General features: G+C 28.9%; 3 protein-coding genes, 2 long non-coding RNA genes and 1 pseudogene across 6 annotated transcripts; 2 read left to right on the top strand and 4 right to left on the bottom strand.

Moving 5' to 3' along the window:
* Positions 1–29,123: 29,123 nt before the first annotated feature.
* LOC113385699 lies at positions 29,124–29,457 on the top strand (annotated as a pseudogene).
* A 5,547-nt stretch (positions 29,458–35,004) lies between these two features.
* On the bottom strand, positions 35,005–37,680 carry LOC113385414. Its single transcript, XM_026623262.1, has 6 exons — positions 37,584–37,680; positions 37,211–37,343; positions 37,017–37,146; positions 36,553–36,647; positions 35,359–35,595; positions 35,005–35,151 (listed from the first exon to the last, which is right to left on the bottom strand). Exons 1-6 carry the CDS (start codon positions 37,652–37,654, stop codon positions 35,050–35,052), a joined length of 768 nt encoding a protein of 255 aa, XP_026479047.1. The 5' UTR covers positions 37,655–37,680; the 3' UTR covers positions 35,005–35,049.
* Positions 37,681–38,591: 911 nt separating this feature from the next.
* Positions 38,592–50,016, top strand: LOC113384649 (CLK4-associating serine/arginine rich protein-like). Of its 2 annotated transcripts, none has more exons than XM_026622397.1 (13): positions 38,592–38,783; positions 38,881–38,978; positions 39,415–39,581; positions 40,193–40,330; positions 40,417–40,532; positions 40,877–41,049; positions 41,697–42,062; positions 42,235–42,426; positions 42,671–42,940; positions 43,963–44,158; positions 46,883–46,958; positions 47,046–47,151; positions 48,909–50,016. In XM_026622397.1, the coding sequence occupies exons 1-13, from the start codon at positions 38,685–38,687 to the stop codon at positions 49,432–49,434; spliced, it is 2,523 nt and encodes an 840-aa protein (XP_026478182.1). In that variant the 5' UTR covers positions 38,592–38,684; the 3' UTR covers positions 49,435–50,016. The 2 variants fall into 2 exon arrangements, with proteins under 2 accessions (XP_026478182.1, XP_026478181.1); XM_026622396.1 differs by having other exon boundaries at positions 46,880–46,958.
* A 2,848-nt stretch (positions 50,017–52,864) lies between these two features.
* Positions 52,865–53,490, bottom strand: LOC113385310. Its single transcript, XR_003367985.1, has 3 exons — positions 53,434–53,490; positions 53,213–53,357; positions 52,865–53,129 (listed from the first exon to the last, which is right to left on the bottom strand). It is a non-coding gene; the product is annotated as an uncharacterized LOC113385310 (long non-coding RNA).
* Positions 53,491–53,560: 70 nt separating this feature from the next.
* LOC113385311 lies at positions 53,561–54,371 on the bottom strand. The gene is made up of 4 exons (XR_003367986.1): positions 54,160–54,371; positions 53,854–54,095; positions 53,663–53,775; positions 53,561–53,588 (listed from the first exon to the last, which is right to left on the bottom strand). It is a non-coding gene; the product is annotated as an uncharacterized LOC113385311 (long non-coding RNA).
* A 697-nt stretch (positions 54,372–55,068) lies between these two features.
* Positions 55,069–70,343, bottom strand: LOC113385673 (homeobox protein koza-like). The gene is made up of 3 exons (XM_026623517.1): positions 69,980–70,343; positions 55,637–55,729; positions 55,069–55,349 (listed from the first exon to the last, which is right to left on the bottom strand). The coding sequence occupies exons 1-3, from the start codon at positions 70,341–70,343 to the stop codon at positions 55,069–55,071; spliced, it is 738 nt and encodes a 245-aa protein (XP_026479302.1).
* Between the last annotated feature and the right edge of the window lie 1,746 nt (positions 70,344–72,089).

The raw sequence follows: 72,089 nt of genomic DNA, 5'->3' as shown, positions 1-72,089 counted from the left end.
TTTCTTGTACTTGGATGCAAGTATTCTGAGTCTTTTCCAGTCTCGTCTTGTTATGATATTTAAATAGATTTATTCATATCTACATATCTATATTAACTTTTTTATACACAAGTTTATTGATACTTTCTCATAAATTTCATAGTACTTCTAAGAAAGTGGAGTAAGACTTTAGTTAATCACGTAACATTTATAATTAAGGTTTTAGACGTTTTATCGTAAACATGGTGGAAAGTATGCACACCAAACAAACAAAGCAAAGTAAAGGTAAAAGCCAACTGAAAGGGTTCAGCATGCCAAGCACGTCTTGTAATGAGACGTTGTATCGATTTCGATGTTGTTTTATATAAACTATTACTAGTATAATTACATTCTGGACAAGTTTTTCTAGTATAAAGTCAATTCCAAAAAAAAAAACATTATCATGATCAAACATTAAATTTCACTTTTCAGATTGTAAATATTTTTGACTTGGGTGGCTAGTACTTCCTTTTCTTGTTATTATAAATACTTTGACTTTCTACACTTTTCATATCTAAATTAAAAGATAATTGTTAAAAGATTTACGATGGTATATTGTGAGGAAACAGCTTGACCGATGGTCATTTCCATCCATTGAGAAACTTCATCGTGTAATCTTTAATTTTTTTAAAACGTTCGACCGTTTTCGATAGTATGCCAAATAAAGACAAAATTTATACATACACTATTGTGCGCAACTATTCAGAAAGTCTTAAAAGTAAAACATCAAACAAACATACACAGTGGCGGATCTAGGGGGGGGGGTCACGGGGGTCATGACCCCCCCCCTGAGCCTGTTTTAGGACTTAGATAAAACACTAATTCAACAACAAAATTACTTCATAATGATCTTATTTATGTATTTTGTTACCAAACATATTTCACAACTCGAATATTTAACTGATTGTAGACGAATGGCGGAATCAAAAACCCTAAAATTTAAGGATTTTCTAATCGTATTGCGAATATATGTTTTATTACAGTTTAGGAAAAAAAATTCATTCAAAAATCAAAAAAATAAACTGATTGTGAGTGGCCTTTATGCATGAACTTTCAGTAATCCTATTAATAGACGACTTAATCAACATATAAAATAGTGGTGTATGGCATCGTGCCTTAAGGCAAATTGCTGAAACTACCCGCACCGTAACGAAATGTTCGAGGAATATTAAATGTTTTCAAATAGATTGTTAAAAATACTGTAACAATGTCCAATATTTATAAAAATTATATAAACTAAATTGCAAAGTTAAAACCATTTATTTAAAGTATATAAGTTTTAAACTTAAGTCAGAATTAAAATTAAAATCTGAATTATTTTCGATATATAAAAAAAATTGAAATAAAAAAATTGAAACAATTTTTTTTCAAAGGCAATTATTTTGTCAAAACAAGCAGAAAGTTTTTTGAATCATTCAAATCGGTCGCTCAGTTCTTTCAAAAACTACCATTTTTTGCACATTTGTCTCTGTATCTTCGAAATGGCTGGACCTGCCTTTGCCAAAAACTAATCATATCTTCTCCCAATCATTACAAATTGGATGTTTTTTATGTCATTCAAATCGGATGCTCCGTTCTCTCAAAACCTCGATTTCTATTTTCTGCACTCTTTGCTCTTTATCTCCGTAACTGCTGGACATTCAGCTCATCTTCCTATCAATAGGAATCGATTGTTTTTTGAACCATTCAAATCGGTTGATATGTGCGCCCTAAAACGTGGACAAAAAAATGCGGACATACAAAACACACACACACGCACATCTATTTTTTCTGAGGTATGCCAAAGTGTTCAGATATCTTCAAAACGTCGAGAAATGCAAAAAATCATTTTAGATTTGAATGAATTTTTTTGCATTTCTCGACGTTTTGAAGATATCTGAATACTTTGGCATACCTCAGAAAAAATTGATATGTGTGTGTGTGTATTTTGTATGTCCGCATTTTTTTGTCCACGTTTTGTCCATCGCTGTAAACCATTTTGAAGTGAGAAACTATTGCAATTTTTTTCAAATATAGTAGTGATTTTTGAAAAATGGTTTGAATAATACACATTGATGGAAAACAATCCAAAACTTTAATTATCATAAGTAAACCACTTGTCGCAGGCCTAGTTTAGTACGTTCATTTAGAGCAGAAACTCTATCGCCATGTAAAGTTTCACTTAAATCGCAAAAAAATGACAACCTATTATGAAAAAGAAACGACTTGACCGATCTTCGCCAGAAACCATTTATTTCCAAATGATATCAATCGAATAGTTTGAGCAAAAACGGCTAAGAATTTTTGACAAAAACATGGACGATAATTTTAGCACTTTTCGGATCGACCAATTTTCTCAAAAAACTAATCAACGCAAGCGCTTATCCAGTTTCATTTTATAGTTTTTAAATTTTAACATCGGTTCAGACGAGAAAACGTCAAGGAAAGGTCAAAATTTGACTCACGTCAAAGACGCAGATTATTTTTAAAAAAATACACATATAAAGGTTACGCGGGTCCAATTTAACTTTGAGCAATTATATTATGAAAACTAAACAAAAAACACAACAACCAATAGGACACATCAAATAAAAAGCATCTGACTATGTTTTAGTCCAACTTCCAGCTAATTCATCACTGTAAAAATGTGTTTTTTTCTGTTTTTTAAAAATTTGTCCCTTGGTCTTTTTTACCCCATAGACGGAGTAAAATCTGACGGCGAGAGGACAAACAATCCAATTTACTATTTTTAATTTTAAAGGGGTTTAGCTACATTATTCAACCAATGAAAAATATGAATTTTATAGATACATTTTTACAGAGATAACTCTATATATAACCTTAATTTGATATTTTGTCCAAAATATTCACCAGCAAAGTTGAAATAAATATTTATTTAATTTATCTCTTGTAAAAATGCTTCTTTTAACGTCGTAAGAATCAGGGTGATGGCTAGTTGTACATTTTTCCTTCCACTTTCAAATATTGTTGTTAAGAAATCCTTAACAACAAAGGTGGTGGACCTTTTTACCCGCAAAGCCCCGCTCTATCTTATATATATATATATATATATATATATATATATATATATATATATATATATATATAGAGGACTATAAAAAATTTTCAATTATGACCCCCCCCTGACGCCGAAGCTGGATCCGCCACTGAACATACATTTACCAAATTGAGATCTTATTAGAAGAGAACATAAACTTTTCTTTCAGGATTTGTTGATTCAAAAATTGTTTTTTTTTTAAATACAAACTGTGTAAGGAATTGTTATTAAGACATCATTGAATGCTCTAAGAAATATTAAAATTATTTTATCAGACATATAGTAATGTCTTAATTAAAATGGCATTTAAAAGGCTACCCTTATTAGACATTTAGATTTTATAAAATTTATACTATTGAAAAAGGTTTCTGAACATATTGGCAAACCTCAGAAAAAATGGACGTGTGTGTGTATTTTATATGTCTGCATTATTTTGTCCACGTTTTCGGGCGCACGGATCAACCGATTTGAATGGTTCAAATAACATTAGATTCCTATTGATAGGAAGATGTGCTGATTAGTGTTTAGCAAAGGCAGGTGCAGACGTTTTGGAAATACCGAGCTAATTGAACATAAAATGGCAGATTTTGTGCTATGCATCCTATTTGAACGATTCAAAAAACTTTCTGCTTATTTCGACAAAGCAATTGCTTTGTAATTTTGTTATAACGATGAAAGTTGGTGAAGAAGTTATTGCAATTTTGTTATACAAGTTGCACATGGTTTATATATTAATTCTAACTACAAAATTTCACAAAATAAACTTAACACTAAATATTATCTAACTTAATAATCGATCTAACTTAATAATAATTAAGAGTTTGGTCTTTTTAAGCTTGAAAAGGTGGGTTGTATTATATATTTTTACAGCTGCTTCGTTAGGTGGGGTGATGATTCTTCTCTTGAAATTTGAAGAGAATTTTCTGATTTTTTCTTTCACAGTATTTTGTTATAAATTAAAAAAACTGAATTGAAATTGCATATTATAATCGAATATCGAAATCTACATTCAACATCTTTCATCCCTAGATGTTCCAAATATAACTATAGACGCAAACAAGATTAGAGGCGGCCCATTTTGTGAGGCGGGTCGGCTGACCTCTCGAATTAATTCTTAAGTAGCGTCATGTAACAGATATGCAAATGTTCATCGGGTACTCTATGTCAAACAAAAGATAGCACTGAAATTCTATACGCTTTGAGCTCCGAGAAAGTTTGTTGGAATTCGAAGGTAATTCAAACATCTTAAGCCATCAATAAGATTCTACTTTGAAGGTGCAAAGTGGAACGTTTTATAAATAATATTTGTATTAATTGAATTATTCATTATTATAAAACTGATTGATATCATGCAGGTGCTTATAGTATTTTTTTCAATAACTTATCATTTATGAATTTATGTAAATGCAGACAGAGCATAGTAAATAGGAAATTGAAGGAAAGCATATCTATATTATAATAATTATTATGATAAAATAAACAATTTTATTTTGTGTAATTGTAAATGACATGATTAATGATTTGAAGTATTCAAAAAAATTCCATTCCTATGTACAGAGAGACATGCTGATTGTTTTTAAAAAATGTAGGTCTAGTCGTTTAGAACATACGGAGCAAAAAGTGCAAAAACTGGCAATACCTTCTGATTTGAATGTTCAAAAATCAATTTACTTGTATTAATAAAATAAAAAATTGAATAATTTTTTGAAAAGGCAGGTTCAGCGGTCCTGCGGTCGTAGATCCAATACATCCAGAAAAATGCCATTTGACGGTCAAATACAATCACAAGACATATGCACATAAAATTATCAAATATTTTATAGAGATTTTAATAAGTACAAATTTTGTTTGCATTTCTATGGATTCTGTACCAATTTACGCGCTTCGATATTTTATTTTTACAGGTGCGCAGCGCGATTACTTTAAAAAACTCAAGTTTTTCGAATAATCTCCACTTTATCAAAAAAGTTGAAAAATATAAAAAAATTCAACAAATTTTAAATCTTTTAGAAATTTCAAATTACCGTACAGGAAGTTCCAGTAATTTACCATAAGGCACGATGCCATGCACCTAGTTTTAGCTACATCCTACTCAAACATAACTTGTGAAAACTTTTTTAACTTCCCGAAGGAGAAATTTATGTTTTCACAAAAATTTCGATTCGCTAATTTTATGTTTTCTCGACGTTTCAAACCATTCTGAATCGAATGAGATAAAATTTGGGAAAAGTATGTATGTGTGTGTGTGTGCGTGTGCACGCACAGATTTTTTGCCGTAAATCGACGTTTTCTCAAAAACGGCTGGACCGATTTCAAAAATTTAAAAGCCATTCGATGTATCTCGTTAAGGACTAGCGTTTATCAACTTTCCGCGACGATCATCCAAGCCGTTTCTTTGTAAATCGTAGAAAAATTAAAAACTTTTCGTCCACTTTTTAGCTTGCAATTCTAAATCGATTTTGAAAATTCAAAAACCGTTCGAAAGATATTGGATGGGAATCGTGCTGATTAGTTTTTGGTAAAGATCGGCCGAGCCGTTTTCTTGCAATAAAGTTTTAAAAAAAATTTAGACGATTTTTATTATTTTTTTTTTGACAGTAGATATCATAGTCTTCTAGGATATAGATCATACTAAAATATTACCGCCCTACGACAACTCGTTTAGCTTTAAAAATTCGTCAAAGTTTGCAAAAATTGATACCGTTTTTTTGGTATTTATCAAAATTAGACTTTTCATCGACGTTTGCTCAAAAACGCCTGAACCAATTTCAGAAATTTAAAAGCCATTCTATGTATCATGGTCTTATAGAACTTACTGAAATATTACGGCCTTACGACAAGTAGTTTAATTTTAAAAAATCATCAAAGTTTGAGAAAATGAGTAGTTTTATTGACGTTTGTTAAAATTAAAATTAGACGATTTACTTGCTATAACGTTAGAGTACTTGGTATTAATAAACCATTAAAGTCCTACGAAAACTGGTTCAAATATAAAAATCGAAAATTTGCTTCTAGAAAATACTCCGAGTTAACGTGTTCGTTCGTTTTCAATGATGTGTAATAAATCCACTCGGAATACTTCTAATCACTCATAAATTAATTTGTTTATTATTGATAAAGTCGATTATTTACACATATCGAGAAGTTCATGTAACTTGCCTCAAGGCTAAATACCAATACCAACTAGTTATCTGTTTTGGTTATATCTCCAATATATCCAAGAATTTATTTTTTCTTAACCATATCTTTTTAGAAGACAACCCAATGGATAGCCTATCTATATTTCGACGTTTTATTAAAATTTCTGAACTATGAATACTTATGATACATTTTTAATTTGATACAAACAATTTTTACTCAAAAACATGCTTTTTAGATCTATATTTTTAAGTTAAAACCGATATTTCGGGTGTTTGATATCAAGCTTACCGAGATGGTATCGAACCTGAAATCCGTGGTTGCAAAGGCCAACTAACTTTTATGACTAAGCCACGGCAACTTTTAAAACCAACAAATGCCTCAAGCACATTTCATTCTCATAATAAACTTCGACGTATTCTGACTTCCGACCGTTCCTAAAATGACCTTCCAGTTACCTTTGTGACAACTCTATATAAACTCCGCAAAATTACCCTTAAAGCAATATCCTGTGTCTTCAACCGTTTCACAATTCGCATACTAATCGATTTAGACCGTCCACATCGTCCGTTCGTCCGTCCTTGAACCTTATCTCACTAACTGACCCTAATGAAATCTCTGGAACGTGCACATTCACTTGATGTTCTTCCCTTGAGGAACGAGCTGGAAGATATAATCACAGCATTGATTAAGTTAAGTCCTAGGTTGGCCACGAAATGAAGTGGCCGAAAACTCGTTATAGGAGTTATCTTTGACCGCTCCATTTGACCGTTCCTAATTTTAAGTGAAGTGACTGGGTGAGATTAGTTTTGATGTAGTAATAATGCGATGTTTGAATTAAACAAACTTATAACCACAAATCTAGTAAAACGTAGGAGAGCCTGGGTACGGTTGTGCCGGAGTACGGTAGTGACAGTCGTCATAACAGCTAAATTATACTGATTTTGAGATAAGGTCCAGAGGAAGAAACATGAAGTATGATTTAACCACCAATTTCACATTATTGCTTTCAGCCTTACATTAACATGATCTGTAGACCGAATTGCTGCAAGTAATATTTCATGTTAGAATTTTTTTAATTACAACTGTTACTTGCATACACATAGATTACTTTTTTTGTTATTTTGCAGTAAGTTGAACATTAGTAGTTATTTACCAGCAATTAATTTTTGCTTAGATAATTTAGCTCAGTTTTAACTATGATTTATTTTTCAAAATTGTGCATAGGGTACAAATGTGCATAGGGTACAAATAGTAATTTAGTGGATGGTTGTGACATGTATTTCTTGTCCTTTAGAGTGAAGGTTAAACAGATAAAACAAATCTAACTTAAACAAGACAAAATACAAAAGAGAAAGAAAAAAGGAAATTCAATATAAGAAAAAAAAAGATTTCACAGAGAATTCTCGTTAACTTTGTTTAAAAACATAATTTTTATAAATTGATATATTTTATTCATAAGCTTTATTTAAAGGTTTATGTTGTTTTGTGTTACATATTATTTTTATTAAAGTTAATAAAAGTGACCATTCTAATGTATATACCTATTATTTTACATCTATTTTTATTGCTTTCACTACTGACCCCAATTGCTGTCACAACCGTCCTTCGGATGTGGACGGTTGTGCCACTGGCCTTTTTTTGTATGATTTGAATTTATGAGTAATAGGTTGTATTTAAAGACAGCATTTCAGTATTTCTACGTAGACAAATGTTCAAATTATCATTTAATTCACTTAACAAAATTATAGCTAAACAAAAAAAGTGGCACAACTGTACCTAGTGCCCCTACTAGTCATATCATTAACAAGTAAATTTTCATTAAATAATTAGAATGAATAGGAATTGTTTTTGATCAAGTTCTAATAAATTAAAAGTGTTGTCATGATATCAAATACTAAAAATTTAACATATATTTTAACGAGCTTTTGAAGTTTAACATAAATGTTGAACTGAATGAATATTTAGCGATTTCTCCCTGTATTTACTTACATTACAACTATATTAGTCAAAGCGTAATTTGGGCTTTAGTTTCTAATTTCACGCGATTGTAATAGCTTCAATATAATGCGAAGACATTCCACAACAAATTTTCAAAATTTTTAGTATGATTATATGATACACAACACCAACTATTACTTTATGTTCTATATGAGAGAAGCCTAACACACAGAGGCTTTTAACAAAGAGACAAGAAATGAGATTATTTTTAAACATATTTTAAAATTTATATTATAAAATTTATCCGACAAATTGGTTATCTGGAATCCCGATAAGATGACTTTTTTACAAAACAATGTTGCCAGGACCTGAAAAAAGCCTTATATATGTCTTCAATTGACAGCAAAATATCTGCTCTGGCTTTAAAGTTGTTTCATGGATTCAAAATCCAGTGTAGTAGAATGGACAGAATAAATAGAAATGTAAACAAAACGTATATTTATTATTAAAATCTCTATAAAATCACCATGATCATTTGATGTGCACATGTCTAATGATCATTTTTGACAGCCAAATGGGATTTTTTTCACTTTTTATTATTGGATCTTTGAAACCGCTAGATCTGCCTTCTCAAAAATTTGATCAGTACTTCCTTACGTCAAGACAAATAATTTTTTTTTAATTAATCAAATTTAATTTTTGGTCCCGGACGTTTCGTTCTCTCAAAAACTAAGTTATTATTTTTGGCACTTTTTACCCCGTATCTTCGAAACGGCTAGACCAGCCTTTGTCAAAAACTAACCAGCACGTATCCTCATCAATACTAACCGAATATTTTTTGAAGTACTCAAATTGGTTGACCCGTGTTCCTCAAATCATTGATGAAAATTTGTATCCGCATACACGCACACATACACACATACATACATACATCAATTTTTGCTAAGGTATGCCAAAATGTTCAGAAACCTTTGAAATGCAAAGATATATAAAAATTTTCATTTTCGATTTTTTGCGATTACTACAACTTGCCCTACGAAAAGTTAATAATGTAAATATAAATGATAAGTAATATGCAACTCATTGGAGACAACATAAATATATTTGAACAAATAACAAATTTTTCGACATGATTTATGGGCATTCTGGTATATTTGGAATGGTTCACTCCGATTACTAACTCCTCATATATAAACAAATTTCACTATCTGATAAAGTTTGAGAACCAATAATGCAAATTTTAGCATCCTCATATTCTGCGATGACAAACACAATGACGATCAGACATAGGGTGCCCCAACCCCAGTCCCAGTCCCAGCGAAGCCTTCCACTTCCCAGCCAGTTCTGATTAAGTGAGGTCCGGTCTCGGTGAGCGAACGACCCTCGATTCCATCGCACTTAACCAATTACGATCCATTGTATTTATCTAGCGCTGTTTGACCGCTCCTAATATCTATCTTGAGCGAACTCGAACGGGGCAGTTAGCCACGAAACCCTAGTTAGCAGTAACTTCTATTTGCAGACTACTAACTCACTTACATCAGAAATTCGCCCGACGGCATTTGATGGAGGAATACGTTTTACTGTTATATGTGTCATGGTGGGTAACCTTTGAAGCCAACGTTGGCATGTAAATTTAACTTATTTTTAGGCGCAGTTAACTTAATCTATTTCGAGGCCATTTGGAGTTTGCGAAGCTTCTAATTTTTATACAGGGTTTCTTTTAAATTAATTATATATCTTATTATATAATATTTTTCATTACATTTTCTGTTATCCAAAAGCTCCATTCTCTTCTCTATTAACTTCCCGTAGAGTAAGTTATAGTAATCGCAAAAAATCGAAAATGAAAATTTTTGCATATCTTTACGTTTCAAAGGTTTCTGAACGTTTTGGCATACCTTAGAATAAATGGATGTGTGTGTATGTTTGGATACAATTTCGTCCACGATTTTGGGCGCACGAATCAACGGATTTGAATGATTCAAAAAACATTCGATTCCTATTGATGAGAAGACTTACTGATTAATTTTTGGTGAAGACAGGTCCAGCCGTTTTAAATATACGGGGCAAAATGTGCCAAAAACGGTAATTTAGTTTTTGAGAGAACGGAGTACTCGATTAAAATGATTCAAAAAACATTTCACTTGTATTGATGAAATGAAGAATTCGTAAAATTTTTGGTAAAGGCAGGTCCAGCGATTCCGGAGATACAGAAGAAAAAATAAAAAAAATGATTTGGGTTTTGGTACCGGCTCATATATTAGCTAATATTTTAATATTTGAAGATGAAATCGATGAGTCAGTTTATGATTAGCATTAGTGAAGCAGTTTATGATTGTTAATCAAAATAAATGTATTAAAAATTCCAAATGAAATCAAAACCGCCTAATACTTTAGGAGCTAGAAGATATCATTTTTCTTTCAATTGTAGTTTTTTATGACTTTCTAAAGTATAATTTAAAATCGGTACACTGATAATTTTATTATTTCTCTAGATACAATTACAATCCCTCTACATATTGCAAAAACTTCAGAAATTATTATTATGTATTATACATGAGATTGTTTGCGGGTAAGCCGTCAGAACAATTAGAGGGTTCGATACCGCTTTGAGCAGCCTGATGTCAAGCAGTAGCGACATCGGATAATATAGATAGCAATATCTTTCTAAGTGAAAATAAATTTCACTCGGCATTGCTACATTAATAATAAGTCATCACTATTACAGATATAGTAATAAGCAAATTTATCACATGGTGATTGGGCAACTGTTTGGATTGCCATCTATAATAAAAGCTACGCAGTTAGTAAGTAATTAATGACAACAGCTTATAGAACCCCAATTTCATATTTGAGCTTATAGATCTGCTAATATTTGACACTTATAATAATCTACTTTGCATTGATAACATAGGCCCACAAAATAAAATAAGTTGTATGTATTTGATGTGTGTGGCATATGTTTTCTAATGAATTTTTTACCGCTGAAGACGAATCTAAAGTCAAAATTTGGGTCAAATGACAAAAAATTGCTTAAAAATTAAATTAAAAACCTCTTCGATCTACAAATAATAACTTAATTGATCATTTAATTGAAACCCAATAGTCGTTTAAAATAAAAGGTAACTATAAAAATTACAAAATTTTAATTCTTATGCAGAGCAATTACTAGATCGGCGATTTTGTAATTCAATTTTTTGACTCTCCATTTGACTTTAATTTAGAATTTAGATTTGTATTCAGCAGTAAAAACTAAATTGGAAAAAACATACTCTCACATGATAATCGCGAAAGAACCAATTTCATTGAGAAGAAAGTAGAACAGTATCACATACTAATTTTTTTCTAGTTGGGCAACCATCGATATTTTAATTTTAGCCTACAACTAGCATTTTCTGGTCTCCAAAATATTTATTTATTGAGCTTTTTGACTCTGTTGAATAATGCAAACAACACAAATCTAAAGTGCTATCCTCGACATATTTTCGTCCATGATCTAATTTACGATTTTCAAGGGATTTGTCGTCATTTTTATTTGCGATCGTCACAAAACGATATGATCGTTATATATTATTTTTATTACATATCGAAACTGAAGCCATCAAATCGACAAATCAGAGCCGTGCGTGTAAACTGCATCGTTTTCGCATATAGAGTTCCGCATATCAGGGGTGCTAAAAATTTATAAGGCTGTCAAAATTTTCTAGTAAATTTGAAACGGTACATAGATTACAGGGTGAATTACTCACGCTGGTGTTCGGATTTTAAAATAAATGTGAAAAAATAATTTTATTGCTTTATTTGATTTTTTTTTTTATTTCTGTTGATCTTTTTTCAATGTTGACTTACATGATGCATAATAGTTATAGCTATCATAAATTAATTGCTTGTAGATAAAGAATGTTCTATTTATACTCTTGCAATTTTTCTATTTCTTGCATAAATAATTATCGACATATTTTAAATTTTTTATAGAGTTTATGTGTTGAAGCTAAAGGCTATTTTGTGCATCGCTTTGACAAAAAAAATCTAATTCTAGTTAATTGTATTCTTTTAGATTTTTTTTATAAATAAATACGATGCAGTTTTGAAGATTGACTTAAATTACGTGCAATTTATACGTTTTATTGTAACTCAAAATCCGTTTTGAGATGGCTGGTATGAGATAATAATAATAATTCTTAAAATGTATTAAAAGTAAAAATATTTTATTTCATATATTAATTCAAGTTCTATTTTTCTAATAAAGATTGATCGATCAATAACAAATATATATTCTGTTTTACATTGATTAAATTCTTGCAATTTTTTTACTTAAATATATTTTTATACATTCTATGTAGACAACACAAACGTAGATCACTTTGTATAATTTATTTTACACAAAAGAGGGGCACAAAGGTCTAATTTGACTCTGAACAATTATATTGCAAAAACCAAACCAATTATAACAAATAGCACATATCAAACAACTATCTGACTATGTTCAATAAAACTTCCAGCTAATTAAACATAAGCATTAGTTTTTATTGTTTTTCAAAAATTTGTCACCCCATAGGCGAGATAAAATGAGACAGCCAAGGTGCAAACAGATTTAATGTCTTATTTTTAAATTTCAAGGGATTTTACTTAATAATAGCTACATTATCCAATGCAAAATATAAATTTTATGTGTATATTTTCTACAGAGATATCACCAAAGATAAACAAGTATAAATGTATATTAGCTTGATCTAGTATTTGGTCAGAAATATTAATCAACAGAGAACCAGAACCAACACTTGAAATAACCATTTATTTAATTTAACTTTCATTAAATTGCTTTTTAATTTTGTTAATTTAAGTTTTATTTATCATTTTTTATTGTTTACACCTTTGCCAGGGTATTGATTTTGTTGGTCCCTTTTAGCCCCACATACATGTAAAAATTTTTTAGGGTTTATATAAGAATACTGTTGAATCTAACTTAAAAATAACAATACATTACAACATCAAGGTTATGGCTGGTTATACATCATTCTGCCTCTACTTTTAAATATTGTTGTTTAAAAATTCTTAACTTCACTTGTCTTTGAGATCTTTGGTGGATCTTTTTACCCGCGGACCTTTAAGCCCGCTCTACCCTATATTAAAAGACATTTTTGGTTAAATTTTTGATTGGTTTTGCTAATAAAATTTTGAATACCTAGCTTTTTTAATGTAGCATTATGGTATTTTTCTAAGTCATACATAAGTATCATCCAACCCTAGGCTCGTAGTAAACTCGTCGTAATTTTGCTCACTCATATTCTGTGCTCGTGCTGAGGTTATGACCGATGTTATAAGTCGGACATGGTTACTTCGATCCATACAAAACATATGCCGCTTGCATATCAAATGAATTTGTTATTCTTCACCTCCGAAGGGATGCGGAATCAACCCTTAAGAATACGATTCAGACTATGGAGAAGCATCTTTGGCGGTCGATCGAACCAAACCATGTGGGTAGATTATATATAATATATAAAAACTAAGTGTTTTAACAATAATATTTCAGTTATTAAAAATTAAACTAAATTATGTAAGAGAAATTAATAAACTACCACACTTTTGTCTAATACCAAGCAAAAATATAATACCAAAAAAATAATTCTTTCTCAATGAAGAAAAAAATTTGATTAATAATCACGAAATTTACGAAACAAAATTATATATTTAGTTAAAATTAATTTAGAAATTATATAATAACTCAGGATCATCTTGCAACAAGAAGCTACAAATACTTAAGTGAATCTTAATTACGTTAAATACGAGTGTTAATCAAGTTCCTTTTGGGTGTTATTTTTTTAAAGATTTACGTCGACTTCGTCAATTTGAGTATCTTAATTTAAAAAAAAAAATTTTTTCAAGATTTAGTTTTGTTTACTTATTTACCTATTGAATTTTTATGTATATACCCTAACATCAAATTTGAACTTCATGAGGCTGAAATTTTTTTGGAGAAATACTCAAAAAATTGGTAAATGGCCAATAAAGAGTGTTTGCCATTTTCGAACACCTCGGGGAATGTGTTGTTGACCCAATTTTAGGATATGATGATGATGACTTTACTGCTGCTTTTAGGTGCCAATTTTATTCAGCGGTTTTTGAACACTAAATACGAAATCGTCTTTGTTTCTTTTATTATCCATTATATATCAGGACAAAGTGGATTTTAAACTATAGAAGACAAGTTAAGTTACAAACTTTTTATAAAACCCATTTGGACCTATAGGATTAAGCTTTGGGGATGCGCCAAAAAAAATTAAGTTTTAAGAGCCATCACAAGTACGCCATGGTACCTATGTATCAAATCAAATTCTGCGCAATGATCTCAATATTGAACCATATTGAAACAGTTCAAGAATAATTACCAAAAAAAAAAATACATCTTACTTTGCCCGGTTTTATAATCATATAAATATAAGCATAGCATACTTATAGTAGAAACAACCAGTGGATCTTCAAGCAAGTAGTGGTTCTCAATGGATTTTTATACTCAAGTAACCATCTACTTTAGTTAAATACTAAGCAAATCTTTTATTAGAACAACAACATGTTCTGTTTGCTGTTCAACAATGTATAAAAAATATGTGTACTAAATTGATTTGTCATATTGCATTTTCTTGAATAAAGATACAAATCTGGTCAATCTGTTGACCTGCCATCTAATGGACTTCGACCGCCTTGTGATATAAATATATATGTATATATATATATATATATATATATACACACAATGAATATTACATGTGTGACACAAATGATATATACGAAATATTGTATTATGGGGGAATCACCGCGTCATTGGTTTCTGATTCCGTGTATCATACAAGTTTTATTATGATGCCAGCGGAAGGGGTGGATTTCGTAGTAACCAGCGAGGAAGATAATCTTCAAAACGAATAGGACCCATATCAGGCCAATAGTATCGTCCCACTATCCATTGGATTCTTTATATTAGTTCTTTATGGAAAATACATGAAAGCTGTATCATATGTCAAATATCGTAGGGTTGGTTGAAGCATGCAATTCGGAGGAAAATCAAATGTGAAGGAAATGCATTTTTTAGATTATTGGTCGAAATTTCTCCGTTACTTTAGAACTATTTATTGAACAAGATACATTTTTATATAAAAATTTAAAATATTATTATTTTAAAATATAAATTAATTATAATATGAAACTATAAACATATCGCATCTGCCCGGGAAAAATAGCAAATGTTAATAAAAATCCCCCAAATGAGGCATAATCTTTAGATCAAGTCATCATCAGCTATAAATGCCAGTGCCAGTTTAATAATTACTATTAATAAATAAGTATTCCCTATAATTTTTTTTTTTATTTTGTGAAAAATCTCTACCCTTCCCAAGATTTTAAGAGCCCCCAAACCTTACCCATCCTAAAAGCCACTTCTAAAATTAATTAATCAATTTATAGAAAGTCCTCAAATATGCTAAACTATTCACTATTTTAATATATTATAATTTTGGTAGGTACTTCATCTTCAGAAAAATGAGAATATTCACAGTCCAATAACCGATGCAATTATTTTATTAATTAATAATAATAACCGATGCAATTATTATATTAATTTATAAAGTTATTATACAAAGTGTCCCAGAACTCAATGTCAAACGGCAACTGGCCGATAGTGTAGAATCTATACTATAGATCGTAGCTTTCACATCATATCAAATAGTCTTAATTCTAGGAAACTTGGAGCAATAGTGTTATTGTTTTTGGCTGTGGTCTTAGAAATTTTATTTACGGTTACGAATCCAAAGTTTAAATGAACAAAATTAATAATAATTAACCACAATAATCAAAAAATAGTCACAGTTTCATAAAAGCTCTAGGTTGCACTTAAAAGCTCATAACAACATAGATTTTTTATCTTTCCATAGGGTAAATTATAGTAATCGCAAAAAACTCAAAAATGAAAATTTGTATTTTTATTTACGTTTCAGAGGTTTCTGAACATTTTGGCATATCATAGAAAAAATGGATGTATGTGTGTGTGCGGATACAAATTTTCGTCGACGATTTCGGGGTTTTACTACATAATATATTTATAAATATTGTCTATTATCATTTTTTTTTATTATTTATTTGATCGTCTATCTTCATAAGATATAAAGTCAATTGAGCATGATATATAGAATAGAGTAAAACTAAAAACTGCATCCATTGATGTTGTTCTTGACAGTGTTTAGAAATGGATTGTCAAATAAAAAAGAGGAAAGGAAAACAAAGTTAGTACTTCTAATTAAATCTAAAACAAGTCATTAGGATATTTTTTTATTTTAATTATTATCATTAATAAATGATTCTAGATCAAAATATAAATTTCACTTTCTCATAAATTACTCAAAGCTTAAAACATAACATAAATGCTTACGATTAGATTTATTATGTACAATCTTATTTCAAATTGAAAACGGTAAAAGTACACGCAAATTGTAAAGTGTACAAATATTTTGTAGTGTTTTTAGCATGTTTTTATGTAAGTTTTCACTAAAATGTTACGTAAGATTAGGGGTCAATATTCCGATGAATGAAAATGCTGTGGTAACGGCCCTATATTCGTAAGAGATTTTATTAACAGAATGTTAAACAGCTATGTATTCACACATAAAACCCAACCTACAAAACGCACGAATATCTTTCAAACTATCCATCTCCTCAAACGCATGTTTACATCGCGTTTATATACGTAGCGTTACCATAAGATCTCTATTTTATCGTTGAATTGGCTCTTTATTATTCAATATGTTAAAAACTGCATATCAAGTGCTATGTTTTTTATTCGATCTTGGATGTCAACCGTCATCATCATATTTCGGGAACAATGGCAAGCGGAACTCGACCGAAGGACGGAAACGAAATCCTTCAAAAGATTTAACATCATTAGCCGAAGATGCCTATTCAAAGTAGTCGTTGGCCTTTTGCTCTATTTTTTGCGGAGCAGCAGTAAAGAGGTACATGTTATATGAATATGATGCCGGTTATAAAGGGTTATATGATATAAAAGAAACTCCAGTTGCAGCGCATACATCTGAAATTTGGACTCAGGAATACAGTCGAATGTATTAAAAAATTTAAATTTGTTGCACAGAAGCTACAGTTTGTTGTACAAAATTTCACAAGATAATTGTCATCGGCACTTTAGGTATTTTTCTGCGGCACGACAATCTTTTCTAAATTAAAATTTTATTGATTTTATCAACTTTCTTTCATAAAAAAATTGTCATAATTCTTTTATTGTTGCACTAATTTATGAAATATTTACATTTTTTAATTTTTAACTTTGCGTAGGGTAAGTTATAGTAATCATCCAAAAATCAAAAATATAAATTTTTGCATTTCTTTATGTTTCAAAGGTTTCTGAACAATTTGGGATACCTTAGAAAAAATGGATGTGAGTGAATGTATGTATGGATACAATTTTTAATCCACGATCTCAGGCGCACGGATCAAACGATTTTAATCATTCAAATCGATCTCTCTGATAGAGAGACGATTAGTTTTTGGAAAGGACAGGTCCAGCCGTTTAGGAGACACGGAACAAAGAGAGCCGAAAATATAAATTAGGTTCATGAAAGAATGAAGCATCCGATTGAATGCTTCAAACAACATTTTACTTGTAATGACAAAATAAATAATTTATTAAATTCTTGCGAAGCCAATCCAGGTCTCTAGGGGTTGCAGGAAAAATGTTTAAAAATTGACATTTGTTGGTCAAAAATGATTATTACAAAGCAATATCTTTAATTTATATACGAATAGAATTATTGATACATAAATGGACTAGTAGACAGGTAGACATATAAAAAATATGAAAAGTAAGCAATTAGAAAGATAGATATTTAAGCGAGTAGAAAGATAGATATATAGACAAGTAAACTAGTAGTCTAGTTTATTATATACTATATATATATTTTTTTTAATTACAACATTTGTTACAGCTGCTACAATAATTTAACATATAGTAACAATAATAATACTATATATATACCTAATACGTACTAGCTTACTTGTGTATGTGTAGGTATGTGTCTGCTATTATAAGCAATGATCTTATTTTTTAATTTTTGGGTTGAATGTGTACTCTTTTAACAAAAACAAAAATATTTATATTTAAGAGGTAAAACTTATGAACATGAATATTATACGAATTCTCAAAATTACGTGTTTTATTTCAGTGCGTAATTCAGCACGATACTTTAATGATTCGATTAATAATTTTAAATTTATAAATTTTGATTGATTATTGATTATTTTTATTCCACGAATGTCTCAAATTACGATACTGGAAGTTCCTGCAATTTGGCTTGGAAAATATACTGGTCATGCATGACATTATAATGGTAGAATTAGTATATATGCACTTATCAAGCTTTGAAAATTATTATTATATTAATAAGGGCGCCACAAAACTTCAAAATTTAAATGCGTTAAAAACTTAAGTGAGTTAAAAAGGTTGCTTATCTTGGTCTAAGATATTGATACTATTTGATAAATTCTGTAATAAAATATTAATATCTGTTATTAACTTCCCGTAGGGTTAAAGTAATTTCAAATAAATTGTAAATGAAAATTTTTATGTATATTTACTTTTCAGGCCTTCTGAACATTTTAGCATAACTTAGAATAAAATGGATGTATGTATGTAGGCATGTATGTAGGTATGTGCGTGTGTGTATGTATGTGAGGATACAATTTTTTGTCGACGATTTCGGGAACACGCATTAACCGATTTGAATGTTTCCTATTATTAAGCAGACGTCCTGATTAGTTTTAGGCAAAGGTGGGTCCAGCCGTTTCGAAGATACGGGGCAAAAAGTGACAAAAATGATAATTCCGTTTTTGAGCTTCGCAAATTATTTGGAACGTCAGATTAGAATGATTCAAAAAATATTTTACTTATATTGACAAAAAGAAGAGATAAAATTGGAAAAAAAGATCCAGCGGTTTCGGAGATTCAATAAGAAAAGTTTTAAAAAAATGTAATTTGGCGGTCAAAATGATCATAAGACATATGCACATCAAATTATCGGATATTTTAAAAAGTTTTTTTTTTAATTTCAAAAATCTAATTTTATCAAATTTTTAAAAATATTTTAAAGCTTTTATATAAGTTTTACATTATGGTACGGGAAGTTCTAGCAATATGCCTTAAGGCACGATGCCATGTACCACTACTTATTATTTCATAATATTCGATTCGATCTATTCATGCAGGATCGATGCTCGCCTATTGTAAAAATAGCGATCGTTTAGATTCGTCAGCACCACCTACCTATCATTTGTCATTCGGCGTTTACCTTAAACGAATTTCGTGTGCGGAAATCGGTCTAATGCCATGCCCTCTCTCCATCGCGATGTTTGGCGCAACTCGCAGCTCGCAGCCTAATGGAGAGCGAGCACTTACGATCGCCCCCGAGACCTTAATGGTCCAAGCGCTTGGGAACACCCATTGTCCGAGACAGATGCCTGAGAGTAACACTATTCTAACCCATTCCACACTCTAACGACCCCATTTTCTAAAAACCATCCAATTTGAAATATTGTAAATTGATTTTATTGATCTGTGCTTATAAAAACTTAATAAATTAGTGGTGTATGGCATTGTGCCTTAAGGCAAATTGCTGGAAATTTTCGTACCAGAATTATATATTCGAGGAAAAAAAAATCAGAAATCAATAAAAAATTTACAACAATTGTTTTATACATTTTCAAATAGATAAATATAATCACTATATATTTTATCGTTAATAAAATATACATTGAGGATTTTATCGCTCAAAGCACTTGAAAAATTTTACATTAGCAGGAGGTGAATGAATGAATCCATCTGAGGATATATTTCTTACGATTAGAATAACGCATTTGAAACATACACATTTTGAAACTGAATTGTAAATTTAAAATTCATATTTGAAGTATGAAACTTTGTATATTTTTGAAAATTCAGAATTTTTTTTGAATATTTGAAATTTGCTTGAACCGTATACGTAAACTTTAAAAACTTTAAAAATTTAAAATTTTGGTACGAAACCCTACAAAATTGTAACACAAAAATTAGTACTCATTTATAAAAACTTCATCAAATATCTGATAATTTGATGTGCATATGTCAAATGTTCATTTTTGACCACCAAATATCATGTTTTTTACTTTTTCCTGTGTCTCCGAAACCGTGGACGAAAAATTGTATCCAAACATACATACATACTACACACACACATACATCCATTTTTCCTAAAGTATGCCAAAATGTTCAGAAACCTTCAAAAGGTGAAGATATGCAAAAAATTTAATTTTCATTTCATTTAAAAAAAATCATCTTTTATTTTCGATTTAATAATGATATAAATCAAAATTGAATTGTTTTGTTGATTTTACTATGAATGATTATACATTGGTTTTTAAAAATTTCATTTTTATGTTACACTTCAAAAAAATCGAGTTAAAAAGTTTTTACGGATCCAATTTGACTTTCAGTATTTATACGGACTAAACTAAATGAACTATATTACATCTAACACGTATCAAACTATAAACAGTAAAGTTCTCAGTTAATTCCTAAGAATACAAATATGTTTATATACTATTGTTCATTTTTGGGTTGTATGTGTACTCCTACCTATACGCTATATTATATAGGGTAAAGGCTATATAGGGTATATTTTTCTAAAATTTGTCACCTGTCACTTTTACCCCATAGACAGGGTAAAAAGGGACAGCTAAAATACAACTAGAACCAAACTTCCTTTAACTTTAAAGGAATTTTATGAAATAATAGCTAGATTGTTTAACCAATGCTAAACGTAAATTTCATGGCACATTTATTATAAATATCACACTGTATATAACCCTGATCTGGTATTTTGTCAGAAATATTCATCAGCAGAGTTGGAATAACTGTTAGTTTAATTTATCTTTTCTAAAATTGCTTGTTTACTTAATTTACTTCTTTATTTACTATTTTCTCATTGTTTTGCACCTATTCTATTATAATGGGTTAGTAGGTACTTTTTACCCCTCTCATATGACCTCTATTAAAAATTATTGAATCTTAAAAATAACAATACATTTTATAAAACAATTAAATTACGTATAATTAAAAAATTATATTTAGATACCGTAAACTAAATAAAAAAGCTTTTTACTAAAATAGTATCGATGAAAAATTATTACTTATTTTAAAATAATTGTAGGAGACCTTTTAACCCGTGGATCTTTAGGCCTCCTCTATTCTACCTATATAAATAATCAAACGTGATGTATTTATACTAAACAAAATACTTATCCAAAATTGTCTTTAACAAGTATATTTTACAAAACTATATATTTCCTTACTTAACAAAGCGTACAAAAATAATAAAAAAATGATAGTCGGAAGTATACAAGCGGTCAAGCAACATAATGTCAAAGGTGAAATTACAAATATCTCGTTTGTAAAATCATCGTGACACAATAGCGGTGTAATGGTTATTTGGAGATCAAAACTGGTCCAAATAAAGCATCCCTTCTTTTTAAAGGTGCTAAAGGTCACCTTGTTTACGGTGTTTAATGTGTACATTTAGTTAAATATTGATGTGGTGATTTTTTTTATAAAAATACGGGAGACCAAAACTGGTCCTAATATAAACATCCCATAGAGATTTTATCAGAAGGTTTTATACTAGAATATTGGGACGACAATTTTTATTCGGAAGATTGATTTAAATTTATTATTCTTTAGAAGGTACATTGTTATTGTCGTCATGTTTCAGAAAAAATAGTTGTATAAATATAATATAGGTTAGGGCGGGGCATAAAGGTCCATGTTGACTTTTAGCAATTATGCTGTGAGATCTAAACCAACTACAGCACAATAAATAACTCGCGTCAAACTAACAACTATTAAACTATATTCAGTGAAAATCCCAGATAAATCATCACTGTAGAAACATGTTTTTCTGCTACATTTGTAAATTTGCCACCTGGTCTTTGTATGATAAAAATGGACAGCTAGCGGGAAAAAAGAACCACTAGTTAACATCCCGTAGGGTAAGTTATAGTAATCGCAAAAAAATCGAAAATAAAAAAAATTGCCAAAAATGGTAAGTGATTTTTTTAGAGAACGGAGCGTGCGATTTGTATGATTCAAAAAACATTTCATTTGTATTGACGAAATAAAGAACGGGTGAAATTTCTAGGAGGGCAGGACTAGCGGTTTTGGAGATTCAATAAAAAAGTGAAAAAAATGACACTTGGTATTCAAAAATAATTATTAGACATATGCACATCAAATTATCACATATTTTATAAATATTTTAATAGTAAGAACAAATTTTGTTAACTTTTCTATGGGTTCCGCGCTTTGATATTTCGTTAGCTAGCATATCGCGATTGCTTTGAAAAAAAGTTCAAAATTTCCAAAATATTTCAAAGTATAAAAATAACAAATTTTTCAAAAAGATAAATTCTTATCAAAAGTTTAAAAATTTCAAAAATAGATTTTTCAGAGTTCTAAAAGAAAATTGAATCTTTTTTAAAAAAAATAATTTTTGGTGCGGGAAGTTCCAGTAATTTGCCTTAAGGCACGATGCCATGCACCACTAGTTTAACTTTTTTGAGGAGGTCCCATGGAATAATATTACTATATAGCTAATTTATTTGATCAATGCGATGCAGTTTAATTATTGGATTGAACAACAAAATTAAAAATTATAATCTTAATATGCATTTTTAAACATAATAAACTAAAAATTTTAACAACTCTGACTACTATCATAAGTCTTACTTTTTTAGGTATTTCTGTTTAATTTACAAAATCAAACTCATTGTTTCTTGAAACACAATTATTGTAAAGTAAATAAAACTTCTATCAGAAATACGTATTTTATAGGCACATGTTTTATAAAGAACGCACTGCATACAACCTTTGTCAGCAGTATTTATTATTAAGGTTGGAATAACTATTAATTTAATTTATCTTCTGTAAAATTGTTTTTTTTATACTTATTTTGCATTTTGATTAACAATTTTTTTCATTGTTTATAACTCGCCAGTGTTTAGGTGGTCCATTTTACCCCAACCGCATATAAGCTGTTCTAGAGGTTATATAAAAACAACTATTGACTAACTTGACTAATCTAAATTAAAAACAACAATAAATAACGCATACTTTAGAATTATTTGCAGATATCGTAAACTAAACAACCGTGCTCAAAAACAAAATGACAACGAAAAAAATACATTTGTTGAAAATGGTAAAGTAACCGTTTACATTCTTGTTGGAACAATAACTAATGGTGTATTTAAGGCGATAGCTGATTGCACATCATATGGCTTTAAAATAGTATTATTAAAAAATGACATACTACACTTGTTCTGTTGATAATGGTGGTGAACTTTTTCACTCACATAAATGCAAAATTGCTGTTTATTCGTTTATTGGATCCAATTTATATACAATTTTATGAATTGTGAATTATCAACTTAATATACCTAATTATAATTGCGGGACGCAAATAAACGCATTTATTAATATGTTTTCAATTTAAGTTTGTTGAAGGAGAGGGCCATAATTTGAAACTAAAATTGTATTATTAGTTGTCAAACATATATTTATTGTTTTCCAATGCACTTTTCATCATGTTATACACAGTCTAACATACGAACCTCCGTCTGTGTCTTTTCCTCTAAATGTACCCTTTCGTGGCGAGCGGGGTTATGAAATATTGCTTATATTTCTGCTATTGACGTTGCCCCGGCGAATAAAAATATTGGGAGCATTGTGTTCGGGGTAGCAAAAAATCCCGTCGTCAGTAGGAAAATAAAAATAATATGATTCTCATATGTGCTTGTGGTTGGTCGATCGGCCTTTGTGAGCAAATGGTGTAGGTGGGTGGACGGAGACCGCAGAAACCGTGGAGCGTGGACATCTGAACAGATGCTGCTCTGAGCTCTGAGACGAATAAGAACGAAGAATATGAACGTAATGTCTTGAAACTGTCGCATATGATAGACAAATCAGTTACTTGTTGTATGGAACATTTTACATTTCAAGAATATTAAAATTTTTATGATAAATTTGGTAATTGTCAAGAAAATTATCATAGAGTGAAGCTTAAAGGCCCGCGGATAAATAGATCCACCGCCGATATTATAACTAGCTGCAAGTGGAATTCTGTCTTAAGGCAATTAAGGCATCGTGCCTTAAGGCAAATTGCTGAAATTTCCCGTACCAAAAATTATTATTTTTTTAAAAACGATTAACATTTTTGAAAAAAGAAACTATAAATTGGACAAAAAAATACTTTTTAAATCTCTATAAAATATCTGATAATTTGATGTGCATATGTCTAATGATCATTTTTAACCGCCAAATGGCATTTTTTTTTACTTTTTTGGTTAGATCTCCGAAACCGCTGGACCTGCCCTCATGAAAATAAGATCAATTCTTCATCTTGTCAATACAAGTAAAATGTTTTTTGAATTATTAAAATCGGACGCTCCGTTCTCTTAAAAACTGAGTTACCGTTTTCGGCACATTTTGCCCCGTATCTTCGGAACGGCTAGACCTGCCTTCGCCAAAAACTAATCAGCACGTCTCCTTACCAATACGAATCGAATGTTTTTTGAATTATTCAAATCGCTTCATCCGTGTTCCCGAAATCATCGACGAAAAATTGTATCCGCACATACACACACACGCACACACACACACACATACATCCATTTTTTCTAAGGTATGCCAAAATATTCAGAAACCTTTGAAACGTCGAGAAATGCAAAAATTTTCATTTTCGATTTTTTGCGATGACTATAACTTGCCCTACGGGAAGTTCAAAACAAGTTAAGTTAGGAATCTTTCAACAACAATATTTGAAAGTAGAAGTAAAAAGATGTATAATCAGCCATCATCTTTATTCTTACAACGTTGCTACCTGGAGATAAACAGCAATATCTAAAAATCCATAAAAAAAGTATTAACTTTTCATGGGATAAGTTATAGTAATAGGCCAACAATCGAAAATGAAAATTTTTGCATATCTTCACGTTTCAGAAGTTTCTGAACATTTTGGCATACCTCATAAAAAATGGATGTGTGTGTATGCATGTGGATACAATTTTTTGTTTTCGGGAGTACCGCTCAACAGATTTTAATAATTCAAAAAGCGATCGATTCCTACTGATGGTGATTAGTGCTGATTAGTTTTTGAGAAAGGTCGGTCCAGCCGTTTCTTAGATAGGAAGCAAAGAGTGCAGAAAATGGAAACTCGGTTTTTGCGAGAACCGGGCATCCGATTGAAATGATTTAAAAAACATTCAAATCGTAATGATGGGGAGAAATGGTGATTAGTTTTTCGGCAAAGACAGGTTTTACGGAGCCGTTTTACGGAGCTCAATGTGTAAAAAGTTACAGTTTTTGAGAGAACAATTTTTAGTTTAGCGAAAAATAGTTAAAAAAGCATATTTCTGCGATGATAAATTAGTCGGGAATTTTAAATACCTTGTGATGAAATTATTCATTATCGCAAGTTGTTCAATTCCAACTTTTGGAACCTCTTAGGAAATACCTTCATCATTTATGAATTAACAAATTAAGAGTTTATATCTAAACATTTTATCGAGGGATCTTCCATTTGGTCCTGCAGAGGCTAGTTTTGATCTTTAAATGACCATCACAACACTACAGGACCCCTAAATTTTATGACGCGTCGGTATCACTTTATATCTTTTGACCTATTACCTGTTCCCATTGTAATCTTACATGGCCTTTCAAAATATCTATAATACTCTGTGGATGATAATGGACCAGTTTTGATCTCGAAATAGTTATTAACCCCAGGTATAAAAAAAACTATATTGGGGTCTATTCCCCTCACAAAATAGATGTTTTTGACCTTTTTTCTGTGTCCTTACTGTAATTTTTTTATATCTGTAAAGATTTATATGATTCAAAAGCTATTTGTTGGAAATCGTGCTGATTAGTTTTTGGAAAGATCAGCCGGGCTGTTTCTTCGTAATTGATTGTTACACATTTTCTTGGCGATTTCAATGAAACCTTATGGCTATAGAATTCCTGATTTGAATGAACATACTGAAATAAAAGATCTATAGCTTTTACGTTTATATAAAAATTTATATAAAAATCAACAACATTTGGAATAATCGGCTGCGCTTTTAGAAAATACTCCGTCCTCCGAAAAATTGATGCGAAGTTGAATAATCTGCAATAGTTTTTAACATTATAATGGTCTACTCTACAACAACTCATACATTAACATATTGATTTATTATATTATTTGCACATGTCGGAAAGTTCGTGCATTGTGCCTTACCTAGTTTATATTAATGCTGCAATACCGAGTAAAAACCGATATCACTAATGTTTTGCATCAGACAACACGTAACTTCTTATTCTCATCCCATTACTCTAACCACTAATCCGCTAAGAAGCTCACATTAGCTTTTTGGAAAATAATTTATCTTTTCGGAGGTACGCCAAAATGATAAAAACGTCTTTGAATGTGTATATATACAAAAGGTTTTCATTTTTTGCTATATTTTAAAATGTCCCACAAAGTTGATAATGTCTAAAAATCAACCGATTTCTTAATCTATCTGAATATGCATTATTATTTCATATTGTTAACAAAATCATTACCATTATTAATTTTTTTTGCACCTATCAATTTTGTAAATAATTTTGTAATTAAAGTCTTAATTAACAAAAATAAATTATACAAAAAAAAATTACCATTATTAATTGTTAATTTATCTATTTTTTTTCCTTTGTCGAAAAATCGAGAATGAAAATGTTTGCATATCTTTACGCAAGACCTTACGTTTTAAGATTTTGGCATACTTTAGATAAATATATGGATGTGTGTGTGCGTGTGCGTGTGTATGCGCGGATACAAATTTTTGTCAACGTTTTCGAGAACACGGATCAAACGATTTCAAAAATTCAAAAATCGATTTGAATCCAAAACATTTGCTTTATATTGCTGATTAAGTATATGGTAAAGATCTACTTAGCTACTTCGGAAATTCGGGGCAATTCACTGTGAGTGATCGGAGCATCCGATTTTAATGATTCAAAAAGTATTTTGCCTGTATCGACAAAATGATGACTTTTGAGAAAGCAGGTCTATCAGTTTTTGAGATCCAATAAAAAAACAAACCAAAATGAAAAACTGATTAAATTTTAGGAAGGCGGGCTGGCGGTTTCGGAGATCCAGTAAAAAAAGTAAAAACATACGCCATTTGGCGGACAAAAATGATCATTAGCCGTATACGTTCATATATGAACAGCATATAGTCAGATATTTTATTAAGTTTTTAGTAATAAGTAGAAATTTTGCTTACATTTCTTTGGGTTCCGTATCAATAAGATTTATGATGTTTACCCGCTAGATTACGACGCGGCGCTTATGCGCTTAGATTTTTTGTCTCTAAACAAACCAAACACGCAACGCGATTGTCTTGAAAAAAAATTTCATTTTTTTCAAAATCTTCAAAAATCTAATTTTTTCGAAGTTTTTAAAAACGTTAAAGCTTTTAAAAAATTCAACCTTTTCCACTCGCGAATTTTGAGACTTATATGAATTTTGCGGCATCCGAGTCGAAAAGGTTAAATTATTCGAAAGTTGCAGCAATTTGCCTTAAGCCACGATGCCATGCACTACTAGTTACCATCCAATCGTTGGTAAATAAAATAAAAAATAAAAAGACATTTTATTATTTTATTAACTTCCGGTAGGGCAAGTTATAGTAATCGCAAAAAAATCGAAAATGAAAATTTGTATATATCTTTACGTTTGAAAACCTTCTGAGCATTTTGGCATACCTTAGAAAAATGGATGTATGTGTGTGTGTGTTCGGATACAAATTTTCGTCGACGATTTCGGGAACACCGATGAACCGATTTAAATAATTCAAAAAACATTCGATTCGTACTGATAAGGAGACGTGCTGATTAGTTTTTGGCGGAGGCAGGTCTAGCCGCTCCGAAGATACGGGGCAAAAAGTGCCAAAAACAGTAACACGGGTTTTAAGAGAACGGAGCGTCCGATTTTAAAAATTCAAAAAAACTTTACTTGTATTAACAAGATGAAGAACTGGTCAAATTTTCATGAAGGCAGGTCTAGCGGTTTCGGAGATCTAGTAAAAAAAGTAAAAAAATGCCATTTGGCGGTCAAAAATGATCATTAGATATATGCACATCAAATTATTAGATATTTTATAGAGATTTCAACAATAAGTATAAATTTTGTTACATTCTTATGGGTTCCGTACCATTGCTTATCCGTTAGACTGCAGCGCGGCGCTTACGTGCTTCGATATTTCGTCTCTATGCAGTTAAAGCAGTACGATTACTTTGACGAAAAGTTCAGAATTTCCAAAATATTTCAAAATAAATTTTTCTTCAAAAAGCCTTTTTTTTCAAAAAAGTAAATTTTTGTCAAAAAATTTATAGTTTCTCGAAAATATATTTTTTTCAGAGTAATTTTTTTCCAAAAATGTTAGTCTTTTTAAAAAAAATAATTTTTGGTACGGGAAGTTCTAGCAATTTGCCTTAAGGCACGATGCCATGCGCTCCACTAGTATTTTATTAGTCACTTTTGACGTTAGTGATAATGACAGCGCATAGATCTGTCAACAGTCACAGAGTTAAACCCAAGCGTAGTTGAAGCCCTATGTAATTATTTATTCTATTTATTTGAGAGAATGAAATCATGAGAAAAATTATTTGGTCTAAATTGTAATTCCCACTGCGTCACTAATGCATTACAATAATGGAAAGTGAAAATGAGTGAGTAAAATCAACTCGAATGATTTTCTAACCTCAAACGCCACGTCCTCGATTACAAATAAGCATCATTAACGCTTGTAGAACTAATCATTCAGCTATTTGTTTACATAAAAGCTCAATCTGGCGCATATAAATACAAATTATAAAATGAGGAGGTCCCACGGAAATTACGAACCTTTGCAATCTACTAGTGCTGTTGTTTTGATCATATGGAAGAAGAAAATGAAAGAATGACTGGTGAACTGAAAGACAAAATTGGCATTCTCAAATCTCTATCAATTGATATTGGCAATGAAGTTAAATATCAAGATAAATTCCTTAAAGGATTTGATGATGATATGGACAATACTGGTGGATTTTTGGGAAATACGATGAGGAAAGTTAAAATGTTAGGTAAGGGGGGCACAATATTATATGGTGTATATGTTTTTATTTGCTATGTTTGTTTCTTTGTTTGTATTTAACTATTAAGTTTAGGTAATGTATTATAAATCATTTTAATACAAATGTGTAAAAACGAAATCTACTTGTGTTATGTGAATACTTTATATACAAATAATTATTATTGCAAAATAAACTAGTTTAATTGAAATTTCAAAAGGATTTTAAAAGTTTTAATTTTACATAGTCTTATCATATATAATAATAAAATTTGAGTACAAGCTAATATGTACTTTAACTATTTAAACGGACCCTTTATAGATAATTTGATGTTATCGAGGCCCCCAGAGCTTAATAGCCTTATTATTGTACATCTACAATGTAGTCATTCCATTAGTTTGTTTTTGAACTTCACATAGTTTGTTATTTAGAATTTTGTTCGAAGCGATGCACTGAACCGAATATATATATATTTATATATATTATATATATAAATAATATATAATAACTATATACCGAATATATATATCATATTTATATATATATAATATAATATATATATATATATATATAATAAATATATATATATATTCGGTTCAGTGCATCGCTTTGAACAAAATTCTTATATAATATATATCTATATATATATATACATATAACAAAGTATTCTGAGTGGATATAGATATTAATTTGGAAATATGAACAAACAACACTCTTTTGCATAATTTATTAAATTATTAATTATTTCGAGACTAGGTTTTGTCTCATCGTCAGTGTGTTATAATTAAAAAAATTTTAAAATTTGGAAATCTAAATTGCATTTGTGTTTTGCATTACAAGTCGTTCACTGCGATCTGCTCTGTTAATACCAAACGTCGTCGGTGTTCGTATTCTCTCCCACTTGAAAAACCATGAAATTGTAAAGTCACGCAATCTGATAGGAACGAAAGGATTAGGATAGTTGAAATATAGATGTCGTTAGGAGAAAAAATATTCTATGATGAGATGGTTGTTTATAGATTTGTTATAAATTGTTATAATTAAAAATGTATGTACATATATATATACATTTCATATACACAAACGTATATCACTAGTACCAACCGTCACATATACCAAAACCTATATGCCCATAAATATACACAATATGCAACATACACACACCATATATACATCACACAAACATACACCCACCTATAAGTAAAAAACACTCATACTCGTATTCCTCATATACATACCATATATCACATAAACTTACAAATATATACATACATACACATAATACATATACACATATACATACACATATACATACATACATATGCACATAACATATATATAATACTATATAAGTACATAAAAAGCTACAAAGTATTAATGAGATTCAGATATGTATCATGTAATATATTGGTATCTGTCCGTAAATTTCTGTGTTACTTGTATGGGCTATTAACATCGATTCTGCAATACTTTCTTTTAAATAAATCTTGTTTCATATATATAAAATATGCGGATTATTGAAATCGAAACTATGGCTGTTAGAGATAGCGTGGTCTACAAGTGTACTTTTTGTTGTAGTTATTATTCTTACTTTGTTTTACTCTGTAATTCGTGATGTCTTTCTAAATTTTGGCATGGTTTGCCCAATATAAGACGACTCACAGTTCAACAGTTTATTGTAAACCACGTCTTTTCTTTTTTGGTCGGTGTATTGTCTTTAGGTTTGTGTATATGTCTTGTAGTTGTAGTAAGGGTGACACGGATATGTTAATATTATGTTTGTTAAAAACCTTTTAGATAAAAGGTGTAAATCTTTGCTTATATATGGAAAATTCACAAAACATTTATTTTCTGATACAGACAAGTGATTTGAGCAATGTGTGGTTATTGATTGTTTGTCTAATAAAAATTTAATTCTATTTTTAATTATGGACTGATTATTTTGTAAGGGAAACTAATGAGTAATGTGTTAATGACTAATTTGATATTGTGATTATGAATTTTTGGTTGATATCTATATTCAACTACCCTAATCCTTTCGTTCATATCAGATTGCGTGACTGTTTACAATTTCAAGTGGTTGTCAAGTGGGAGAGAATACAAACCCGACGACCGTTGGTATTAACAGAGCAGATCGCAGTGAACGACTTGTAATGAAAAACACAAAATGCTAATTTAGATTTCCATATTTTAAAATTTTTTTAATTATAAACACCTGATGATGAGACAAACCTAGTCTCGAACGTTTGTGAAAATTATTATTTAATAAATTAGTGCAAGAAGAGTGTTGTTTGTTCATATTTCCAAAATTATTATATATATACGAGGTGTGTTCAAAAGTACCCGGAATTTTTAAATTTCGCGGGTCTGGAGTGCCTGATTGTCAAAATTTTTTTTATTGTGTTGGTATAACATGCCCCTAAAGTATGATGAAATTTTCAGCTATATTCACTGTTTACTTTGTCTGTGGTAGTCGCTAAGGTTCGACGTGTTTTTCTGAGCTCGCGATTTTACAATGGAAGAATTGAAAGTCAAGAATTTGTATTAAATTTTGCGTAAAAATGAAATAAAGTGTAACAAAGTGTGTGAAATGTTACAAAAAGCCTATGGTGAGTCTGCTATGAAAAAAACAAGTGTTACGAGTGGTATAAGCGTTTCCAAGATGGCCGCGAAGACGTTGAAGATGACGAACGCTCCGGTCGACCCAGCACGTCAACAAACGATGAAAATGTCAAAGAAGTGGAAAAAATGGTTATGAATGATCGCCGAATCACAATTAGAGAAGTTGCTGATGAAGTTGGCATATCAATTGGCTCATGTCATAACATTTTTTCAAATGTTTTGGGCATGAAACGAGTGGCAGCAAAATTCATTCCAAAACTGCTAAATTTTGACCAAAAAAGCAATCGCATGAACATCGCTCAGAGCTGTTAAATGACGTCAACAACGATCCAAGTTTGCTTGAAAGGGTCATAACTGGTGATGGAACATGGGTGTACGGTTATGATGTCGAAACCAAAGCCCAATCGTCCCAATGGAAGAGCCCAGGTGAGCCAAGACCGAAAAAAGCACGTCAAGTTCGATCGAATGTCAAGGTTTTGCTTACTGTTTTCTTTGATTATAACGGCATAGTGCATCAAGAGTTCTTACCACAAGGTCGTACGGTTAATAAGGAGTATTACCTTGAATGATGCGACGTTTGCGTGAAGCAATCCGAAAAAAACGCTCCGATTTATGGAAAAACAATTCATGGCTGTTGCACCACGATAACGCACCTGCTCACTCGTCGTTGCTTGTTCGTAATTTTTTGGCCAAAAACAATACCGTAGTCATGCCCCAACCTCCCTATTCACCAGATATGGCCCGTGTGACTTTTCCTATTCCCAAAGTTGAAGAGACCCATGAAAGGACGGCGGTTTTCCTCGATTGAAGAAATAAAGGCCGAATCGCTGAGAGTGCTCAAGGACATATCAAAAGTGAATATCAAGGGTGCTTCGAAAATTGGAAAAAACGCTGGCATAAGTGTATTATATCTGGGGGGGACTACTTTGAAGGGGACCACATTAATGTAGACGAATAAATAAATATTTTTTTGAAAAAACGAAAATCCGGGTACTTTTTGAACAGACCTCGTATGTATGTTATATATATATATATTCTACATATGATATGGTCATTACAACATTTTATTTTTATTCTATAATTTAATCATACGTATATTCATTTTTACATTCATACTTTGGTATAATTTATTTATCTATCTTTATAATATTCTTTATAGTATTTGCTTATTTAATATTTACAGTCAATCTTATAGATCATTTAATGTTATCGAGACCCCCAGTGCTTAATAGCTTTATTATTGTACATCTACAATGTAGTCATCTCCATTAGTTTGTTTTTGAACTTCACATAGTTTGACCTTTGGAATTTTGTTTGAAGTGATGCACTAAACCGAATGATATTTGAGATACAAAATGACAAAAAGCTTGTAACATTCCAATTATTTTTGCTGTTTTTATAAAAAAATTTCAACATAATCTTTGACATTTTTTCATGTATTCATTTATAATATTTATTTCGGAGAAGAATTTCAGAAAAGGTATAGTTTGTGTTTTAAGCATTTTGTGCACACATATGTTTATCTATATTCTGACATACTATAAAAATAATAATAATATATATTTTGTTCCTTTCCTATGTTTTTCTATATTCTGACATACTCAGCAATGTAAAAATTACAATGAAATAGAAATATATAAAACATGAGTCTCCTGTGCGTGGGAAACTATTTCTGTGAGATACACCCAAATCATACATATATTGTCTGGGATTTAATAAAATTTGCATTATATTTTTGAAGGATCTTACTAACTACAGAGTGACATCATCACACACAAGTGATAAATTAAATTGAAATCTTAGATAGTGATTAATAAATTATGTACTCTACCAAAAAGTATTAGTTTTTTATCATTTTGGCATTCTTAAACTAATACAAAAATTGAAAGATTAATTTAATTTATCTTTAAGTAAAATTAAAATTCTTCTTCCATATATAATAACCATCAGCAAGTAAAATATTACGGCCTTCGTCAGGATTGTCTTAAAGTTTTATAGAATTTTGACAAACCTAAAAGTAGTTTAAAATCATAAAAGTGAGTTTGACTGGCAATACCATTTAAAACATTTAATGTTTTCTCTTCATGTGTACCTACTTTAATATACTAATCCCAATTAAAATTTAAAATATACAACATAAACACCATTTCAAAAGTAATGTTATATATTTGTATAAATTTACAATTAAATAACATTTCATAATAGCCATATACATGATAAGCATTATTTAAAGATATATTATGGACGGAATTGTGATTCACACATTATTAATATATATTATTAATTATATAATATAAATCTAACATTTTAAAATTCTTATATTGATTACATAATATTTTTTTGTAAAAAAAACTATCCTATTGAAATATGCAAAAAAATAACATCTAAATTACATTTAAAATAAATATGTGCAACTACTGCACAAATTTTGTAATCAGTGATTAAGTTTTGGACGGAATTTATAGATCTTTAATTAAATAATTAATTTTTCAATTCGTATTTTTGCAATATGAATGAACAATCTACAATTTAATACATATACTCAATTTAATTAACATAATATATTTAAACCAATTACAAATCAAAAATTTTTTGCTTTCATTAAATTCTTTGACATATTTACTGTAAATTATTTGCTGTACAGTACAAAAAAGCAATCAAATATAATCAGTGGTAGTTAAAATTATTAAAAAATTTATTATTTGATAATACTGATACATTATGGTTTTTATGGAATGATCTTTCATGATTCGAATGTTTTGTATATCAAAATGTAGTAAGGCACAGGAAATAATATATTACAAGCTACAATTCAACCGAATTTAAAGATGCAGTGTACTAATTTATAGGCTCTTATATATTGTGCCAAATAAATAGAAAAGTTTATAGTAATATTTCATTATTAATTTTTAACAACATTATAAATTTACTTTTTAATAACTTAAATATATATAGAGAACGGAAGTAAATGTTTGTATTACTAATAGTTGGATATTAAAAAGTATAATATACTTACATCCATCTGAAAAGTAGAATTCCGAAACAGTAAAAAATGTAAAATAATTAATATTTATTCAACTGGCATTGTAGAAACTGTACTATGAGGTGTTGTAGGTCTCGAACCAGCTACTGAATGCGTTGTTGATGCATTAATTGAAGCCATTGTTCCCATCTGAAATAATGTATAATGTTGAATGTATTTATTTATCAAAATGCATCGAGTACGTGGCAAAATATACAATAAAACCAATTTCGCATTTTGTATAAAAATCAAATATCAATATAAATTTTATATACTACTTTCTATGAAAAAGCAATCAACGATATTCAAAATAATTTATATTAGAAATATTTTATTATATTAATATTTATAACTCACTCTTAAATGTGCAAGATCCTCTAACTTTGTCAAATCAGATAATTCAAGATACAATGAGTAGATGAGTAACCATCCGTAGATTGATATCAAGATAAAGAGGCACCAGCACAAAGTAATTAGGATATTATAAGAAAATATCAAATCATTTACAATTGCAAAAAACAAAAATGCAAATAATCTGAATAGTGTAAATGCAGCAAATACATATATCCACGGCAGCATCTTTTTTTCATATTCCTGCAAAGATAATAAATCCAAATTATAGAATACAAATATTATATTCATTTTTATTTGATCATTTAAATATTGTCAAATAATTTTATATTAATTTGATTACCTTCAATTTTAATAAAATTATATATATATATATATATATATATATATATATATATCACATCAAGCAAATTATGTCTATGAATAAATATTTGCTTAGGTACTTGCAAATTATTTTGCAAACCTTAATTCGAGTTCATCAATTAGAGTACTGGTAAAGTTTAAAAACTTTAATTGTCTACAATAAATACAAATACAATATCAATTTAAAATAAAAGGGCTTCTTTATAATACAAGACTAAAGCAACAGTTAACAACATCTAGGGATGGAATTAATTAATTAAATCCTGATATAGCTATGTTATGATTTATATATGATAGAATATCATAGTAAATAATTTTTGACAATAGCTATTCTGCAAAATTTGCTAGATTGTATAGAATAAATAAACTCTGATCCTAAATGTTCATAATGCACATTAAGCTTTCACATTGAATTAACAATATACAATATTTATGCCAAAATACCTTTTTCCAATTTTGATTAATCCTTTTATTATCCGTTAGCTAATTTGAGATATGAAATGAGTTTAATTATATTGATTACTAAGATCTTTTTTTACAATAATAAATATAAGAAGAGCATTATAATTACATGAAAGTATTAGGGAAGCTATTAGTGCATACACATAAAATACAATTCATTTTTTATAAAGTTTGAAAATTTTCATATTTTCATATTTTCATATTTTCATATTTTTATTGTTGAATGAATATTGTTTTGATTGTTCTTTTATTTATCTAAAATGACGCTCTTAAGTTCATTCTTTAGGATTGTAAAATGGGGCAAGTTTATTCTATTAAAATGCCTTTACCTTATTTGAATACTATTTCATTAAAATAAAAAAAAATAGTTCTCACCTTTCGAAGAGCTACTATCAACATTACACTTGTCACAAGAACACAAAATCCTCCAATCAGGGAAAATAATGCAAATACTATTAATGCATTTCGAACTAAAAATAAAATTAATGTACTATGTTACAAGATAGTTTTATAACAATCGCATATATATTACAATATTGCATGAGTCTCTACCATACATAAATTAACCTCTTATGGTTTATTATTTAGTATATGATTAATTACATGCATTTTGCAAATATTGATCTTACAGAAAATAAAGAAAAAAGTTCCTGTATGAATTTTTGTTATAAAACATTCTCAATATTGAAAGAATTAATGTTTGGTTATGGAGCAAATAATTAGATGCGACTAAAGAGCTTACAAATTATACTAGAAAAGGTCAGAGTCACAGTAATTTTTTTGTAATAACTTTCTTAACATAAATGTATAAAAGTTTGTTGATAAGTTTGAATTCTTACCATGAACACTCCCTACATAGACAAATTCGAAGGAAATTATATAATATCCATAATGCGTGCTGCCTGGAACTGCCATTGCTAAGCAATATATATCAAACATAGCAGTTGCCATTGTAAATAGAGCTAAAAACTGCAGAAAAATATATAATTTAATTAGTTTGTAATTTATTATTAGCATTTCTTTGTTATCTTACAACTGAGAATCCGCTCATCCATAGTGATCCTCTTTGAATATCAATAAGAAAGGCATCTTTCAGGATAGGTTTCTGATACCATGGTATTTTGACAGAGCGCATAGACCTGCTCGATTTTAAATTAGTCGATGACCTAAATGATAAATTATTGAAGGTAAAACTGTCTGCTTCATGTAAATATCAAATATGTATGCAAAGCAAATTAGAAGAAGATATAAAAAATATGTTCTATAGAATTTTAAAAGAATAATATAACAACATATATTTTATATATCTTTCATAACATTACGATCAAATGAAATTATCTAATTATAACTCTAGGAGACTTTCTACTTTACGCTTTAGGTTAACATATTTTTAAAATATTCTGTACCTTCCAGTCATATGTGAATAAACTGAAGGATTCGACCTATACGTCGAAGGAGTTTTTCTTCCATAATTCATCTTTAAAATTTATTTTGGGCAACCGTTATTCACAAAATAATAATAATAATAATAATACTGTATATTAAAATGTTAGAAAAACATTATCATATATAATGGTATAATATTATTACACCACATGTAATACTATATTTTCATTTAAATAGATAAATGAACAGATTAATATGAATTAGTATTTGATACGTGAGTCACTAATTAATTTATAATTTATAGAAAAGGGCGTGTGACATTGTATTTGTAAATAAGTTCAACTTTATTTACACTGACTTTTATCTATGTTTTCAGAATTACGTTCAGAGAGCTAGGGAAGTGTCACAGACTCGATGGCGCTGCAAACGCATGTTACTCGCCAGCAAATTAATGAAAATCGAAAATGAAATTTTTTGCATATCTTTATACATTTTGAAGGTCCTCAGAAAAAATGGATGTGTGTGTATGTTTTGTATGTCCGCGCTTTTTTGTCTACGTTTTCGGGCGCACGGATCGACCGATATGAATGGTTCAAAAAACATTCGTTCCTATTAATAGGGAAAAGAGCTGATTAGTTTTTGGAAAGGCAGGTCAGCCGTTACGGAGATACGGAGCAAAGAGTGCAAAAAGTAGAAATTCGGGTTTTGAGAGAACGGAGTATCCGAATTGAATATTCAAAAAACATGCAATTTATAATAATTGGGAGAAGTTGTGTTCAGTTTTTGGCAAGGGCAAGTTTAGCCATCTTAGAGATACCAAGCTAATTGTACAAACAATGGCAGTTTCTGAGAGAACTAAATTACAACAAAAACTAAATTAAATTAAATTGTCTACGCAATTTGGGCTCCCTCGGTAGGAGTGCCAACCTGCCAACCCCATGCGTGTGTTACCCTAATATTTGATGTCTGGAACATTATATAGCAACTGGCAACACTATTTTAAACATTCAGATATCAGCGTATCGGCATTTTCGCGTTTTTGACATTTTATAAATAATTGATTAATATGTGGATGTCAATTAGTGATTTATTGTAAATATTGTATATATACTTAATACAAAATGTGGCACGAAGCCCGGAGACAGGAAAAGAAGATACGGGGTATGCTCGTTGATTATCAGCGACGTGCTGAAAGGAGAAGAGATTTCTTTGAAACTATCGTAAGTTAAATATAATTTGAGAAATATTCGGTAATTCATGCCGAACTTTAAACTATTTTTATAAAATGAAACTGAAAGTTCAATTAATAATTTACAGAAAGCAGATCCTACACAATTTCTGCAGATTCATGGGAGACAATGCAAAATCCATTTAGACCCGGCTGTTGCAATTGCTGGAGATAGTCCTGCTAATATGTATGGCATAACGTTTTTTCATAACTAAATTAAACATATCAATTTCATTTAAACAACCAACTTTCGACTTTATAATGTATTTATGGAGATGATACATTTATAAACTCTAATACTAATAGTTTTTCACAACGATAATATCATAGGAGTGAAATTTTTGCAGAAGTATTAACATTAACATTAAGTATTGACATTTTGAATCAAAATTGATTGACTGTTATCATTTAAAATCAAATTTGATTAAGTTTAGTGTTATAATATCATTTTACTATTTTTAAGTAAATATATTCATAAAAAGTTGGTTAAAACTTATTTCTTTTGCACATACAGCCCTATAAATTTACACCCATATTGTATATGTAAATATATTATGAATATAATCTATTTTTTTTGTTCTATAAAAAATACATGTGTAAATTTAACATAATTTTTGGTTTAGGATGCCATGGCAGAATAATTTAGACAACATGATTGATCGTTTTGATGTTCGTGCACATTTGGATTATATTCCTGATACCATTCCTTGTTATAAAGAAGATTTAACACCTGAAGAAAGGCACTGTAATTATGAGAGTTATCGGATATTGGCTCAGAATACATTTCTTGGTAATTTCTTTTTATTTTTATACTGCAATATTTAATTATTTATTGGTATTCTCATAACCTTAATGCTTATTAAATTGTTAAAAAATACTTGCAATATATAAATACTAATCTTCATGAAACAAACTATTTATATTTAAAAATAATTAAAATTAACTAAATATAAATAAGTTTATAGTAAATAAATTAAATAATAAATGAATAAATAATAAAATAGTTAAGTTATAATAAATTTTTTAAATATTGACATGAGCCTTATTATAATTTCATCATACTGACGGCTTGCAAAATTGATAAATAAATAAAACCTATAAATATACAACAAACTATTAAGGAACATCACTCATCCAATTTAAAAAAGTCTAGATTAATACAGTTGGTGATAAAAGTAACTAAACAATAATATTTATTTAATAGTTTTTAATATAATATTAATGCTTATTTTGTATTCAATATTGAATATGAATTAGATACTTTTTGGCTTTGCCTCTTTCTTAAGAATTTTAATAAAAAAAAATTATATCTATTTTTCATAATACTGGACTTTCAGGTAAACAGACATGAATTTTTTTAATTCATTAAAGTTTATGTAATTCTTTGATTACTTTTTACAGGAATTCGGGAAGAAAAGTTTTTGCAGCAGTTGGCTTATGAAGAGCAATTTGGAATAACCCCTGAAGAATCGAATAAAAAAAAGAAAAGTAGCAGCAATACTGGAGCAGCTATTGGATATAACTATGAGAATACTGAAGGTATATTTATAAGTTGTTTTTTATAAATTGAAAATGTAGGTGATATTTCAAGAACAATTAAATCATTGGTTATGTTTTGTTCTCAGTCATACCTGGAAAGTCTGAAAAAACTGATAAAGATGGAAATTCGGATAGTTCAGATTCTGAAGTGGAAATTGATATGGATGTTAGTATTGATATCACAAAAGTGGGATTAGCTCAGGTAACTAGAAATAATTTACATATTAATTATTCAATATTAGATCTAATTTAAACATTAAAATTTGTGAGTGTTTTCAACTACGCTAACTTTGTAAAAAAATATAACATTTTGCATGTCATTTGATAATGATGTAAATTTAATATTAACATTGAATAATCATGATGTTATGATATCGTAAATGTGATACAGTGATTAAGAGGTGAATATAATAATTCTGAGCCCCATGTGATGTTAGAATGATAATTGTAGTTTTTTATCATATTAGTTCTATTGCATCTAGAAGGAAATAAAATTATAAATAATGAAATGCTATTAATATTAATTATCTACTTAATATTTTATAGGCAAATGAAATGAATATTGCGGCACAAGCATATGGAATGGCAGATAATGACTTTTATTCATTTTTGACTAAAGATGCTGATGAAGCCGAATCTTTAAGAATAGCTAGAGAGGAGGAACAGGAAAAGGCTATGTACAGTGGCAGGAAAAGTAGACGAGAAAGGCGTCAGCATAAGTATGATATACTATTTATTTCTATGTATGATTTTTTGTCTCTTTAATTGTATTCTACGTGAGTATAACTATATATCTGGATTTTGTTGTTGTAAGTTATGATATTACTCTGCTTCAAAGAGGAGTTATATATATTATGTATATGTATGTGTGTATACATATTAGGGTGGTCCTTAAAATGGTCATTTTCGAATTTCCTTGCTCCCAGGGGCTCAAATGGTTCCAAATAGATAAAAAACAATTCTCTGAAAGTTTTAGCTCTTAATATTAACATTCAGATAAAGCGCAATTTAATTAAAGTTTTGTATGAAAAAATTTTCAAAAATTTAAAAATGTTTTTTTACATGTAATTTAGCGAACAAATGAATGATTAAAACTCATTCATTTATCGCTAAGTTATACCTAAAACTATTTTTTTAAATTTTCAAAATTTTTTTCATGCTCTTTCCATACAAACTTTAAACAATAAAAACATTTTCCTTCAATAAAACTGTTTTTAATTACTGAATGGTTGCCCAAGAAACAATTTTATCATATTATTTCACCATCTGAAGAAAAACCTCTCGCTTTATATATATTAAAAATGTTTCTTATGTGCACATTATCCCTTTCTTGACTGAACCTGAAGAAAATATTTCTAATAAATAGGGAAAAGCGACTCCTAGACCATCATTTCACATCATTCAGTTTTGCTGTTGAAAAAGCCCCAGAGGAAGGTCCAAAAGTAGAAAAATCTGTATCCCGATCACCATCACCATCTTCATTGGGTCAAATAACATATATAACTTCTTTTGGAGGGGAAGAAGAAACAGGAAAACAAATTTCAAATAAAAGTTCTGGAAGTATTTTAGAGAAAGGAAGCACCAGTAGTTTAAGAAAAAAATCTACATATGCTGATAAATTAAAGAGTAGTTCCGTTCGAAGGCGCCGAAGTAGGAGTAGATCTCGAAGAGGGACTAGGTCAAGTAGGTCAAGATCAAGAAGTCGATCACGTAATGGACATAGGCGAAGCAGGTTTGTGAATAAATCAATATGCATAATTGAGTTATATTACATTTCATGAATTTGTTAGATTTGGTGTTATCAATCAATAGCAAATATTTTAGTTTATTGCATATTATGCCTTCATTTTTTAGTTAATATATATTTTTATAGTTTTTGATTATAGTTTTCAAATCATATTTAGGTCATATTCTAAACCACGCAGTTATAGACAACGATCTCGTTCCCCATATTCATCACATAGAAGACGTAGATCGAGAACAAGATCGCGGTCAAAAACTCGTTCTAGCCGCTACCATAATTCCAACCGTTCTCTCAAATTGAGTAGTAGGAGACGTTCTAGGTCGAGATCAAGAAGATCGAGATCCAGAAAAAGGTATGTAAAAGTAAAGGCCTATTTTTTTAAATTTCTTTATATTTAAGATCTAAGTATATATAATAATTAATGATATATTTACTACTGATTAATATTGATATACAGTTTCTCAATAGCTTTATTTTTTAGTCAACTTTATTCTGCAATTTGCTTATATTACAACCTTAAACAGATACTGCTGACAAATATGATGAAATAATGTTGATTACAAATTTATATTCATGTGCAATACAATGTTTTGCAGATCTAGATCTCGTTCTACCTACTCTGACTCTTCAAGCAGCTCTAGATCTTCCCACAAGAGCCTGACAAAGAAACTATCCCCAACTGTTTCTAAAGATAATGACAATGATAATTCGAAAGACAATTCAAGTGCAAATGATGTACATTCACCTGTGGCTGGACCACCAATAAAAAAATATTATGGAAGGAAAAAGGGCGATGAGAGTTCTTCTGAACTGAGTTTATCAGATAGTGATGATAGTGACAATAGGACAAGAGAAAATCCTGATATGTGAGTATGATCATTTTTTTTTTATTATACTATAAATGTCAATAATAAATTATGCTTTGTATTAAGGAAAACATTGTTTAAGGGGGTTGTTCTTTTTTTATTTTTCTTCGTTTTGGTTTTGAAATTTTTTGATATTATGAAAGCTAAAAACCTTAGAATTATTTAAAAAAAAATCATCTCAATATATATTTTTTTGACGAAGTTATAGATATATTTATCTCCATATGTATGATCCTCTGAAAGCGTTTTTTTATCGCTCCGCGAGCTATTGTATGCCAGCTGCCTCTTTTTCATTATAATACCTCATGCACATGACCTTTTTAATGTGTCAGCATCTTTGAATACCATGGTGTATTTAGTACATTAAATTAAATGGTGTATTTAGTACATTATATTAAAAACTTTAAATACGTTTTTCTCAAATTGACTTTTTTCAATGCGGTGCCACAAATTAAAAAAAAACTACAAGTCGGATCGACTTGCATTTTTTTTAATTTGTTCACCACTGCAATACCTAGTCCCCCTACCTCAAACAACTTGATAACATTACGCAAAAAAATTTTGCGAAGCTTCTCGCCCCCAAAAAAAGGCCTTTTTTGATACTTGTTTTTTCAAATAGCTGCCATATTCTCCCTGCTTGCTTTTTTTCTTTAATTTTGGTAGGGGGACTGGATTCAAACTTCTTCTTCAACGTAGTTTTTTTTTTTTTTTGTTTTGGGCGATGCGCAACGGTTTTATCTGTGGCACCGCAAAAGAGATCGATTTTGCAAGACCGACTTTGGCGCCCCCTGGTTAAAAAATGACGGCACAAAAAAAAAGAAGATAATCACGTAATATTCTATGACTTTGTAATTTTTGTTTAATAAAAACCGCATGTCTCTATGATAAATACATTTCGAGAAAAACGAAAACAAATATCTTGCATTTTTTGTAACAAAAAAAGAACAACCCCCTTAAGAAAAAAAAAAACTAAAAATTGATATACAATATTATCAATTACAATTATTTTATTTTATTTACAGACATACAAATAGCAATGCTTCAACAGATGTTCAATCTTTAACAAACAACAGTTCTGGCACTCCAGCTCAATCAACATCTAGCAGCCTATTGATAGCAAACCCGATCATAAGCAGTACCAATACTGGTACAAGCACTAGCGTATCGGGTTTGTTTGGTAAAACTAAACCTAATGCGATCAACAAAGCCGCCAACAAAGTCAGTAAGAATCTTATTTTATTGCCAAATGTGACAAAACAATACATCGTCATTTTCAATTTCATTTTAACTTATTCTTCATCTTATTAGTCTAATATTCATGGCAGTCAGCATATGCAAATATTAAAATACTTTGAACAAACTTTCTTGAAATGTTATTAATTTCAATTTTCCGTAATCTTGTTTAAATGCTTAAATGACTGTTTCTATTAAAATCTAATGTAAAATCCAATATTTAAACAGCCTGTGCTCATCTATAAGAATTTCGCTGTAAGTGCGGCGTCGTTTTTATATTGTTAATTGTTTTGGTTTTTATTTTGTATTTCATTCTGAATCTTTTACATGTAAAGTGGCACCCCGACATACGAGTTTAATTTGTTCCGTAACCACATTGAAATGCCATTAATTTGTTCAGGCACTGTGGTTTCTGTTAGATATTTTGAACTGTTGCAACTTTTTTGAGGTGATTTTGTAGATAATTTAGAGCTCAGAAAGCTGGAGTACACCCTTCATCAACTCCTATTTACACACAGTACATATCTCTGATGTGTTATCCTCGTACATCCTTGGCAGTAGGGAATGCAATACCGATAGAAAATTTCAATACCGGTATTTCGGTAATTTTTCATTTTAAAACCGGAATACCGGTAAATTACCGGTATTTTTATTATCTTCAACAAACGTAAACAAAATTGAAAGTTACTAGTACAAATATAAAAAAAAATTATATACAACTACAACTATATTCAACTAAACAATAAAATAAAACAATAAATTTATTTTTTTAAATAATAATTTAACAAAAGTATATGCAATTTAATTAATTCATTATCACTATCAAGTATATTGAGTACTTTTCACCAAAAACAAACTTATTAGTAAGAAAGACCAAAAACTCATAAAAGATCATATTACATTATTATAATAAACTGTATTGTCTGTATCCGATGTGTTAAATTAGCATAATCTCCAATATTTAAAAAAAATAATTTTTCTACACTATTTTAAGATCGGATACTTTGTCGAGATAAATAATAAGTTACTATAATTGTTGAGTATTGTTATTTAAAACAATGTGATGCTTCTATAGTATTTTCAAACTTCGAAACGTTGTCGAAAAATAATATTTTATATTTGTAATAAAAAGCAAAAATATTTAGTAATGATCATAATTATTATGTATAAATTTAGAAAAAAATAAAGATTACGCAGTATGATATAAAATATGTTGGCACAAATATCACTTAAAAAGCCGTTACATATTTACAAAAGATGAAACAAACAGAATTATCTATCAGTCCTATTCTATTTATTGTAACACGATATGAAGCCCTTTGGAAAGCAATAAATATTCAGATTAATGATGAGTTGAGATAATATTTAACATATGTTTATCTTATAGAAGCACGTGAAGATATAGCTGTTTATGTGATTATGGAATTTAAAGATAAATTTGTTCCGAGAAATTTAAACATTAGGGTATTATGTATCAAATAGCGCTTATGTAAAATTACCGAAAATACCGGTATTTTTGGAATAAATACCGGTAAAAATACCGCCGTAAAATCGGGCGGTTTACCGGTAATTCGGTATACCGGTATTGCATTCCCTACTTGGCAGTGTACAGTACAGTACAATACAGTACAAAGTTTTGTTTTTATCCATTATTAAACAAGTAAATAATATTTTGCAAATTTATAAAAAGCAAAAAACGCGAACTCAACGTATATAACAGTACATGCATCATTAATGTACAGTCTAAATTTTAATCGTTATTGTACAATTAATATTAATATATAATTGAAATAACTAACTTAAATTATTATATTTTAATTTTGCCATTAACGTTTTTATAGAAAACTCTTGAAGGCTCAAAGCTTGTATCTCGAATTTTGCTTGTATATTGAAACAGTCGTAAGTCGGGTTTATGTTGGGTCATCACTGTAATATTTATATTCATTAATTATATCATTAATTTTTTATCAGGTTGCTGCATAACCATTATGAAAATATTTAGCAATACATTTTAATTAAAAGATCACATATTCTAAATTAGAGACTTAAAGTATTTTAATTGAACTTAAAATTCGTGCCGTGATAATGAATGTTATGATTAATTGAATTATACAATAGCACAGCACTTTTTTTTTTATTATTGTGCTATAATGTGAATGGTAATAATCATTACAAACATTGAAGTGCTAATTTTTCTACAAAACACAGAACAAAGTTAATTTCATTGCACTCTTGGATGTATATAAAGTCCTATTTTATGTTCATCAATCGTTATCACCAAATTATGCGTTATTGTATAAAATGTGGATGCATTTTTTTATTTATTTTTAGTGTTCCAGCATTTATGATTCAAATGTATTTATGATTAAATAGTATAGTAAGTAAAATAATACAAATATTGGAATCATTATAATCAAAGTTTAGATATTTAACTAATTAATTTTTTTTATTCATTATTAGTTTCTCTTTCTAGAGATTAGTAAAGATTTGAGATTTTTTTAGTAGGAATTTTGAAAATTACTTCACAAACTCTATTTGAAGTGGACCCTTTTGTGGCACACTGCCGTATAGTATACTCAGTACACTATATACCGCTATTAACTAAATTATTCATTATTTAATTCTAAACTAGCGTTATATTAGTTTTGTTCTATATTATAAAAAACATTTATATTCTTTTTATGATTTTAATGTATATCATTTTAGCAGACCAGTTCAGGTGGCGGAATTTTGAACATTCAAGAGCGCCTTAAAAGGAAAATGCAGGCGCAGTTGGCACGAACATGTACGTTTTGTAAAAATGTCTTAATTTTAGTGTCTATGAATTTGCAATATATTGATTTGTTTTTATTTTTAATTTTTTCCTAACTAGTGAAAGCTGATAAAAAGGCAGAAATAGAGCGTAATGAAAGAGTTTTACAACAACAAATTGAAAGAGATGAAGAAATGAGAGAGATGGCTATAAAAATTAGACGCAGGTTTGTTAATCCTAATATATTTTACTCAGTTCATATCAATTTGGTTGTCTAAATAGTTAACGTTGAATATGCATGGTCATTCAATACTATTATCGGTTTACAAATCTGATTTGTAATATTCAGTTATGTGTTATCATCTTTTTATTCAAATTCTTTGAGCAAAAGGATATCTCTTAGAAACTTTGTAATCATAAATAACAGTTAGAGTAATAACATCACTTTTTTTATTTTGTTTGGAAAAATCATCCATATTGATGGTTTTCTGACGCAACCTCGTATCTCAAAAACTACTACTTTTCAAGAAAGACAAAAAACGTTTTATAATGAATTTTTAAACCTTTTTTACTTTTTTTTAATTTTGAGAATATTTTATCTTGTGATAATTATTTAAGACAAATATAATATTACAAACAATAAATCACTATTTATTCATTAATTTTTTAAGATGCTTGACACAGAGTAAAAAATGTAACAACTTTTTTTGAACTCTCAGACTCTACTTATGAGTACACCCGTAGGGTAAGATATTGTAATGGGCCGAAAATCGAAATTCAAAATTTTTACATTTCTCGTCGTTTTGAAGGTTTCGGAACGTTTTGGCATACCTCAGAAAAAATGGATGTGTGTGTGTGTGTATGTATGTATGTATGGATACAAATTTCCAGTCACGTTTTCGGACGCACGGATCAACCGATTTGAATGGTTCAAAAAACATTCGATTCCAATTGATAGGGAAAAGAGCTGATTAGTTTTTGGCAAAGGCAGGTCCAGCCGTTTCGGAAATACGGAGCAAAGAGTGCAGAAAATAGAAATCGACTTTTTGAGAGAACGGAGTATCCGATTTGAATGATCTAAAAACATTCAATTAGTAATGATTTGGGAGAAGTGTTTATTAGTTTTTGGCAAAGACAGGCCCAGCCATTTCGAAGATACGGAGCTAAATATGTAAAAAATGGCAGTTTTTGAGAGAACTAAGCGTCCGATTTGAATGATTTAAAGAACTTTCTGCTTGTCTTAACAAAATAATTGATTTTGGAAAAAAAAATTTTTGTTTCAATTTTTTTTTTTTTTTTAATTTTTTATGTATCGAAAATAATTCAGATTTTATTTTTAATTCTGACTATAGTTCTAATATACTTTAAACAAATAATTTCAACTTTGCAATTCAGTTTATATAATTCTTATGAATATTAGACAATGTTACAATATTTATAATAATTTATTTGAAAACATTCAGTATTCCTCGAACATTTCGTTACGGTACGGGAAGTTCCAGCAATTTGCCTTAAGGCACGATGCCACCCACCCCACTAGTTCATTAATTTTTTAAGATACTTGACGCCAAGTAAAAAATGTAACAACTTTTCTTGAACTTTCAGCCTCTACTTATGAGTACACCATTATTTTGTTCAATTATTTTATTTTGGAACTGATCAACTTTTCAAATATGAAAAAGTAAATAAACAAAAATTGATCAAGCGGAATTGGATGGGAGGAACTTACCTGATATTTCTAGGAATTATATGAACTAATTTCCAAGGTTAAAATCATTCATTTGAAGTATATAAGAGAGTTTTAAAATTGTGCTTTAAAAAATCAAGTAACGAGGTTGCGTCAGAAAACCATCGATATATAAAAGTTACAGAATTTTGAATGATAGCCTACATGGATAATGTTTTGTGGTGTTAAAACACATGCAGGTTTTATGAAATATCGTTTAACATGAAATTTATGTCGATCGCAATCATCTGTTTCAGGCAAAGAGCGATTCGTCACCGTTACAATAGCGATCAATCTTCACATTCCTCAGATGAATCTAGAAGTCAATCTCGTTCTAAATCACGATCGCGGTCTGCATCTCCTCAACCTGTAACAAATGAACTTCCGAGAGCTTCATATAGTGATGTAGTTACTAGATGTCACAATGATTTGAATGAATCAATTTCTCAAGGTAGTAAAAAATATTCAGCACGTGAAGATCGCTATGAAGACTCAAAGACTTATAAGGATGAGGAAAACTATAAAGATAGTAAATCTCATAGAGATGATTATAGATCTAATAGAGATGAATCAAAATCTTATCGAGATGATTCAAGATCCTATCGTGATGACTTCAGGTCTCATCGAGATGAAGCAAGATCCTCATATCGAGATGATTCAAGATATAGCCGAAGAAATGATGATTATAGCGGAAGCAGTAGTAGTAGCAAGAAGAAACGCAGTGACGATAGTGATAATGGCCAAAACAGAGGTTCAAAAGTTAAGCCCTTAGTTGATTATTAAAACAACTTTATTTTTTATGTGATGAAAATTACTTGTAATACAAATATAAACTGTGTATATAACGGTACAAATTTATTATGCATATTTTCTGTTATAAGAATGTATGTGATGTAGATATGTAAATGTTAAACTATAAAGTTGAATTTTTATTGTGAGCATATCCTGAAATGAATCAGGCTTTAGTTGACATTATTTTTGAGATTTTTCTTCCAACTGCTTAAAATATTGTCCTCCAATTTTTATTATTACTTTTTTATGGGTTTTCAAACATTAATGCTCTAAGGAAAGATAATGCAGGGGACTAAAACTTCTAAGAAACACATTGCTGAAAAATTAATATATGTAAGCCAAGAAACAAGTATGAATTTTAAACACTTCTTATGCCTCATACAGGTAATTATTACTGTCAAACCCTAAATGACGATTGTAATGAAATTCGTAGTGTAAAAATATTTTGAGCTCATTTGAGTATCAGATAATAGTCTAATAAACTCTGCAGACAGACTGATGGTTGACAATATTCCAAAAACCTTTTTCAAGCAAAATAAGTCAATAGTTACATTTGTATGATGCGCTCAATACCTTGCCGATATATATATATATATATATATATATATATATATTTTTTTTACTAAATAGAAGTATTTTACAAAATTTGATTTGTAACATTGCCATTAATTTAACACAGACAAATTTCGATTCTTACCGTAAAATTTTCGCCTAAAAATTTTTTTTTGTTCGCATAATTAATTGTGTTCCATCGCGAATGGTTGTGAAGAACTTTATATAAAAAAAATCCTTTGTGTAAGAGCAATCAATACACTCATAAAACAATTAGCTGTTGCAAATTCGTTGAGAATATATTATTACGAAATACCATGAGGATATGTGTTCCTTAGTATTTCATTAAGTATTATAATAAGTAAATTACTGACTAGCGTAAGTGCAATGATTAATTATTAATTGTTCTTATCTTAGTAATAAAACGAAACATTCTGTTAGAAAAACGACCAATATCCCGCTTTTATTTTTTTTTTATTGACTATTAAAATGTGTCTAATACATATATCTAATATAGTTCATTTTTTTGTTGAAAGTAATATAGTTCATTTTTATGCTGAATATTGGGTACTTAGAATTACTATGTCTTTGATTCATAACTTATATTTAAATGTGGCAGAAACTATTCGAACTCATATTCAATGTGGTAAATAAACTTGTATATTTCATAGAATTATTTAAATATGTAAATGTTGGAAATAAATTTTACTTAAATGCATGGTCGTCTACTTACATATTTTATATTCTTACTTTTATTTAAACTTTTTGACCGCGAATTGCAGAGGAAATTTTCTGTAACTTTGTTACGCAGCTGATGATTAGTCAACGAAATTTATTGGTAAATTTGTTGGTATTTTCTATTTCAATTCCGGCTCCCGAACCGCTAACCATATATCAAATATAATTTTTTAAACAATATAAGTATTTTCAAAAATTTAAAGCTTTTTTAAAAAAAAGCCTTTTCTAAAAATTATATTTTTTTCTACTAATAAAGTTCCAGCATTAAAGCACGATGTCATGCGCTACTAGTTTTGTTTCTAATTTATGCCAATCTAATCAATTATCAAATCTAATCTTCTCAATGGACAAACTTGACATGGCGGTAAACAATTAAAGAGAGATTGATCATCCTGACCTGTGAAAATTCTGTAGTTGAGAAAAATTACGCTTGCCAGTAAGTTGCCAGACTCACTGCAAAATTTGAACTAGGTTGATTTCAAATACTGCCTTTATCCTAAAGATATGCTACCATATATTAAAATGTTATTTTCTGATTTCAGATTACTGCAGGGGTCACAAAAAGTTCTATTGAGTTTAGAGATCTTCATGAACTAATATACTATTTTGGGGCAACTCACAGCCTGGTAATAGATATGCCACGCCAGATCGTGAAGACTTGGTGATGTGTTATATAAGGTAACATATTAATAAATTAATAAGGCAAGTTGCTGAAACTTCCCGTACCAAAAATTATTATTTTTTTAAGATTGACATTTTTGAAAAAAATTTACTCTGAAAAATTATATTTTTGAGTAACTATAAATTTTTGACAAAAGTTTACTTTTTTTGAAAAAAAGACCTTTTGAAGAAAAGTGTATTTTGAAATATTTTGGAAATTTTGAACTTTTTTTCAGAGCGATCGTACTGCTTTAACTGCATAGAGCCGAAATATCGAAGCGGATAAGCGCCTCGCCGCCGTCTAACGGATAAGTATTGGTACGGAACCCATAGGAATGTAAACAAAATTTATACTTATTGTTAAAATCTCTATAAAATATCTGATAATTTGATGTGCATATGTCTAATGATCATTTTTGACCGCCAGATGGCATTTTTTTCACTTTTTTTTTCTAGATCTTCGAAACCGCTAACCCTGCCTTTATGAAAATTTGATCAGTTCTTTATCTAGTTAATACAAGCAAAATGTTTTTAAAAATATTCAAATCGGACGCTCCGTTCTCTTAAAAACTGAGTTACCGTTTTTGGCACTTTTTGCGCCATATCTTCGGACCTGCCTTTGCCAAAAACTAATCAGCACGTCTCCTTATCAATACGAATCGAATGTTTCTTGAATTATTCAAATCGCTTCATCCGTGTTCCCGAAATTGTCGACGAAAATTTGTATCCCAACACACATACATCCATTTTTTCTAAGGTATGCCAAATTATTCAGAAACCTGTGAAACGTAAAGATATATAAAAATTTTCATTTTAGATTTTTTTGTGATTACTATAACTTACCCTATGGGAAGTTAATTACATTGTTTGTGTGTTACATATATTCGGAACACATTAAAGAAGTATTTTCTTCATAATACAGTTTCAAGGAAAAATGAATTTTATTTTTTATTTAATTGCTTGTTATCATTTTATTGCATCATAATTATATAATGTGGTATACACCCAGTAAACATGCGATATGGCCACAACATCGTGGCAATATTTTATTTAGGTCGTGTGACATGCGGTTCCCATATTCATTTTCCTCGATATTTAATGGATACGGCCGCAAATTTATGTAACTATCGAACAACTATCGAGGTTCGGTCTCTGGCGCACGTGGCGTTCGTGATACATGAAAATCGACGTTGACCCACATATGTTTGTTTATTATGATAAGACCGTCTGACGTAAGGCGTTCACCCCAGTCATGACGTCATTGGCGAATGAAAACGATTCGGTCATGACGTCATACAAAATGGCGACTCAGTTATGACGTAGTAGCACCTGAAAGTGATGACGTAATGCAATTAATATTCTTTTCTGTACGAATAAGCATTTATTTACGTGAATAATAAGAAATTTTACAATATTTAAATATTACAAATTAGAATTGTAGTTTTGAAATTATAAAATTTTAACATGAACTATACTAGAAAACTTTTTACAAATTATTCAATCTTAACATATTAATAACAGTATATTTAATGAAAATTGTTGTATATCTAATGAACGTAATTCTATTTTTGGGGCGTGAAGTGTGAAGTGTTGCATAAGTATTCTATCGCCACTTCCTTATACATCAAACAGCCTGCCTATTTTTCATTATTTCATTCTATCGCCAGTTCATTGCATCAAATGCCAGGATACAGATTATGCACATATGACATACTGCCCCAAATTTTGGAAGTTTTCTAAAACAAATTCAAACATAATGTGATTTACTGTATATAATATAATATATATATATACAGCTACCATATGTGTAGCTACCTACATGTTCAGTGTACAAATCTCCATCATCTTAAAGTCGCTTTTACACATACATTTTTAACACTGACTGATTTCATTCTATCGCCAGTTCAATACATCAAATGCGAGGATACAGGATATTCATATATGATGTACTTCTTGGAAGTTTTCTAAAACAATTTGAAACATAATGTGTTTTATTGAATCTAATAATATATATACCACTCCATATGTGTAGCAACTTACATATTCAGGAGACAAATCTAAATCGTCTTCGAGTCGCTTTTGCAGATACATTTTTTTAACCTGATTGAATTCATTATATCTTCAGTTCATTATACATCAATACATCAATCAAGTTCATGCATATATGACATACTGTTCCCAATTTTAGAGGTTTTCTAAAACAATTATAAATATAATGTATTTGTTACCAAATAATATATATACAGCAACTATATATGAATCAACTTACATATTAAGAAGATAAATCTCCATTATCTTCAAGTTGCTCCTAAACATACATTATTTGAGCCTGTCTAAAGATCTGTATATTGTTCATCGTTTCATTCCAATTTTGTACGACTTCTGAAATAAATATGAACATGGCATACGTGTTTGCTGTTTATATATATTTGTATAGCTATTATATTTGTAGTGACTTACATATTCAAACAATCATTCTCGATCCGCTTCTCAACCGACTAATTTAAGAGATTTAAGAAGTGAGGTTATGTCGAACACATGGATATGTTAATGTCTTAATTTAGTAAAATAATTATTTTAACCTTGATAAACGATCCTTATTATTGTCCTCAGATTTTGTAAGATATGCTATTTGGTTACCTCCTTTGTCATCTAAAGAAATCGACATAAAATAACGTTTCTTCATCCCAGGATATAATGCACTAAATGGAATTCAAAATCGTGAAGTAATTACATATCTATATAAATAATATATGATATACTTACAGTGTCATTTTTCTACACTTTTCTACAATTATCATAAACAAGTTGCTTAACTAAACGAATGTAATTATTATACTAAAGAAAATATAACTTGATGCATGATAAATTCGTGACATTTTGCGCCATTTTGTACGCGGTTAGCTTTCGTCAAAGAAACAGTCGGTTCCACCAGTGGCCACGGCGCGCTGATGTAAAGCTTTCTTTGTATGGTCACACACACCGGCACACAACCGTTTGCTTCGCGCCGTGTGACGTCATTGATTATGCTTTGCATGTGTGCTAACACACACCAGCGCACGACATGTATCTCACATGAAATTCAAGGATGTCATTACCCCCGACAGCGCGTGTTTATGTCTCGTGAGACAACTCAATGCGAGCTTTGCGTGTATTGTAACACACACAAGCGCACGCAAGTTTAAAATCCTCTTGTGGCGTAGATTCGATAACCGCATTATAATAACGATGTCGATATTATAGAAGATCACATCGCGTGTTTACTGGGCACTCTAATAAGACAAACACGTAAATTCGTAAATAAAATAAAATTCGTAATTGGTAAATTTTGTAAGTTTTTACAAGAATAATTTTATGTACTGCAGTTACACATGTTTTATGGCATTCAGGGGATTTAAATAAGTTTTATAAAAGTATTACAAATATATATTACTATTAATATTTGATTTAAATAAGGCATAATATACTATAGCTTATCCATATTGTCTCTGATTAGAGATTCTAAAGAATTATATCTATGGATTTATTTATTATTTAACATACCCAACGTATACTTATATTTTATTTGTATAATTAGTGGATATTTAATCACCATTGCGATTAACTTATTAGAATAATATATAAATCCTTCAAAGGCACTTTATTTCGAAAAGTATTTGATTTTGCAACTAATTTCTAATCACTATTTATTTCATCCCCTTCTAGAGCAGCAATTTCCTGCTCGCGTTTTGCGGCAGCGGCGGCATCACCGTGTGGAGATGTAACTGTATGATGCCGCCACTTCATTCTTCTATTTTGAAACCATACTTTCACTTGTGCATCAGTAAGACCCAGAGTGGCGGCAAGTTGCCGCCTATCGGGTTTCGTAATATATTTTTGTATTTGAAATCGTCGCTCGAGACCTTTTCGCTGCAGATTACTGAATACTGCTCGGGACCAGGAACGTTTCCTTTTCGCTGAAAAATAGACAATAGAATAGAAAAATATTGACTATTGATTAAATAATTTATTTGGGAAAAATTGTGCGAGAGTCAATTTTTTCTACAGTAATATTATGAAGAAGCTCTTAACATATACATAATAAGTAAATCTTATTCTCATCGAAACTTTTGCACAGATACTACAAAAAACTTAATGTTACTACTAAATATTAAAAGCAGTTTATTTTCAATTCTAGTGTCATAATTTTTAAATATTTGATTTTAATTTGCAGTGTTCTTTTTATTCTGACGAATTTCATTACCTGATGAACTTTGATGACCCGGCGAGGATGGTGAATTTGATCTATTTTGATTGGAAATGGAATCATGTGAATGTGCAGGTGGGTATCTAATAACTGTAATAAAAAGAAAATACATTTTTCATGTATCATCATAATGCTCATGAGAATGGACATATTTATGTTTGCAAATCAATACTATGTTAATATAAATATATCTAATTTTTTTTAACATTTTATCAGATTTTTTTTCAACATTATCTGAATGTTGAAAATAAAAGCATATTATCAATATAAATATCCAGAAATTTATATTATCGTAGTAATATACAAATTATCGAACTATTTGTTTATAAAAATGATTTCGTCTATCATATCATCAAGGAAACTTTTTAATGAAATACCAAACTTAAAATGTTATGATCATAAATTAAATTTACGTAATCAAATTAGCTCGAATTGAACGATCGATTATAAACTAAAAAATTCACTTTAATTTGATTTTATGAGATTTTCTTGGAAACACGCGGCCTATTGTATACAAAATAAAACCACGAAAAACTAAAATAAAACAGAAGTATTTATACTGAAAGTTTATTAGGTAAACATACTCTTCTTTTGTATAAATAGTTAAATGAAATTTGACTATTGCATGCATAAAATTAATGATAGAAAATATATGGGTTTAAGTAATTATAAAGAGTTACGTAAATCCTTTTTGTAGTTAATTACAGCATTGGGTATTTATTGCATCATTTACATTCAAAAGTTTGGTTATTTTTAATTTTTATCATTTTGATACGAAACATATTACTATTAGTTATTCTGGACGATTTATTGTAGAGAGATTATTAGAATTTAATTTGTCTTGAATACTAAGAAAAGTTTCAAAAATATAATGAAGTCATTTACGTAAAAGAAAAAATCATAAATGATATGACAAAAATTCATTATCAATTAATTTATTTATATTATGTATTATAAGTATATTTATACTGTTTAATAAGCTAAATATGACGCTTTTAGTGCTGGATAAACAGATTTTTTATGGGTTTAGCTACTTTAGTAATATAAGTTTTTACTTGGAATTATAAATCTAAAATAGGATTACAATTTAAAATAGCCATCGCATTTTGAAAAATCTAATTATAGTTTCATCAGGAAGAGAATGGTCAACAATTTGGTTGCCTTCTAATAACACTTACAATTAGTTAAGGAAATACAATTTCAGTTCATAGAACAAAGAATTTATGGCTCAATTTTAGTTTCATAAATAGTTTTTTTTTTGTTTGTGTACTCAACTACTTGCTATTAATATACTAGCTTATTTATTTTTATTTTATTATATATTATAATATACTATCTTATCTCCGTAGGGTAAGTTCTAGTAATGGGCCAAAAATTGAAAATGAAAATTTTCGCATATCATCACGTTTCAAAGGTTTCTGAACATTTTAACATATCTCAAAAATAATGGATGTGTGTGTGTGCGTGTGTGTTTTGAGTGTCCGCATTTCTTAGTCCACGTTTTCGGGCGCACGGATCACCCGATTTGAATGGTTAAAAAAATATTCGATTCCTATTGATATAAAGATGTGCTGATTAGTTTTTGGCAAAGGCAGGTCCAGATACGGAGCAAAGAGTGCAGAAAATAGGAATCGAGTTTTTGAGAGAACGGAGTATCCGATTTGAATGATCCAAAAAATATTAAATTTGTATTGGTAGTGTGAAGTGGAAACTTTATGCTTGTGTTGACATAACAATTTTTTTTAGACAAAAAAAATCAAAAAAAAATTATTTTTGTATATCGAAAATAATTCAGATTTTAATTTTAATTCTGGCTAAAGTTCTTAAGATCACTTATATACTTTAAATAATTTCAACTTTGTAAGTCAGTTTACATAATTCTTATAAATATTAGACAATGTTACATTATTCATAATAATCTATTTGAAAACATTCAATATTTCGTTACGGTACGGGAAGTTCCAGTAATTTGTCTTAAGGCACGACTCCACACACCACTAGTAGTTTTATTATTAAATGGCATTTGTGGATTAGACAAGTAAATGATACCTAATAATACTCAAAATTACCATAACATTTTACCGTTATTTTGGAATTGTATAATGTAATAATAATTTTGCAGAGAGAATTTGGATCAACATTTATTTATTTTGTGGCGCAAGTTTCGATAAATTTAATGCTTTGTTTGTTTTTGTATAGAAGTGGCTCATCGCCTGATTCGCGTCAGGTTTTGTAAATGTTTCGCCTGATTTATGTAAATTGATTGCTAATTAATAAATCTTGTTGAAAATTAACTGCCACATGCAATTGAATTTATGTGTACTGTGGGCGTATATTAATGGACTTTGCGTAAATTGCAGTTAATTTATCGAATTATTTATTGCGCTCGTCCACATAATATTTTATAATGTTCTTACATATAAAACATGCGAGCATTTACTGCTCATAAATATCTGCATTTAATTTCACCTTCTAGTAAAAAAGTAAAATTTTATTCGGACGTTTTTTTTTATTTATTTCCTTCAATATGAAAATTACTTAATATAAATTGCATTATTAACTTCTCGTAGGGTAAGCTATAGTAATCGCAAAAAAATCGAAAATGAAAATGTTTATATATCTTTATGTTTCAAGAGTTTCTGATCATTTTGGCATTCCTTAGAAAAAATTGATGTATGTGTGTGTAGTGTGCGGATACAATTTTTGGACACGATTTCGGCCGCGCGGATCTATCGATTTGATCTATTTCTTATCAGTTTTGTTTGAAAAAATATTCTATTCCTATTGATGAGAAGATGTTCTGATTAGTTTTTGGCGAAGACAGGCCTAGCCGTTTCGAAGATATTGGGCAAAAAGTGCCAAAAACGGTAATTCAGTCCCTGAGAGAACGGAGCGTCCGATTTGAATTATTCAAAAAAAACATTTTATTTGCTTTGACGAAACAAAGAATTGATCGAATTTTTGGGTAGGCAGGTCCTGCGTTTTCGGAGATACAGAGGAAAATGTAAAAAAAAAGATATTTGGCGGTCTAAAATGATCATTAGACATATGGACAGATTTTATAGAGATTTTAAACGTGAGTACTAATTTTGTTACAATTGTTTTGGGTTCCATACCAATTTTCGAACAAATGTCAAAATTTTCAGGTTTTTCTTTTTAAAAATGTGGAAGGTTGTATACTTTAAATGTAAATTTTGATTTAATTTTTTTTTTTAATGTATATATTTCATATGCGTTATTGCAATGGAAAGAAATATGTTCTCAGATGGATTCATTCACGGCATCTCTTCTTAATGTAAACATTTTCAAGTGTTTTGAGCGATAAGATAGTCACTGTATATTAGCTGTATGAATGCATGTATAGTAATAATAACTATCTCTTTGAAAATATTTAAAACAATTGTTAATAATCATTGATCAATATTTATTGATTAATAATTTTTTTGTCTGTATTTTTAATTCTGGTACGGGAAGTTTCAACAATTTACCTAAAGGCATGATGCCATGCATCACTAGTTTCTTTTTCTGCTATATAAGTAGTATCTGTAACTTTATAATTATTTATCATAAAACACTGAATGAGACCACATACTTCGAAATGCGATTGTAAATGATTATGACCTCAAACTTAAACTCAAAGTAAACAGCGGGTTTTATAAACAAACGATGAAAGCCCCTTCAATTGCTTGTTTCGGTTTCTTTTTGTTTCTTGAAAATATTCAACTAGATCAAAGGAGTTCATTATGCAAGAAAAGATAAATTTCAATCTCTCAACTCTCAGAACATTTTGGGTATTATTTGATTAACAATAGTTAAACATTTTTATGGCTTTCACATACGGTGTAAGAATGAAAACATGTAACATATGTTTTGTATAATAAATGTGTCAGTTTGTTTCATAAACAGAATAAACATTTATTCCTTCTAAATTCCATAATTAATTTATTAGTTCTGGAATTTAGAGTAAAATGCAAATAAAAAACAAGAACTTGGACCAAAAGATTAGATCAACCAAACTTCTTTAGCTTCTCTCAATAATTTCGCAACTATTTAGTACTCCAAATACTAATGATTTTTAACTTCTTGATGAAGAAGTTCATCTATATAAATCTGCTCTTCTTATTATGTTTCTGGCTCGTTTTATTATTCTCTAAAGTTTGAGACAAAAATTATAAAAAAGAAAAAAATTATGCATGTCTGCAGCATCAATTAACAATATTTATGTATAATTTTTGGTAAGCTCGACAACCATTAAAGAAGGTTCTCATTATAAAATATTCATTGATTTTCATTAATTTTGACGATGTGTTTTATATGATTGGCTAAATTGTTTCTTCCTAATTAACATTTATTTATTCGTATATATCTTACAAAAAATTATATTTTAAATATGCTTTATAGTCAAGTTTAAATGTTATTACTTCAAATTTTACGTTACGATATTAAGTAGTAGTGATATACGATTTAGATATTTATTTTTTTTTCTAAACTAAATGTTATAAGTATATAAATTTAAAAAATTGTAAAAGTATTTTGAGTATAAGTTTGATGATTGCCTTAACTGAATTATTACTTTGTGATACAGAATTAAATATGTATTTTTTCATTTTCCTTTGAACTCTTTTAAATTTTTTTAATTTGTTAGAAAAAAGTAAAAACCGACATAGCCGTTCATTAACAGTTGAATATTTATTGAATATAGTTTACTCAATAAATCAAAAACTGGCATTCTTAACAATTCTCCAAATTGAAAAATATGAATAAAATGTTCATAAATTTTGTGCAAACATCAATAATTTAGTGAAAGTGTATCTCATTATTATTGATTAGACAAAATGTTCTTTGGCAAAATTTTTCGTGTGTATGTGTGTGCGGATACAATTGTATCCGCAGAAAATTTAAATTTTCTTCGACAATTTTGGGAACACGAATCAACCGATTTGAATAATTCAAAAAGCATTTGATTTGTATTTCTGCGTAGACGGTGCTTATTAGGCAAAGACAAGTAAATCATCATTGATATAACTATTTCTTTTATGCTCCACCAAAAATTTTGTTTAGTGTTATAAGTATAGGGAAGGATCTAATATTAAAGAAAGACAATTCACTAATAAATAAATTTTTATTTCAAATTCTGAATCCATATTAAACATTTGTTGCATAAGGTTAAGCGTTCATTATTGGTTTAAAATAAAAGTCTTGAAATCTGGCTTGTCTCATCATCATGTAAATCACTACATCCGCGCATTAAACAAAATAAATAATCGTATGTGAATGAAATGCATATATAGCTACTGCGTTTAAAATGTTCACTTGGATAAACATATTATTATTATGTGCAAGAATTTTATGAATAACTCACAAAACCGAATATTTATTATATTTATTATATTACTTATTTATCGAGGTTTTAAAAATAATATAATAAAATATACAATGAGAAATTTTACGTTTTAGCTAAATAATAGGATTGTGGAAAAAACTTCATTACTGGTTTGATTTTCAAATTCAAAAGAATTCTATAAGTGATATAATCTTGGAAAAATTATTATATCAAAGAATATCTTTATTAATAAAAAAATTTATTAAAAATTATTTAATTCAATGAATTTTTGAAGATTACATATTTAGGTTTTTTAGTCTCATGTCATTTTTTAACTTCCCGAAGAAGTTTTTTCTAGGAAATTCAATTTGCTAATTTTATTCCTCGACGTTTCACTCATTTTGAATCGAATGACTTCAAATTTTGAAAAAGTGTGTGTGTGCTTGTGAGCAAGTGAGTCAGAATTAGATCAATCGTCAGCGTTTTCTCAAAGTTTTAAAAGCCATTTGTTGAAACTCGTTAAGGACTCGCGTTGATAAGTTTTGCAAAACAATAAGCTGAGTCGTTTTTATAGAATTGGCAGAATAGTGCAAAAAACCTTAATCTATGTAAAATTCTGAAAACAGTTTGGAGCAATCAAGTGGGGATGGAAAATCGTGCTGATTCGATTTAGTAAATTAATTGTTGAACAATTCTTATTAACGATCTTAAGAAAACTTTGGATGTAACAGTTAATGATTTTAACAAATTACCTATAAGTATTAAAAAATGATATTGGAATCAAAAATTCTTTTTATTTTTTATTTTCATATATTTTAATTACAAAATTATGAGATAAATTTATTTATGTTGAATAAATATCAAAATTTAATTATTGAATTGATTATACTTGTTAACTCTAACATAAGTTATAGTAATGGGCCAAAAATTGAAAATATTTTTTTTTGCTTATCTTTACGTTTCAGAGGTTTCTGAACATTTTGGTATACTTGAGAAAAAATGTATGTGTGTATGTGTGGATACAATTTTTCGTCGATGATTTCGGGCGCACGGATTATCCGATTTAAATGGCTAAAAAAACATTCGACTCCTAATTATGAGGAGAGAGACGTGCTGATTAGTTTTTGACGAAGACAGGTCCAGCGGCGTCGGAGCTAAAAATGTCAGCTTTTAAGAGAACAGATCAACCGATTTAAATGATCCAAAAAACATTTGATTCGTAAAGATGGGGAAAAGTGGTGTTTAGATTTTGTCCTAGGCAGGTCCAGCCGTTTCGGAGATATAGAGCTAAAATTGCAGTTTTTGTGAGAACTAAGCATCCGATTTGAATGATTTAAGCTTTCTGCTTGTGTTTATGAAACGAATGCTTTTGAGGAAAGAATTTTTTTTTATTTCAATTTTTGTTTTTAATTAAAATAAATAATTTTAACTTTGCAATTCAGTTTATATAATTCTAAGTTTTTTTTATTTACTATTTCTCAAATAAGAATAATGAAAGTTACATTATTTATAATAATCTATTTGATAATATTCAATATTTCTCGAATATTCTATTAAGGCACGAAAAGTTTTAGCAATTTGCCTTAAGGCACGATGCCATACACCACTAGTTTATATATCATTGTTATATAGACTTATCGGCCAATTCTTATGTTCCACTGACTTTTTCATCGTTCCACTACTAAAAACTGCCAAAACGCTATGTATTTGCTAATCTAATCTAGAAAAAGCAAAACATTTAAAGAATTTTATCATAGGTGCAGTATTGTGATGTGTCATAATATCATATGCAAGAAGTTAGCTTTTTTGTGTGTAAAACACCTGACTTCACAGCAAATACATAGCATTTTGAAAGTTTTTAGTACCACTTCATATGTAAAACGCTACGAAACATATCCTTGTCTTAACATTGGTCTTTTTATAATTTACGACAGAATCGGCCCATTAAAATTTATTGGTTTAGAAGAAGTTATACAAATTAAAGAACGTGATCATTATTACAATACTTTACAAAAATACTCGAACTATAGCATGTTTAATGCTCAAATAATGAAAGCAATTAGTATATTGTATAAATCTAAACAAATTTGATTAAATAAACTAAATCAATCTAAGTTTATGCATAGTTTGGTCAAATTCCAATCGTATTATAATAAATAAACCAAATTAATAACAATCTATTAATGAAATGTGTTAATAAATTAAATTATTCGACTGCACAACAACATGATCCGAACACATGTTCATTACATTTTACACCCGAATGTTTTCAGAATTGGTAGCATCTTATAACAACTTTATTTCTACAGTGTATGCAATATGCTTCTTGTCTTCAACAGTTTATATGAATGCTTGTATACAACTGATTGCCGCCAGTGACGAATTATCTGATCACCGACTCATTTCGAATTCTTTAAATAACTTTATCACATTTAATTTACTTTGAGATTTCATTTGTTTTATATTAATCGTTAAGCATCCGAACTCCAAAGGCGTCATACTTTAAAAAGTTATCGGTAAAATTACTTTGTTAATGATTTTGATAGCTTCTCTCTAATTGGCAATGACCAAAAACTAGTGATATTTTCGACCTTCCAGAGATAAAGCTTTTTTTTATACGTATAACTAGTGGTGCATGGCATCGTGCCTTAAGGCGAATTCCGTACCAAGAAATTAAAGTTTTTGAAATATTTTAAATTTTTCTAAAAACTGAAAAAAATATATTTTTGAGAATTTTGAAATTTTTGAAAAATATGACTTTTTTGAAAAATTTGATCTTTTTTATTTTGATATTTTTGAATTTTTGTAAAAGAATCACACGTAAGCGCCGTGTCACAGTCTAACTTTAAACATCTTGGTACGGAACTCATAGAAAAGTAAACAAAAATTGTATTTGTTATTAAAATCTCTATAAAATATGATAATTTGATGTGCTTATGTCTAATAATCATTTTTGACCACCAAATGGCGTTTTTTTACTTTTTTTGTCGGACCTACCTTTCCAAAAAGTTAAAAAGTTCTTTACTTCCTCAATAACTTCCTAAATTTGGCTATCATTTATATTATTATCAAAAGCTATTTCTTTTATCTTGAAGCTACACTAATAATCATAGATTTCTGCAATGGTGTTTTATTTGTGATTGATCATAAGTTTTTATTTAATATTGAACATTATAATATACCTTTTATTATTTAAGTATAACTGAAATACCATAAACCTATTTATTTTGGATTTGATCCTTGTATTTATTGTTTTGTAGCCATTATATTTATGCGAAATTGTCTTGTTTTCTACGAAAAATAATTAGTTATAATGCAGATATGCCATTTAAACCAATAAAACTTTTAATATTTATCATATTTTTGAAAATCTCTGAAAAGGTTATTTATAAAGAACTGAGATCTAAATATCCTTGCGCACCGATTAATAACTTCTAAATTAAATATTTTAAAATGATCAACATTGTTAGATTAAAGTTTTATGTAAAATTATTTGTGTTAATGTCTTAAAATAAAAACTCTAGTTAAAATGAGCGAAAAAAAACTTATGCTCACCACATTTATAATATAATAGAGTAGTATTGATGCTTTACAGTATCAAACTTTTTTATAGTCTAAAAATTATCTAATCGACCTTGAAAACATTCTTAATCGATATTATATAATTTTATTATTTTTACAAGTTCACGAAGATTGTGAATTTATCTGATTAAAGAAGCTCTTTGAAGCTTTTCTAATATAATTTATACTCGACGCAAACTTAAAATGCAAAGAAAATTCAACCAGAAGTAAACAGAATAGATTACAACCGGATTTGTAAAAACAAAAATATAAATAATTAAGAAATTATAAAAGAATAACTTAAACGATTGCAATTTTTCACTAAAAAAGGTTTAAGAGCTCAGCCTAATCTTACAAATATTATGTGAAGAGCAGAGAAAAAATCTTTCTACAAATTGCGACTTTAGGTTGAAATTTCTTTTAATTTTCAGTTTTCGTCGAGTAAAAACTAAGGTAAAAAAGTTTCTCTAACCAGACATTTTCACAATCTTGGTAAAACTACCGCAAATAATAAAGTTATATAATATCGATTAGATAATTTGCAATAAAATCAAATTTACGGTTTATTAACAATATGGGCAGTGTGTTATATTGAAGTGATGATTGAATCTAAATGAGGACTAGCTCATAAATTAAAGAAAGACGTACAAAACTTGGTTAAAAGAATGTGACATATGCTGTAAAATATTTCTGTTATATATGGTAAAAGTAATCATCTTTATACTATACTATACAGACATACATTTTTTTTAATTAAATCTCAAAATTTTCAGTTGAATCATACCTAGTATTATAAAATTATGCCGAAAAGATTTAATGTTTGAAGATGTAAAAAAAATCTGTAGTTTATAATATATTAAAAAAAAGTGCCTTTAAAAATTATTTAATTATATAAACATTACGTTCTATTTTATCTTGATTGAAATTCTCCACTCCAAGAATAATCACCGCAATCGTGTCGTTAATCCAAGAATATCGAATTCTATTTATAAATTTATAAATAAATTACCATAAATTAGTATTTTATGATCATTATTTATATGTTCATTTTAATATGATCCTCAAGGCTTTGATTATATACAACAATTCTTAGCACCTAATAAAATCGTGATGGTAGTTGGGAGATATAAATAAAAGGTGTTAATGAGCGGCCGCATGCTGCAGCAATATTATTGTTAAGGCAATATGTGGTGAACATATTTTCTATCTTCATTAATTTTTAATTAAATTTTTACAGATGCTAGAACATATTTTCAATGAATAAGAATAAGTAATTATTATTATAGAATCATATGAAAAAATTTAATTTTTTGCTCAACTTTTTTGTTCTATTTACGTAAGTGTAAATTTTCACATTACATAAAAAGAATTAATTTTCTTTTTAACTTCCCGGGTAAGTTATAGTAATCGCAAAAAAATCGAAAAATAAAAATCTTTATACCTTAGAAAAAATGGATGTGTGTGTGTGTAGGTGCGCGCGCGTGTGTGTGTGGGTTCGGATACAGATTTTCGTCGACGATTTCGGGAACACGGTTCAACCGATTTGAATAATTCAGCATTCGATTTCTATCGATAAGGGGACGACGTGCTTATTAGTTTTCGGACAAGGCAGGTCCAGACGTTTTGAAGATACAGGGCAGAAAGTTCAAAAAGCGGTAAGTCAGTTTTTAATAGAACGGAGCGTCAGATTTTTATTCAAAAAACATTTTACTTGTATTGACAAATTGAAGAACTGATTAAATTCTTAGGAAGGCAGGTCTAGCGGTTATGGAGATTTGTTTGAAATTTTTTTTTTTACATTTCGAAATATTTTGGAAATTTTGAAATGTTTTTCAAATCAATCGCGTTGATTTATTTATTGTATTGTAGTTGCATAGAGACTAAATATGGAAGCGCGTAAGCGCCGCGTAGCAGTCTAACGGGCAGACAATGTTACGGAACCCATAGAAATGTAAAAAAAATATACCATGATCAAAAATTTTGATCAGTTTTTTTTTTAATCAAAGATTTTGATTCAAAATCTTCATGTTAGAATTTTAATGCCAGCCGAGGTTGGATTCAAACCCAAAACTAGTAGTTGTTAATTCTCGTTTTTATCACGGTTTGCTCTTTTTTATAGAGATAAACTATCTTAGATGTAATATGTCTTAACATTAGGGACTTCGAAATTTTTATTTTTTTGTTTGTTTCGACGGCAACCAGATATAAGTTTTATAAGATGTTTGTTGAAGACTTCACCCAATTTTTTATGAGATGCAACCCATCGGGTAACCATTTTCCTATGGCTATTTGATCAGATAACAATTATTTGGGTATGTCCACAAAAGACGATTTCCACTTGAGTTTATATATGACATTTATAACCTGAAGTGGAAATTTGATATTTGATATCATGCTGCCTGTTATCGAGCTTGGCCGAGGCTGGGATCTAGGTTGTACTAGCCCACGTTTTTAACCGGCGAGCTCAAGGTCTTTGAAATATCTTAAAATACTTCATCATTTTCTTGAATTAACTATTATATGAGATTCAACATCATTGCAAAAATCAGGGTTGACAATGTTGACATGGAAATTATAGGATCTATTAGGGATCGTTAATGTTGAGGTAGTTTTTTATTTATGTATCACTGATAATGCAAAAAATAATAAATAATTAATTTTGAAGTTGGTTTTTACACTAGTTAGTTTTCATTGAAAAATTGTTTAAAAAATATTGCAATACGTGCAAGATATATCATTCGCCTGTGAACCTAGTAAAAGAATATAACATATTATTTCAATTCGGCAACTGTAATTTTTTTATGAAAAAGTGTTTTCTTTAATCTATGTGGATTCACTCTTGTTTAATGAATTAATTTAAAATAAATTAATTTATATTTAAATAATATTAAAATTGACTGTCACTATTTGATGATTGCTAAGAATATTTATTAATCCATTAAGATCATTGAAGGATGCAATATTTGCATTTATATGCAATAAGTACAATTATCAAGATAATAATTTTCCAAGTTGCATATTATATATATACATATATATATATATATATATATATATATATATGTATATATATATGTATATATAATAAATGTATATACATAATCATTTAGTAAACGTTATTATTCAATTTTCAACTCAACATAAGAAATTGCATCATGGCGAGAATTTGTAATCGATTACGCAATTCAATTTTATTCGTTGTGATCAGTGATTTATTGAACAATGTTAAGTCGTAATATATCTATGACTACAGGTTGAGAAATTGGGAACATATTCTTTAAAGAATATGTTCCCAATTTCTCAACCTGTAGTCCTTTACAATTGTAAAGGATTATTTGAAATTTCAAATAAAATCGGCATACATGAATTAGTTCATTCATCTTATTCCTATCGAATATGATATTTAAGATGTTTTTGCCATAAAGTACAATGTCGTAAGCCTGTGGAATAAGCTTACTCTATTTCCTTACTTTCTTACATTAATATGTTTTTGTTACTATTTAAATATCGATCAGAAACTTGGTTTAACTAACTGCTCGTATATCATTTTTATAGAAGTAAAACCGAATAGAAAAATAATAGAAATCCTATTTCTATGTGATGATTTCCATTTTAACCATTTCTGTGATTAATTTTTTATTGATGCAGTATCTACTGGGTAAATTTTAATATAAAAATAAAATATTTCATCTGACAACAAACTAGTATCAAGATAATAGAAAATGCTAACTAGAGAATAAGCTTATTATTATTGCTGATTGATTCATAAACCATATTTTTTTACCTCATTAGGTATTCATTGTAAATATAATTGAAAATACAATTTATTGTTATTAATAGATAAATCAGAGATGTAATTTGAATAACAAGATAATTAAGATGAGTAATGAACAAAGTACTTTAATTTAAATTTTATCACATTGTTTATATAATTTGCTTTTTAATGCTTTTATATTGAAATTGATCGAAAACACAATTGTTGATTACAGCGGTTGGGAAAATAAAGATGGTCGAATAATATATATATATATATATATATATATATATATATAGTAGGGCGGGGCACAAAAGTCCAACATGACTTTGAGCTATTACATTGTGAAAACCAAACCAATTATATCACAACAAACAACTCATATCAAACAAAAACAATTATCTGACTATGTTCAGTAATACTCCCAGCTAATTCATTTTTGTAGAAAGGATTTTTTTTTTTGTTTTTTCAAAAATTTAGCACCTGGCTTTTTTACCCTATAGGAATGGTAAATTGGGACGGACAGGGGCAAGCAGGTCCAATCTCTTAATATTAATTTTAAAGAGACTTTACGAATAATAACAACATTATTCAACTAATGCAAAATATAAATTTTATGGGTACATTTTTTACAGAGATAACACTGTATATAACCTGGATTAGGTATTTTGTCAGAAATATTTATCAGCAGAGTTAGAATATCTATTTATTATATTCATCTTTTCTGAAATAGCTTAGTTTACTTTTAGGTACTACTACCTACTACTTTTTGTTTACCCTTTGCCAGGATAAAGGTTCAGTGTAGGATTTTTACCACTCCCACGTGTAAGAATTTATAGAGTTATATAAAAAAAAAACTGTTCAATCAAACTTAAAATTAACAACACATCTTATAAAACAATTAAATGGTGTTTACTTAAAAATTATATTAAGGTCTCGTAAACTAAACAACAGTGCTCACAACATAAAAAACTAACAAGAAAAGAAAATAATTTTGTTATGGACTTGTAAACAGTTTCGATTTTTCCTTTTATTTAGATAGATGCTTGTAAAACGCCTTTTTTATATCTTTCACCATTTGAAAAATTACTTTATTATCATATATGCGGATGTAAGTTCTACTAAACTTTAGTAGCTAATTCAAATCGACAATAATTTTCTTTATCATGTAATTCGTTTTTTTTATGAATCGTTCTTCAATATATTTATAAATAATAAGGTTTATATATTTGATATTATTTGCGACTGTTTTTCCGTATACTGGCAAAATTAGAGTTTTAAAACATCAGGATGCCCTATTGTCCTTATCTAAAGAAAATTATTACTGATGATTCTATTCAGTAATATTATCTTTCATAATACTTTCAGGATGCAAACCTTTTTTTGTATCTTTTGATTCATAAATTTGATCAGAATATTCAAATATAGTAGAAGCAACAACAAAAGTGTTATGTTGGATTATAAGAAATAACTGATATTGAGATAATAAAATTATAAATTTTAATATTCTGTTTATCTATTGACTTAATAGAGTTGACTACAAATTACACTCGAAATTTTTTGGAATGATATGAGTTGGAGATTGTTTGCTTCTTGAAGATTTTTTTTTGAGCTGGATCTAAATTAATTGACTTATTTAAGTACTAAATATTAAAGTAATAAATTAATCAATATGCCATAATAATTTAAATATAAATCTTGCCTTGAGGTCTTGTAGGAAACGGCCTCACAGGTCCATGCAAAGACAGTCTTCTTGTACTCTCTAATAGTATGGCAGCATTAATTTCTCTTCTTTTTTCTAAATCAGTCAAAGATATCAATCGTGAATTATCAGATTTATCAAAAACTGATGACTCCTGCCTGTTATCGAAGTATCCATGACTAATCGGTGGAGTGGTCGACTTTTGCAAAATTGACAAAACTGAATGATCAATTGTTGGTCTTCGACTATTATTTTTTCGATCATCGTTTAAGATTCTATCTACGCCAAATTTTAAACCCTCGTTTATTGCAGGAGTGTCTTTTGTTTCTGAGGAATTACTTAGGTTTGAAATAGTGTAATCCATCGTAATAACAATACTTCGACCTTAATAATAATCTTCAAGTTGAATAATTATTATTCAAAAATATAGAAATAAGTCTATACATCATTTTTTTTGCACATTTTTAATTAGCCAACATTGTTCAGTAACTGAGTTTTTATCATTACTAAAAAGATGCCTAATGGTTTTTAGATTCTTCTGATTTTCATAACTCTTCTAAGAAGATTCTCAACATATAGAAATATTTCATAAGATATTCAGTTACTTGATTGGTTTTGAACAATTCTATTCTATCTTATTGTTAATCATTTCAATATTAATTTGTTGATTTAATTAGTTTAGTAAATCACTTTCACTATATTTAACAGACTTTGCATCATTTATAAAAATTCAAATTTATAAAACTTTTTGAAATAACCATTAATACCGTTATAAGGTTTCACATATTTTTTAAAAACTTAAACAATTCAACAGTTATTTCAATTATTATTAATTGTATTCTGCTTTGTTCGGTTTTATATAGGTAATTAACTTTATTTTTTTATTATGTACGTAAACACTATAATAATTTACTCATAACTCATTAATTAACTCATTGCTTATTATATACTAATAAATAAATATTGTTTATAAAATATATTTTAAATTATGTTAAGAATGGACAATTTTCTCATATTTCAACATTGCCTGTAATCGTTTATTTTACGAATCGTTTTGAGAATTGTACTTTATAATTTTTGTTTGGAAATTTTTAGAACATTAAATTTTGCAAAATATTTAATAATAAAACGACAACAATTAAATTCAAATCGTTTGTTGTTTATCAAACATTTTAATCAACTTTGATTGTTCGATTGTTTGTCACTCATTTGCTTAGAATACCCATAATACAATAATTGAATAAAATTTATTTTATTATTATAAACGTTATAATTGTATTGTTTATGTTTATAATACAATATTTCTAATAATTGTTCTTGTATCGTTTATTTGTAAACATTTCAACGTTTATTACGTGCAGTACTGTAAATTGCACTTTGTAGTCCTGTTATACCAGATTTTTTTTTATCATTTACAAAAGTTAAATAAACGTTGTTTATTGAATCATTCACTATTTCTAATATTTTTTATTGTATGGTATATTTATAAAAAAAAAGTTTTTATTGTTCATTACACATCGTTTTGATACTGCTCATTATTTGTTTTTTTAAATATTTTTGGAACATTCGAATTTGAAAAATATATAATAATGAAATGACACCAGGTTATATACAAACTATTAGTTATTTATCAGATATATAAATATTCTTTGATTAAGGCTCTTTAATATTTTAATAAATACACATTTGTTTGCACTTTATTATAGATATTTTATTATTTACTTAAAATTTATTTTATCATTTAAAAAAGTTAAATACTCATTTTTTTATGGTAATAATATGCTATTTCTTATAATTCTTATTGTATCGCATATTTGAAAGCATTACTTTTCATAGTTTATTACGTTTTGTATAAAAAATTGCACTTTATAACTTTTTTAAAAGTATTTTTAAAACATTTAATTTTGCAAAATATAATTGATATCAGTTATATACAAGCTATTTGTGATTTATCAAATATCTTGATATACTTTGAGTATATAAAATTGTAAGACGTTTTAATATTTTATATTAAAATTATATACTCTTTTATATTTGCACTTTATTATAGATATTTTATTATCCACTTGTAATTGAATAAAAATTAGTTTGCCATTTACAAAAGTTAAAT

The sequence above is a fragment of the Ctenocephalides felis genome, unplaced genomic scaffold (assembly GCF_003426905.1).
Source record: "Ctenocephalides felis isolate EL2017-DRISC unplaced genomic scaffold, ASM342690v1 CF-g0.4_SCAFFOLD_03571, whole genome shotgun sequence".
Classification (NCBI taxonomy): Eukaryota; Metazoa; Arthropoda; class Insecta; order Siphonaptera; family Pulicidae; genus Ctenocephalides; species Ctenocephalides felis.
Note: the sequence above shows the minus strand (reverse complement) of the source record. Positions and strands in the feature narration are given on the sequence as shown.

Coding starts and splice junctions, on each gene's coding strand:
- LOC113384649 (XM_026622396.1), top strand. CDS start 38,685: ATGTGGCACGAAGCCCGGAGACAGGAAAAGAAGATACGGGGTATGCTC. Junction 42,427..42,670: donor AGATCGAGATCCAGAAAAAG/GTATGTAAAAGT, acceptor AATGTTTTGCAG/ATCTAGATCTCGTTCTACCT. Junction 42,941..43,962: donor ACAAGAGAAAATCCTGATAT/GTGAGTATGATC, acceptor TTTTATTTACAG/ACATACAAATAGCAATGCTT.
- LOC113385673 (XM_026623517.1), bottom strand. CDS start 70,343: ATGGATTACACTATTTCAAACCTAAGTAATTCCTCAGAAACAAAAGAC. Junction 55,730..69,979: donor GTTTCCTACAAGACCTCAAG/GCAAGATTTATA, acceptor TTTTTATTACAG/TTATTAGATACCCACCTGCA. Junction 55,350..55,636: donor GGGTCATCAAAGTTCATCAG/GTAATGAAATTC, acceptor TCTATTTTTCAG/CGAAAAGGAAACGTTCCTGG.
- LOC113385414 (XM_026623262.1), bottom strand. CDS start 37,654: ATGAATTATGGAAGAAAAACTCCTTCGACGTATAGGTCGAATCCTTCA. Junction 37,344..37,583: donor TATTCACATATGACTGGAAG/GTACAGAATATT, acceptor TTTATCATTTAG/GTCATCGACTAATTTAAAAT. Junction 35,596..36,552: donor TGATAGTAGCTCTTCGAAAG/GTGAGAACTATT, acceptor TTATCTTTGCAG/GAATATGAAAAAAAGATGCT.